This window comes from Camellia sinensis, chromosome 13 (assembly GCF_055761805.1).
Source record: "Camellia sinensis isolate YWXY chromosome 13, ASM5576180v1, whole genome shotgun sequence".
Taxonomy (NCBI): domain Eukaryota; kingdom Viridiplantae; phylum Streptophyta; class Magnoliopsida; order Ericales; family Theaceae; genus Camellia; species Camellia sinensis.
The window spans coordinates 47,598,381-47,670,469 of record NC_138973.1 but is presented as its reverse complement, the minus strand read 5'-3'; the positions used below and the strand labels follow the sequence as shown (position 1 = coordinate 47,670,469).

The window sequence follows — 72,089 nt, the reverse complement described above, 5'->3', positions numbered from 1 at the left end:
GTTAGGCTTTCAAAAGCAACTGTGTTAGTTGACAGGCATTTGCAGGTTATCTATGAATTTAATCAATGACATATGCATCTATTTTTCTTTTTCTTTCCCGCTTAAGGAGCCATGAGTGGTGCTAATTACTGTATACTTCTAACAGTCAATTCGTGTAGCAGAGAAGATTACACAAAAGGTTGAGGGACAGTTGTCAAAGACACAGAAGGAATTTTTTCTTCGACAGCAGGTTTTCTTTCTAACATCAGCTAGATATCTTTCTTCAGGACTTCAAGTTTTATTAATTACGTATGTGAGTCTTTAGGGCTCTCTGGGGACAAGCTTTACGAGTTGCTCCGTTATCAGCTCATACATCTTGAGGCCCACACCTCCAATTGCAAGATTCACGTGAACTACAATTCTTGCAACAGATTCCTATGTCATCCATTAAGAAAATATTGTGTTCTCATTACACAAATGAAATTTTTTATTCATGAAAATTTCACATCTGGTTAAAGTGATCAAAACAGGGGCCTTCCTTGTCCATGTCTCTACTCGAGAGTTTCACAGTAAGCCGAAGAGATATAGGCTACTGGCTTCTAGTGTAGTTGTACCTACCTACATCTTTGTGGGTGCCTAGAAGTTAAGAATCATATTTATGGAGGTTCTATGTTGGTTTCCAAAACCATGGTTAATCTTGAAGGGGATTTTTGGATGAGTTTGGAATAATTAGCTAGGGCTTTTCTTCTTCTTAAAAAATATTTGGATAGTTTTTCTGGTCGGAGAACGTATCTTTCAACTATTTCATTATAATTTGCATCACCTCATTATAGTGCTATCTTAATTTTTATTCCTTCTTTGTCTACTTCCTTCTGAGCAATTTTTAGATGAGGGCTATTAAAGAGGAGCTTGGGGACAATGATGATGATGAGGATGATGTGTCTTCTCTGGAAAGAAAAATGCAAAATGCAGGGATGCCTCCAGATACTTGGAAGCATGCACAAAGGGAATTAAGGTAAAGGTTATTGTACTTGCAGTAACTAAGTTTGATGATCTTAATAGGATTGGATATGTCCTTTTGTTTGGCAGATAAAGTTATTGATTATTACCATGCTTTGATTTAGTAAGATATAACATTTTGTTCACAATTACTGATGATTTGTTTTTGTGGAGTGGGACATATGTTTTACATTTGGACATGAATACATCGGACAAGGATATGTATACATATTTTGGTTCCTATGTTTTTTTTTGTTTTTGATAAATAAATAAACTTTATTAGAAAGCATCAAGACGATGCAAATATAGAACTAATCACAAAAGGAAAAAACAAAACTATCTAATCAAACCCTCCAGGACAAGGATATGTATACATATTTTGGTTCCTATGTTTTTTTTTTTTTTTGATAAATAAATAAACTTTATTAGAAAGCATCAAGACGATGCAAATATAGAACTAATCACAAAAGGAAAAAACAAAACTATCTAATCAAACCCTCCACAAAATCTATGAATACCAAAACATTGGGATCGATTGAACACGTAACCCGATTATGCAATATCATCAACAACTGACTCTCTAACCAAAAAACGGATCCTGAAACACTCATCCTGTCAGGAGTCTGGTGGAAAAGATGGGGGGAAGTCAGGTGGGAGGTCTATGCGGGATTTTGCTTCCTTCATTGATGAGAGGGAGCTGGTAGATTTACCATTACAGGGGGGAGGTTATACCTGGTCGGGTGGCTACGTCAATTCTCGTCTTGATAGGTTCTTGGTTTCTGGGGATTGGGAGGAGCATTTCTCTCATATGCTACAGTGTTGGTTGCATCGTCCAACTTTTGATCATTGGCCTGTCTTGTTGGACAGTGGGGGTGTCCGGAGCGGCCCCTCGCCATTTCAATTTGAGAACCTGTGGTTACAAGCAGCTGGCTCTTCAGAGCGGGTGGGTAGTTGGTGGGGGAGTTATAATGTGGTGGGTTCACCTAGTTATAGATTAGCTCATAAATTGAAATTTCTGAAGTCTGATTTGAAAAGGTGGAATGTAGAGGTTTTTGGTTGTTTGGAGGTTCAGAAGCAAAACATTTTGTCAGTTTTGCAGGGTTTCGATGAGTGGGAAATTGAGGGGGGGTTTTCTGTGGAGGCTATGGCAGATAGGGATGTGGCTCGGAGAGATTATGCAAGGGTTGCTCGGATGGAAGAAATTAGTTTTCGGCAGAAGTCTCGATGTTTGTGGTTGAAAAATGGGACCGTAATACAAAATTTTTTCGTCGCATACTATCCTGTGTTACATGGACTCGGCACTTTGGGGCGAAGTACCTATGTCGACACGACACGACACGGGTGTGGGTGTGGGATCTGTGTCGGATTCGCCTCTTCTATCTCAGACACGGCTCTTTACAGACAGCAAAAGAAATGAAAGAAAAGAAAGGAAGAGAGAACCTGGTCGTTGTTGGCTTCGATCATCAATCACGATTAGGGCTCTCACTATTGATCACGATCGTCATCGTCTTTGTCTCGGAGGGCTTCGATCATCTTCGTCACTCTCTTCTCTCACTGCCGATCTCGATCTCGATCTTGATCTTAATCGTCTTCGTCTCTCTCTTCGTTTCTGTGCTTCTCTCTCTTCGTCTTTGCTTCCCTCTCTCTTCGTCTTTGTTATTGATCATATATATTGATCATATATAATATAATTTATATAATTTATAAATTATAATTTTTATCATATATAATAAAATATCTAATTATTATTTCTTAAAACATTACCTGAACATCTAATTATTATTTCATAAAATATAGTATAATATCTAATTTTTGTAAATTATTATTCATATTATATTTACATTAACATATAGTATAAGTTGCATTAATATAATAATATATAATATTATTCATCCAAAAAAAATTATATAATATAATATATCATAAATAATATAATTTTTATGTCTAAAATACAAATAACGTATTTTATCATATATAATATAATTTATTTTATATCTACAATTATTTTTATAATTTTTATTTGTTATTTATATAATATAACTTATCTTCATATAATAAATATATATATATTTTAAAAATCTATTTAACGTATCCCCTTACCCGTATATAAATTTGAATAAATATCCACGTATCCTTAATTTTTAATTTTGAAGTGTCCGACTCCTAAATACGCACCCTCATCCAATATCCGTACCCGAATCCGTGTAACTTAGATACTATCTAATAGACTGAAAGTCTCTAATACCCCCCCCCCCCCCCCCTTAGGGATCAAAGCTATGAAAGTGGCATTCAGGCTCTACTCTCAAATTGCCCGGTTTGATGAAACTGCTCGAACACCTCCAACACTTCCCCTTTTACCACCCCCTAACACTACTGGAAAAAAGAAATGGAAAAACCATTCGGACCCGGCGCCTTATCCCCAGGCATACTTCGTAATGTACCATAGACCTCCTCCTCAGTAAAAAGCCTCTCTAACAAGGGCTCATCCTCCTCAGAAATAGAATAAAAAACCACACCATCCAACCCCGGACGCCATATCTGACCCTCATCACGAAAAAGATGCTGATAGAATGCCACTATACCATCCCTAACCTCTACTTCCGTTGAAAGAAGCACCCCATTAGCCCGCATTCTCCCTACCTGGTTCACCCGCCGATGTGCATTCGTCCTTGGTTCCTATGTTTGAACATCACTCTATCTAGTTATTAGCTTTGGTGTATGCATGAAGACGAACCATAAAAAAGAATAATTGATAAAGTAAAGACTTCAACATAAGTTCTGTAACTGAGAGCCATTATGAACTTCTATTGCGCATTACCGTAGTAAGATTCTTCATTGAACAGAACCCAGCATGGGTATGTGTGAAGAAGTCTTTGTTTCTGGAAAATTGTTGACAAGGAGAAGTTTGCTACCTACCACATATAATTGTGTTTTAGCAAATCAAATATGAGAACTTCTAGTTGTATTGTTCTAGTTGTATAGAACTTCTTCAAGTCAAAACTAATTAAATATGTGAACGCTTGTGACGGCAGTCAATTGTATTGACTTCTGACACTGGCGTTGGATCCCAACTGTGCAATATGTGTAAGGTTGCATGTGTTATGCAATATGCATAACTTTGAATGTGTTTCACACAAATGAAAGATGTTATCTTAGGATGTACTTGTAACATGGGCATCTGAAAATAAAGCATTTATAAAATAATCCAATATTTTGCATGGAAAGCGAAGAGGTTACCTTATGGTTTTCTTTTGTTGCAAAACCATCTCAAACTGGAGTTTTTACAAACTAATTCGCAACTTTGCAATAGCTACAACGTCATTTCAGATCCTGTGCATGCATCTTGGGACTTATGATCTTCACCTCTCTAACTGAATTTAATAGTGAGCTCTGTTTACTATTGACAAGTTTTGATGCAATTTTTCGTACTTAATGGTGTGTGTGTTGCTTGACCTGTACATTGGTAACAATGAATATTCTCTTGAATATTTGGGCTTTTAAATTGCTAATATTTAGTTGGTCTGTGAGAACATTGTTCTTCATTGATGGGACCCAGTATCTGTAAGGCAAATTTCCACATTGTGAGAGATTTTGCTGAAGATGTGCTCTTTTACAATCTCTTCCTGACTTACAGTTCTGTGTCTTGGTCAACTGCATGATTCTAAGTAATTAGTTCTGGAATCTTGTGGCTTGCTTTTGATATCAATTGCAAATTCTTTCATCAGGAGACTTAAAAAAATGCAACCTCAGCAACCTGGATACAGTAGCTCTCGTGTTTACCTGGAACTTCTTTCTGATCTACCCTGGCAGAAGGTCAGTGAAGAACATGAATTGGACTTGAGGGCTGCAAGAGAGCGTCTGGACAGTGACCACTATGGTTTAGACAAAGTCAAGCAGCGGATAATTGAATATCTAGCTGTTCAGAAGGTTTACCAATCCTCTATTCTTGTTGATTTAATATGTCATGTTCTGATTTTCGAATTCAACGTGATTTGGTTTGTTTTGGGAATTGCAGCTTAAACCAGAGGCAAGAGGCCCAGTTTTGTGCTTTGTTGGCCCTCCAGGTGTTGGAAAAACGTCTTTGGCATCATCTATTGCTGCTGCTCTGGGCAGAAAGTTTGTACGCATATCCCTTGGTGGTGTCAAGGATGAGGCTGATATTAGAGGGCATAGGAGGACATACATTGGAAGCATGCCAGGGCGTCTTATTGATGGATTGAAGGTAGTGGTTTTGATGATAGTTGTTTTCACCAGAATCCCAGTTAAATCATTCATTATGTGCTTGCAATGTAATTTGAGTTAGGAGTTCATCTATGCCCAATGGTGTTTACATAGACTGATCCTGCATCCTAAAGTCATCAACAATGAAGCATGTTGTTTTTATTTTGAAAAGGCCACTTTGTTTGCATTTATACTGCCACAAGACACATTCAGAAGTGGAGTACCATTTGCATCGGTTGCATCTCCTTTAAGGTGTTCATTGGAGCATCTTTAAAGGAAAATTCTAATCTTACAAAAAAGTAATATAGAAAAACCCAGCATAATTATCTGGTGATGGCATTTTTGTAATAGAGGGCCATCTTGGGATGGATGTTTTGTGAAAGGCTTTAATTCAGTTGTCATGCTCTACAAAAATATGTTAAATTTTCTGTTTGTAAAACATTACACATCTGTGAAACCAACAAAGGGAACTTTATGCATTAAAATAGTAGTCAATTAGAATACCCTTTTCGTGGTCTAATTACAGCATTGCCCCCTTTACGGTTTAGCATGGCTGCAGTGTGGGTTTGCGGGCATGTAAAAATTAATCTGGTTGGATGCTTTCACAGTTTTTGCCATTCATCTGCGTATTATTTTACTTGATATTAGTTACAATATTATGTTAAGGAAATTGAATACATAGGTCCCCCCTTCCCTTTAGGAATGGGGCTTTGCTGGATGGGGAGAGACTAAGGTAGTGTTTGGTTTAGCTTTGGAATTGTGATTCTCTTTTTAGAGTTGTGATTTGAGTGTGGAATTGTGAGTTGAGTTTTGAAAAGAGACAATTTGTATGGTTATGAGTTTTGAAAAGTGTTTTGAAATGAGTTTTGAGAAGAGTTTTTGAATTTTGAAAAGAGTTTTGAGTTGTATTTTGAGTTGAGTTTTTGAATTTTGAGTTGTATTTTGAATTTTTTGGATTTTTTTTAAATATTAGAAATGTTTAAGAAAATTTTATTTTATTTTTATTTTTAATATATAATTTTTATATAAATATATTTTTTTAAATATTTTAATTTATTTTGTAAATATTTTAATTTTTAATTTTAATATTTTAAACTCAAAACATAACTCCACACTCAAATCGTAACCAAACACATAACTCAAAATTCAATTCAAAAATTATTTTTAAAACTCATAACCAAACATATAATTCGAAACTCTACACTACTTTCAAAACTCTATACTCAAATCGTAACCAAACAAATAATAAAAAAATATAAATATTTAAAAATATTTTTATAAAATAAATTAAAATATTTAAAATAAAAAATATAAATATTTAAAATATAAATTATATATTTAAAATAAAAAATAATATGTTTTTTCAATTTTTTAATATTAAAAAAAATACGGCACAAAAATGTATAAAATATAGTGAACATTAAAATAAATAAATAAATATTTATCCTAAAAAAGTGAAAGTAAGAAAATTTTTAAATATTTAAAAAAAATAAATCCAAAAAATTTTAAAAGACAACACTCAAATCATGATTCTAAAAATAATTTAAAAAAAATAAAATAAAAAATAATTTTTTAATTTTTATTTTTTTTAAAATAGAGTTTTGAAAAGATTTTTTGGTGTTGAGTTTTGAAAGTAGTTTTGAATTGTGTGTTTGGTTGAGTTTTGAAATTAATTTTTGAATTGAGTTTTGAGTAATTTTGAGTTGTGTATTTGGTTATGAATTTTGAAAAGTGTTTTAAAAATTTTGATTCCACACTCAAACCAAGCACAGCCTAAAATTTCAATTTTTTTGATGTTGTGAATTTTAGAGAGTATCTGTTTGCAACCCGGTTATGCTGCTGGATGAGATTGACAAGACGGGTTCTGATGTTCGGGGGGATCCAGCTTCTGCTCTACTGGAAGTTCTTGATCCTGAACAGAACAAAACATTCAACGATCAGTATCCTTTTAACTTTCTGGATGTGTTTCAGTTAAACATCTTGTTAGTTTCTCTTTGTAAGCCTACAAAGCTTTGCATTGGATTGATGGCGACTCTTTTAAAAATACATGTTCCTTTGCATGACTTTCAGTTCAAATTATGGGCAGCCTACCATCTTATCTCCAGTTATTTCATTCAAGATTTGTTTTAGAAAAAAAAAAAAACTGGTTTAAGTTTAAATACATTTCCACCTGCCTGCATGTTCACAAGATGGTGTTTTACTATTTACTTTTTTTTTTTTTACTTGGTGAGATTTTGGTTTTTCTCAACCTTCTTTGTGGTCCATGACTTGGGTTTCTGACTTTCTGGGGCTATAAACTTTATATCTGGCTGTTGAATATGCCATTGGATAATCTATATCTAAATCTTAATTTTCTGTCTGTTCCTTTTTTTTTTCCTTCGAAGTATCTATGCTGTCCATTACTCTGTTTTGTTTTGTGGGTAAGATTTCAGAAATGACTTTTTGGGTAGAAATTGTCTCATCGGAGAAGGATTTAAGCATCTAGAATATGCTAAGTTCTTGTTATATCCACATCAACCTCAATATGTTCCAGTATTGCATTTTATACATTATAACAATCTGGCAAATGTGGACATATCCAAAATGATTCCTTAATCGAAGTTTACCAGCTATGTGAATGTTCCATTTGACCTTTCAAAGGTGGTTTTTGTGGCGACTGCAAATAGGTTGCAACCTATTCCTCCACCACTGTTAGACAGGATGGAAGTCATTGAATTGCCTGGATATACACCTGAAGAAAAGCTTAGAATAGCAATGCGACATCTCATTCCACGAGTTCTGGATCAGCATGGCTTGAGTTCTGAGTTCCTGCAAATTCCCGAGGTAATAAATTTGTAATTTTAATGAAGTACATCCAAAATAATCGTACTTAAACCATCCTTCCATCTTGGCTTGATGAGGTCCAGAATATGCCTTTGACATGGTCATGTATGATGGTGCATACTGGTACTGTCTGTGGTATCATTCTCTCTTTGAACTAATGATCATTCATGTGTATGAATCTTTTTGTTACATCAACTGGTTGGTTGTTTTTGATGGCTGTATTTGCATTGTGATGAATAATTGGGTGAGAATATGTAATGCTTGGTCTCATGTTTCGTTGGTTTATATTTCTTTCTATTGTGGTAAGTTATGGTGAAAAAATCATTTGATGATCGTACTCATAGTTGCAATCACCTTACAGAGGATTTTTTATTGATCTATTCATTTCTGTGGTAGGCTATGGTGAACCTTGTCATTCAGAGGTATACCAGAGAAGCTGGTGTTCGGAATCTGGAGAGGAGGCTAGCTGCCTTAGCTCGTGCAGCAGCTGTAAGTGTTGCAGAGCAAGAATATTGTTTACCACTCAGCAAAGATGTGCACCGGCTTGATTCACCGCTACTTGAGAGCAGACTTGCTGATGGAGCTGAGGTTGAAATGGAAGTTATTCCAATGGGTGTTAGCAATCATGAGATTTCAAATGCATTCAGAGTTACCTCACCTTTTGTTGTGGATATCGCAGTTCTGGAAAAAGTATTAGGGGTAAGTATGCTTGTCATATATTTTTAATCAGGATACTTGACTTTGGAAATAATTGTGAGAAGCTAGGGGAACTTCGTTCACACTCAGCTTGATGTTTCTGGAGACGATTCATATATTTGATTAGTTGGAACTATCAGTTTTGATATTCAGTCTTTAAGTGGCACAAAGTTGTCACATGCTTGTTTGTTTGGTTGAGTTCCTTGTAAAATGGCTAACAAATCCGTGGTTTGGAATATTTTAATGGAATTCAGCCTCCAAGGTATGATGACAGAGAAACTGCTGAACGAGTCTCAAGTCCTGGGGTATCTGTTGGGCTGGTTTGGACGGCTTTTGGTGGGAGGTTCAATTTGTCGAGGCTACAGCGACGGTGGGAAAGGGTGATCTTCATCTCACTGGGCAACTGGGTGATGTCATCAAAGAATCGGCTCAGATCGCATTGACCTGGGTAATCTTTTTCTTCAAATGGTTTCCATGTAACATCATTTATTTTCTTGGCTGCAACCCCGCACACCCCCCCCCCCCCCCCCCCCCCCCCCCCCATGGTTAGATCTTAATAAACAATACTAGTCCCTTAAAAGTACTAAAATGGCATAAGCCTTTCAATTTTTGCATTTGTTTCTTAAAATATAAAACAATAAAAGTACTAAAATGGCAGAGATAACTAACCAATGAACTTAATTATTTCACTTTAGCCCTTTTTCTTCACTCTCCTCTATAAAACCACAAAGCCTCACTTCCATCTCCCTTCAATCTTTCCATCTTCCCTTCTTGCCAAACGTAGGATAACTATAAACTTATTTATGCTTTTTTCATTTTTTCTCTATTGCCCTCATATGCTCTCCCTCATTTAATTTCTAGAGATTGTTGGTGATATTAATATTTGAGTCACCCTTTCTAATAACGCAAAGTATTTAGACGAGGTGGTTGTTAAGTGGTACTATGAAGTTCTTGTGTTCAAATCTCATTGCTTGCCTGGTAACTATTTCTGTGTACATGTTGGCCCACTCATGGAGGATAGTTTGGCCATGCTGGAGGGGGCTTGTTAATGCTTTAAATATTTAAGTCGCAACGGCTCTAATAATGTAAGCTTCTAGATGAGTATCAATAGAGCTAACCTATTTCTGTTTTGAAAGGAAAAAAGAAAGAAAAGATGTCATTCTTATCTTTGACCTTATATTTGATTTAGGTTTTTAACATTTTCGTGGCCTCTGCATGAGATAAACATCATGAAACTGTCACTGAAAACCTAACTTCTACAAAATAACGCACAAATGGTCTGCACTTGGAAATTGCATGAAAATATTGGTCTACTGGCGTTTTTAATATTTTATATGCACATTGTTACACGGTCTTGGGTAGAACTCATCCCAAAAGCTAGCTATTAATGTGACGGTGCCCTCATGCTTATATGCTTAATATTACTTTAGTACTCAGGCGATGTGGAACTTCGCTTCACACCCTCCCTCACCCATCCTTGAGTACTCGGGCTTTGATACCATGTTACACAGTCTTGGGTAGAACTCACCTTAAAAGCTAACTATTAAGGTGACAACGCCCTCACGCTTATATGCTTAATATTACTTTAGTTCTTAGGCGATGTGGGACTTTGCTTCACACACATAATATAGACATCAGCAGTTTTTGTTTGCCAGATATTTGCAGTGTTATTGCAAGACATTCCGCAAAACAAAATGCTTGTGGTAAAACAATTTTTGTTTCTTTTGGTAATTTGAGAGTTCATAATTTCTTCTTTTAATTCTATGGACATTTCCTTAACATACAGGTCAGATCAAGGGCAGCAGAACTTAAATTGGTTTCTGCGGAGGGAATTAATCTACTGGAGGGTCGGGATATTCATATACATTTCCCTGCTGGGGCTGTACCTAAGGATGGACCCTCAGCAGGTGTGACTCTTGTAACATCACTGGTTTCACTGTTCAATCAGAGAAGGGTAAGGGCTGATACAGCAATGACTGGAGAGATGACTCTGAGGGGTCTAGTATTACCTGTTGGTGGTATTAAGGATAAGGTATGCTTCTGACACTCTTCCTCTCCAATGCTATTTTTTTATTTTGAGTACATTGCAGCACCATCCAATTTTAATTGTATGTATGCGCAATGCAGCAGATCTTATATGTGAAATTTAATCATGGAGTGCTCAATGCATTCTCTTTGCATTATGGCATAGTGTGAGACATCGTTGATAAATGATGCTCCAAGCATTATTTTTGACTTGCTTGTTCGAATACATGCTATGCAGGTTTTGGCAGCTCATCGATATGGTATCAAGAGAGTCATCATTCCGGAAAGGAATTTGAAGGACTTAGTTGAAGTACCATCAGCTGTGATTGACAGTTTAGAGGCAAGTTTGTTCTATGCATATGGCTAAGATGTTTCAGTAGTGTATAAGTGCATGTGAAAACTAGAAAGTGGTCCTGCTAGTCTGCACTGGTCAAGTCTCTAGCTAGGCTAGTTGTGCAGAGAGGGGGGGGGGGGGGGGGGGGGGAAGTAAAAGAAAGAAAGAAGGTGAAACTTTGGCTCAATAATGTATCGATATAGAGAAATCAAACCATCTAGTAAAATTTAACCTCTCAATTGGATCTCCAATAGCCAATACCTTGGGTAGATTAGGAACCTCACTCAAAAGTTCAATGTTGACAAAGGAAGGAGATCTCTACAAGTAGGGGGTCTCTTAATAAAAATCTTTCCTCCAAATCAAAAAACGCATGAACACGCAAGTATTGGCATGGCTAGTTGATCAAAGATGCTGAATTTTGTTGAGGCATTTGTAAGGAGAGTTAAAGCAACTACATAATGATCCGACTTCATTTTTTATTAATTTGAACTAATTAAGTTGTTTGGATAATAAAGGTATCATGCAGAGGTCATCTTAAAGATTGTAATGTGATATGTAAAGATGAAAAACCAGGATCATAAGAATATGGTTGTAATAATGAGATAATCTAGTTGGTGAACACAACAAACATTTATGGCCCTGTTTGGATTTTTCACCCCTCATGTACATGTGGTTGGGGCTACTCATATTTAGGTGTTCTTGTTCTGCATTTTCTGTGTATGCATGGTTCCATTCTTCACAATAGTTCTCTGCAACAGATACTACTAGCTAAGCGGATGGAAGATGTGCTGGATCATGCTTTTGAAGGAGGTTGCCCTTGGAGACAGTACGCAAAGTTATGAGACCCACAAACAAACTGTTGTTTACCTAACAAACCTTCTGGTGATCAATCGTTCAACTTGCCACCATGTGTTTTAGGTATACAGATTCTCAACTCGGCAACTAAAGGTGGCAATCGGAGATGAATATGAAATTGTTAACAAGGTCAATGGCCATGCAGGGACCGACCCCCTTCCATTAACATCACTTCTCGTGGGATTTTGTTGGGAAATTCTTGACATGTATTATCATTCTTTATTCTCATCAATATGTATCTCTAAGAGGGGCAAGCAATAGCTTCCTTTTCTCATTATCACAAATGATAAACTGTTGTATATAATCCATTTTTAGTTGAGCAAAGGAATGCATTCTGGTTGGTTGGTGCATAAGATTTCAAGATAGTTAATTATTCTTTTAACTTAGTACTTGAGGTTTCTCTCCTTACTTCCAAATTTATAGTTTGGAATAATCATGTTTTCGGTACAATGGAGGCCATAGCTTGAGAAAGGGGAAAAGATTTGCATGCAGTAAGACTCGAACCAGTGGCCTTATAGTGAGGTTAAGGGTTCTGGCCAAGGGGCTTTTCCCATATTAAGCCTATTTTGTATCTTAATTTCTAAATTAGGCCTAGTTTGGACGGAATTTTCAAACTAGGCTAAAGCGCTATTACAAATCGCGCTTTCACTGTTTGGAGTCCAAAATGTGATGAATAGTGAAAGCGCTATTGCAAATCGCGCTTTTAATTAAGAAGGCGTGGTTACAAATCACGCTTTTAACATTAAATTTTTTTCTGAAGAAAGCGTGGTTCCAAAACCACGCTTTCACTGTGCATATAATTTTATTTTATTTTTTTGAAGAAAACGTGATTGTGAATCACGCTTTCACTGTTCAGCTAAAGAAGCGTGGATTGTAACCACGCTTTCACTGTTCACTACAGTAAGCGTGGATTGAAGCCACGCTTTTACTGTTCATTTATTTTTTTATTTTTTATTTTTTTAATATTTTGTTTTTTTTCTTGTTTTCATTGTTTTGGTGATAATGTAATTCATAAAAAAAATTTGGCTTTACTAAAGCCGTTCTCATTTAAAATTTTTTTTTTCTTTTGTCTTTGTTTTGGTTTAGAAGGTGTAACTCAGAAATTTTACATAATATGAAAAAAACTTCTTTTTATATATTAATTTGTGTTACATAATATGAGAAAAGCCTCTTCTTTATATATTAATTTTACATAATATTTTTAACTAATTACCAAGCATTTGGAAATTAAGCCAATTTATATATCATTTAAATTTTTATGGAAAAGTCTCTTTTCATATATTAATTTTACATAATATTTTTCATATTTATAATTTTAAAATCATGTTCATTTAGATATTATTAAGCCAATCATGTTTATTTACAAAATTCATGCTTTCACTGTTCACTACAGTAAGCATGGATTGAAATTACGCTTTCACTGTTCATTTAAATTTTATTTTATTTTATTTTTTGTTGTCATTGTTTTGGTGATAATGTAATTCATAAATTTTTTTTGGCTTTACTAAAGCCGTTCTCATGTTAAATTGTTTATTTATTTTTTTTTATTTTGTCTTTGTTTTGGTTTAGAATGTGTAATTTAGAAATTTTTTTTGTCTTTACTAAAGTCGTTTTCATGTAAATTTTTTTTATTTATTGTTTTGTCTTTGTTTTGGATTAGAAGGTGATAATGTAATTAATAATTTTTTTTTTGACTTTACTAAAGCCGTTTTCATGTAAAATTTTGTTTTTTTTCTTTTATCTTTGTTTTGGGTTAGAAGGTGTTATTCAGAAAATTATTTTGGCTTTATTAAAGCCGTTTTCATTTAAATATATATATTTATTCTTTTGTCTTTGTTTTGGGTTAGAAGGTGAGAATGTAATTCAGAAAACCAGTTTAGTTAAACCGTTTTGTACTCGTTTTCATTAAAAAAAAAAAAAAATTCTTTCGTCTTTATTTTGGGTTAGAAGGTGATATGCATGCTCTACAGTCCGAAACACACCCACACACTATGCAGTTTGACGAGCAACGACGAAGGGTGAGACGCGAAGAGCACCGCGGAGTAGGCCAAGAAGACGAAGGCCACTGCGAGAGCTCCTAAAATAAATTTTGTCAACATTTTGTAATAAAACTTAGGAAGATGCCTCTGCATGACAATCCCACATATACGAACAAGGTATGAGTTGTCACTAGAATGAAAAAATAGAGAAAAGCAAATACTGTGTACCCAGTCATGTGACTTGACAATCCATCTGCATATACCGACAAAATAAGGGCATGCTCAATGTAAAGTAAATCAATGAATTCACTGTTGCCATTTGACTTTCTGAATTGAGAATCCCACATATATCAATAAGAGATGAGTTGTCACTGTAAAAAAAAAAAATCGAGCAAAAAATCGAGAAAACCAAAGCCTATGCACCAAGTCACATGACTTGACAATCCATCTGCATATACGGACAAAATAAAGGCATGCTAACTATTCACTGTTGCCATGTGATTTTCAGAATTGAGAATCCCACATATATCAATAAGAGATGAGTTGTCACTGTAAAAAAAAAATCGAGCAAAAAATCGAGAAAACCAAACCCTGTGCACCAAGTCACATGACTTGACAATCCATTTGCATATACGGACAAAATAAGGGCATGCTCACTGTAAGGTAAATCAGTGAATTCACTGCTGCCATGTGACTTTCTGAATTGAGAATCCCACATATATCAATAAGAGATGAGTTGTCACTGTAATAAAAAATCGAGCAAAAAATCAAGAAAACCAAAGCCTGTGCACCAGGTCACATGACTTCACAATCCATCTGCATATGCTGACAAGTCTCTCCACGATTTGACTACTCAATTTGTGGAAAAATGAAGCTTATGTAGGCAATGTTGTGTTTCACTTAGCTATGCATCATTCGTTGTTACGACCTACTATTTGTATTTCATTGAAAAATATGACTATTTAAATTTTTGTTATCATTTGGAATTATTTTAAAATCAACTTTTGAATATTCAATTTGTAATATTTTGAGAAACATTTACAATCTCAACTTTTGAAATCAAATTTAAAATAATGGTAGATCTTGTGAGTGAAACGTGGATTAGGTAGGAGTACTTGGCCACCAATGTTTGCGAATATCATGGTGCATTCAAATCTGTCCAGAAAACTGGTGCATTCAAATCTGTCCAGAAAACTGGTGTTACACAGTAATTTCGGAAGTGTTGTTCTCTTTGGGTATAAATCCGAAAAATAACAAATCAGTGTCATTAGAACTAGTTACAAGTCTAGTTTCTTACATTTTTGGCCTTGTGTTGATTGCTATTCTATACTAAGAGAATCGTCAATTTCTTTAAAAAGGTGCAGAAAACAATCTATTTGGGTATAATTAATTGCAAATAGTGATTTTCACAAGCAAATCAAGTAAAACCAATTAGGTTTTAAACTTAGTCCCCCAACTGGACCAATCACTTGGCTTTGAGCTTGTTTGTCCAGCCCCCGAAGTTTAGTTTTCTGTCAACTCCTCATTCCTTACCAGAGTCATCATTTGTACTGGACTTACAGGAATTGGAAGGTGACACTTTCTTCTTTCCTGATGGAGATTGAAATTCTTTACGTAGAGGATCCCTATTTGACGAGGCCCAGTTAAGGAAAGCTTTTCACCAAGCTAACTGTTCTGTTTTATGTGTTATTGAAGGCGGTAGTTCGTTTGTCTGAACTTTATTAGTCCCCCAACTAGACAAACCACTTGGCTTTGAGTTTGTTTGTCCAGCCCCCGAAGTTTAGTTTTCTGTCAACCCCCCCTTCCTTATCAGAGTCATCATTTGTACTGGACTTACAGGAATTGGAAGGTGACTCTTTCTTCTTTCCTGATGGAGATTGAAATTCTTTACGTAGCGGATCCCTATTTGACGAGCCCCAGTTAAGGGAAGCTTTTCACCGAGCTATCTGTTTTGTTTTATGTGTTATTGAAGGCGGTAGTTCGTTTGCCTGAACTTTATTAGTCCCCTAACTGGACCAACCACTTGGCTTTAAGCTTATTTGTCCAGCCCCCGAAGTTTAGTTTTCTGTCAACCCCCCATTCCTTACCAAAGTCATCATTTTTACTGGACTTCCAGGAATTGAAAGGTGACTCTTTCTTCTTTCCTAATGGAGATTAAAATTTTTTACGTAGAGGATCCCTATTTGACGAGCCCCGGTTAAGGGAAGCTTTTCACCGAGCTACCTGTTCTGTTTTATGTGTTATTGAAGGCGATAGTTCGTTTCGTCGAGTTTAGTTTTCTGTCAACCCCTCATTTCTTACCAGAGTCATCATTTTTACTGGACTTCCAGGAATTGGAAGCTGACTCTTTCTTCTTTCCTGATGGAGATTGAAATTCTTTACGTAGATGATCCCTATTTCACGAGCCCCAGTTAAGGGAAGCTTTTCACCGAGCTGTCTATTCTGTTTTATGTGTTTTAAGTATTCACATAATTCAACATACATCAATCCATTCATTAATCCAGAACATTCATTAACTCATTGCAATTCAATAAAGAAAGTCATGAACTAATAAATGTATAGTTATAAATGTAGTTATTTCATAAACCTCAGGTTCATAAAACAAATACTTGAAATACATCCGTACATTAGATGAACAACAACATTGTCTTACACTCCAGTAGCGATGATACGACACAACATACAAACATATATGAAAGATAACGGTGTTTGATTTCTCATTCCTCATCTGACATGTAGTAGTCAGAGAGATATTTTTCAACAGTGGCAAGCATGCCAAAGCCACATGTAGTATTCAGAAAGATAACGGTCCTCCGATCTCCTTCGCACCCATCTGAGCTGCTCGACATAGCATCATGTATAAGCATGCCAAAGCCGCGGCGCCCCAGCTGTACTGCCTGATCGCGTCAATGTCTCTTAACAGTGGCAAGTACATCAGCTTGAGCAGGTTCTGTGACTTATCAGGGAGAAGTACCCCCCCAATAAGCCACAAAATATATGCTCGGGCATGTTGATGTACTAACTCATCTGGCATATGATCTAGAAGATGGCCCTGAAACTGCTCGGACAGCCACCTCATCCTCAGTCTACCTGCCTGTAAGTCTGCAGGTGTGGGTGTTACTCCCAGTAGCTCAGCACATAGGGCTATCCACTGGTCCTTGTCAATAGTGGGTCTGGTCCAGTAACTGCTCGCCCATCAATCCGTAGACCATATAGGACAGATACGTCCTGCAATGTGACGGTGGCCTTTCCGATTGGAAAATGAAATGTATGAGTCTCTGTGCGCCACCTCTCGACGAGAGCAGTGATGAGTGGGTGGTCCAGTCTAATATGGCCTATACGATAGATACCATAGAAACTCGCGCGTAGTAGACACTGCAAGACTCTATGGTCCAATGGACGTTCCCACAGGCCGGAATCTCCCCGCCGGCATGTCACTACGGTGCGTGCCTCGTCCTACATAACAGAAGGACTAGTTTAAATTATAGCATTATCACGTAATATAAAACAAAATGCAGGGTAGTTTCATTGTAAGCGTAAAGTCCAACAAACGTTATTGCATATCAGATCCTCCCATATACTGTCAGCCCGATGTGGATGACTGAAAAGTGGTACCTCATCAAGTAGATGTGCCATGAAGCCTATACAAGTAAAATACTAGATCATAATAATAAAAGTCGCATTTAATCATAACATGAAAACTGTAATTATTCCATAAATTACGATTTGTAAAAGAAAAGTTTTTTGCGTTGCTATTTACAAATTTATATTTGTGTGACACCATATATGGAAGCAATTCACTAAAATGTAAATAATTTTTATTTACAAAAACTGTATTGGTAAGCATGTAATTTAACTATAACAATTAAACTCAAATTATTCCATACATGACGACTTGAAAAACCAATGTGGTCAATTATTTTAAAATTCTCAATTTGTGTGCCACTAACATGGAAGCAATTCACTAAAATCTAAATTTATCAATTCATGTGTCATTAAATATGATAAACAATTCAACAGAACCTCTCGTTATGTATGCTATAACTAATATAGAAATTTTTTACAAAATCATTTAAGGGTCTTAGTTACATAAGCTTAATAATGACCAGTAACAAGTAGATAGTTTTCGTACGTAAATATTTACGAAAAAATTGAATGAGAATTTTTTGTTCAATAAGAGGTTGCTAATTATATTCATGGCATATTTTACAAAACTTCATTATTGATTTTGTAATGGTAAAATTTCCAATCAAGTATAAAATTTGTAAATTACGTAGATCTGATTCATAAATTGTAAATGTAAAAAATGCTTGCAGCATTCGAAAATATTAAATTTATTCATAAATAATAAATTTTAAAATGGTAGAAGAACTATGTGATTTTCACTAAAATTTTGTAATAGACATTTTCAATCAAGTAGAGAATAAAAAACATAGGCCTATGTGGTATAGTTAAATATTTTTGCATATATATTTAGTTTAATTTATTTGTTTAGTATGTTAGTTGTAAATTTTTTCAAGGAAATCAAACAATTACAATATATAAAGAATAAAAAATATAAATGATCTATTATGAATAAAAAATAATCTATTTAAATGTACGATCCCGTTTACAAATAATGAATTACAAAATAAATAATAAATGATCTATTACAAATAAAGAATTAAAAAATGATCTATTACAATATGTAAGTATTACATAGTCTTCATCGACCAAGTCGCGCCGGACATGTTCGCCTGTCATGACCCGTCTGCTGGCACTCACTGTAACGAGCGGTCAAACGCCTATCTGATATATCCATCTCATTTGGAATACTAAACATAGATGTACGACCCCGTTTTACTTCTCGCAGACGAAGTACATTACGCATTACGGTCCACTGTGGATCATCCCAATAATCTTGATGCGGTATTGGATTGAATTTTGTTTCCCAAACCCTCATGTATATAGGAAGCCTATATACTGGATCAACGTACTTGAATGGATTGTCACCGCATTCAGACATTACAGCGAGCATATGGGAACATGGATAATGTCTTATCTCATATTTCCTACAACTGCACGTGGGTTGATTCATCCACACAATTTGTGTATTGCGACCTCGTCTATGGCGAAAAGATGTTTGCACCTCAAATACGCGGCGTGGCCTTTCAGAAAATTGTAATATAAACTAATCAAGTTCATGTTTTTAGGTGTACTTAACTTCACAACATAATGGCCTCGTTTGGGAAGTGGCTATTTTAGTAGGCTATTTGGCTTTTTGGCTATTTTAGTAGGCTATTTTAGTTTTGTGTTTGGGAAGATAAGATGAATTTTTAGTTGAGTTTTTGTATTGGAAAGTGTGCTGAAATGATGTTTAAATTTAAAATGACAGATTTATCCCTAACTTTTTATTTTTAAAATTGATATAAAGGGGCAAAATGGTAATTTTGCCTTTACTGTAACACTGTCCGGGCAGCAGCCTATTTTTTTTTTTTTTTTGAAAATCAGTAAAAAGGTGCTACAGTGCTGGCTTTTGGGCTAATTTTCCAAAAGAGGCTATAATAGCCTCAACCTCTGATTGCCAAACACCCCCAATAACAACAATTTAGTTTATATTGCAAACTAACCTGTCATATGATATCAACTTGAAAGTATTTGCCCTTGCGATACCATCCTCAATAGTTTTTTGCATCTCTCTAGGGTATTGGAACTCATTTCGTACATCTATTTCAGCTTGGGCTCCAATCTCGTCAAAATATTTTACAAGCCGCCGAAATGTAAATTCAACCATAGCTGAGATAGGTAAGTTCCTTGCACCTTTCAAGACGCTATTGAAGCACTCTGCATCGTTACTGGTTAATCCCCCCCACCGATATCCACCGTCATACAAAAGGGCCCACTCCGCAAGATTCATCTTGTGAACCCAATTGATGGCATCTTGGTCAATAGTCTGTATCTGTTGTAAATAACCATTACACTTTCGTCGTTAATGAGCATTCCCTGCTTTCCATAGAAGTTGTTTCAGCTCCTTATTTTTTAACCTAGTGTTAAAGTTACTACAAACATGTCGAAGGCAGTGCCGATGATATCCAACAAATTGGAGCGAGGGGTTCAGCCAATGCTGCCTCACAGCAGCTAAAATACTCTTAGCTCGATCAGATATCAAAGTCACTCCCTGTCGGTCCATGACAATATGTTCCTTGATATTTGAAATGAAGAATGACCAAGACTCCAAACTCTCCCTGTCGACAACAACGAATGCAAGCGGTAATACTTTGCCATTGGCAGTGACAATCGTTGCTACAAGCAACACACCAGTGTATTTCCCGTATAAGAATGTACCATCTATGGTTATAACAGGCCTACAATATTTGAATCCATCGATGACGGGTTTGAAAGACCAGAAAACAAAGTGGAAGACGAGCATAATGGTTGTACCTCCGGTATATCTATACTTCCATTGCACGATGGTGCCAGGATTAGATGTTTGTAATACATGCGTGAATTTAGACAACATCCTATATGATTCATCACAATCCCTGAATACCATTCTAATTGCCTTTGCCCTTGCATGCCATGCCTTCTTGTATGATATACTATAGTTTGTGGTCTTTTTGATATCTTCGATGACATTCTTAATTGGCATATCATGTTCATTTTGCATACGACAATACCTATGAGTCAGATTATTTTGGTGTGAACACTATAAACAAACAAATATGTATATATATGTAAACATTTATTTTGTATACTCACCGTAACTTGTCCCAAAAGATGAGAAGCAATGTAACTGGAGCTAATATTAGTGTGGTCCTTGTTTATTCGTGGGTATAAACAATGGTGAGGACCCCTATACTGTTTTATTTCAAAAAGACCATGTATCCTACTAAAAGATGCACGCAACCATCATCTGCAATCGTGCTTGCAAGCACACACCCAAACGTCTCGCTTGGAGGTTACAACTTTATACTCTCGATTATTTGTTGCATGGTACAATTTCACAGCATGTACGAGTTGCTTCTTATCAATGAAAACCATCCCTTTGTCCAACTTTGGATTTTTAGCATTCCATATTCGGTTACGGGGAACGACATCGCGGTTACTAATGTCAAAATCACCACCCATGTGAATGTTTTCATAGAAAGAGATTTTCAGGTCTAGGTGGAATGGGGGCATTCTGAATATCAACGGGAGCGTCGGCATCATCTTCTTCATCATCATCATCTAATCCGCCTAATAAATTTTCTTCATCACACATTTCGTTCTCATCATTGTCTAGGGCCGCATCAGGACCGTACATGTCACTGTCAGCAAACTGCACAGAATTAACCGTTTCAGCCATATTACCAACAGCTTCAACTTGAGTGGTATGATGGCTATAGGTGGGCATATATTTGGTGTTATTGTGAAATTCAGTCTCATATCCACCACGTGAACTTGATTCTTCATCATGGCCCTGAAATATCTGTTGTGTGTAGCCCGCTGCATAACATTCATTTGATTCATACATAAGAGACTGAAACGCTGTCGTGTCAATCCCATGTGTCAGCAATGTAGTGAACGGACGAGAATCCATGTGTGTCATATTCGGGACATTGTGTACAACCTATTTATCAATGTACACTTTCAAACAATTTGGTGGTTGGAAACTTCCACCGATAGTTAATACGGTGTTCAATGCCTCATCGTCATTGATCGGTAATATTTTGCATTTGCTGGTTGCTTGCCACTGGCGATAAGGATATCTACATTTGAAGATCAATCGGACAGTTTCCCCGTAACTTGCCACCTTGGACATAAACATCTCCTCCAAATTGGTAAGTGTGGTGCCAAGTTGCACCCCATATATCCCTTTCGGCTCAGCATCATATGACACACTTTCATCGGGATTCCGAATTATGTTTCCCCCCAGTAGAAGATAATTGGAACAGTTGCCATATACTTGCTTCAATGAAACAATAAACATTAAAATATCAACAATATCCGTATATCGAATTTTACTTCTAAAATAATTATATGAATTTTAAATCATTTAATTAGAATTACTTGTGAGGCAATAACTTTATCTAAGTAATCAGTAATTGGATAAGTCATACAAACATTTTAAATCATAGTGTAAGTTTTGTATGAAATTATTATTTTTCTCATTGAGTTGAAAGAACTCGATTGATTTGGATAATATAAAATAGAGGTTTCAAACATTATTCTTCATTTTTTAAAACTGGTGATCCAATTCTTCAAATTTATGGACAATTAAAGATAAGTTAATTTGATTTGCTCAAACTTGTACCATAAGGGACCTTAATGACAAAGTTATTTACTATGTGAAATAGTAATCCTCGTCCACTTTTTAGATTTTTAGAGGTCATAGAGGTTTGTTATGAAATTCAAACAAAAAGCTCATTTTGGCTCGTTCAATACCCATTTCAAAAACCTTTTCAAATTTTCTTAAGTTTTGTGACGAAATTTTAATTTCTACTATAATGCTATTATATGTATTACAAATTCAGCTCATTAAATTTTTAAAAATTTCTATTACAATATTATAAAATTAAATGTTAGCATTTTATGATATTCTCACCACTATTTGAATCAATCTCCATTTCTTCGCATTAAAAAATTAAAGTCCAATATTCATCAACCATTTACAGTTTCTTTGTTAACAATGCAAGTCTAAAAAACAGAATGAGTTTTGCTTTTGAAAATAATTTTTTTTGGTATTAAAAAAAACAGCTCTGAAGTATCCTTTCAATATTATTTTTTTCTTGTAAAAATCAATTCATGATGCAAGCTCTGGTATTGAAATTTGATTACAATTTCCAAACAACTCAAAATCTAAAAAACAAAAGGCAATTTGTCAACAACTACTACATCAATGTGCATATCTTAAACCTAGAAATCAATATTCCACAAACATGGTAAAATAGAAAATAGAAGGGGGTTTCCCTGACGAAATTTTAAGAACTTCATATAACTCGAAAAATTGTAACTTAGAATTATACAGTTTTAGTAACAAAATTCATATTTCAGTATTCAAAGAGTGTACAGAAAAATAAAACTCATTAAAGAGAGATCTCCAGCCTCTAGCAATCCACGATTGAATCCTTAAACCTCTTTTGATGATTCTCTTTAATTCATTTATGTGAAGAAATATATATATATATATATATATAGGATAAAATTGTTGTCTTAAAGGCATAAGAGCAAGGATGATGGACCATTGAGTCAAAATTAAATATATATTTTTTTGAATAATTTCATTTAGTAAAGATTAGTTTCATGAAATTTAACTGAGGAAAAAACGTTAATCTTTCCATACACTTAGTATTTTTAATTGAAATTCATATTATGAAATTCATATTTGTCATTTTTTTGAAAGATAAAATTGACATTAACCCCCTTTGCTTTACTCCATGTGTGATTTACCTTTGATATTTGAAAATAAGAACATAACCCCCTTATGACCTAGCACATGTTTCACACTTGATGTGAACTTGGATTGAACGTTTGACGGTATACTTCATTTAGTCCATAAACCAGAAGAACATTATAGTTATTTCCAAATTATATGGGTAGTTTGGACATGCTCATTGAAGTGAAATTTTCCCTTTATTAAATATGCACAATGTCTTGAATTGAATAAATACACCTAGAGGGTAAAATAGTATAGTCAAATAATAGACGGCAGATTCATGTATACAACCCCACCTTGATATTACCAAGTGAAATACTGAATAAAGGTATATATATATCTAGTACTATTATAAAGAGAAGTCTTCTCTAGGTGTTTATGTCTCATATTTTGGGTTTTCTATTACATAATTAAATAATTTTCTCAGTTTTATTAGATAATTTCGCAAACTGAGAAATTATTAGTTTTGTATAACTAAAAAAATAATATTTTATTTTTATGAAATTTTATATTCAATATTGGTCGAGTTTGATAAATCTCATTGTGTAAACTCCAAAAATATATATTTTGTTAAAAATAAATGTGTATAATAAAAATTATGAAATTTGTAAGTTTTGAAAAAAAGAAAGAAAGTAAAATTTCACATCAGCAATACTATTTGAATAAGAGAAAATATCTAGTACTTTTGAGGCATGGTTAGGTGATTTTCAAAATATTTATGATTGATGGGGAGGGTGGGGCCTACAATTTTGTATTAAGGCATAAGGTATAATGCTTGGTGATTAGTGGATAATATTGTCATGTGGTGCACTTGTAACACCTAATAATTTTCTACTAACACTCAAGGAATTGACACAATTCCTTTTTCTTTTAACAACGAGATGAGTTTTATATAAATAAATATTTTTAAAATAAGATTTTATGGGATAACAAAAAAGAAAGAGAACTTAATGGAACATGAACATTCCCAATAGGACTTTTAAGTAATTAACCCAATTATTAGGACTTCTTCCTTAAAATTTAAGAAAAACAAAAAGAAAATTTGATATTAAAGATTAAACTTAAAAACAAAAAATTAATAGAGCAGCGATGTATACTAACAAAATTTGTATAAATTTTTTGGGTTTGATGCGGATCTTTCCCCTAAAAAAATGTAGATGATTTTCATTTGTAATAAAAGGCAAATTGAATTCCTAATCGTGCAGTTTGCTTCTTGTCTCAAATCAATTTGATTCTTGAAGCTCTAATTGTATCAACTTTTATCTTTTAATTTTACACAATGCATGAATTAAGTGCAACGGATAATATCTATTAAGAGATTAGACCAAAATCAAATGCAAAATAATTCATTCAAAAGGGAATGGATCACTCACACTAATCCCTTAATTAGTTTGAGAATAATAAATTGACTATTTTAGTCTTGATTTTAATCCAATTTCTAAACACTGAATAAAGGTAAAATACTGAATAAAATTAACTTTAAAATTGACTTTAAGATAACATGATTTCTTTTTTTTAAATTGACTTTATGAGAACATGATCCTTTTTTTTTATTATCAAAACTCTCAAATTTTGAATTTTTTAGATTCATTTCAATTTTCAGATTTTGAATTCAATCATACAGTTTACAATCTTATTTTCTGGAACAAAATAATCATATATATGTAAGCATGTGGACCTCGAATTGAAATTGCCAGTCCACCTTAATTCTCAATTCATGAATTTCATAATATGAATTTTAATTCTCAATTCTCAATTATATGAATTTCATAATATGACATTAACAATTCTGAATTATATGAATTTCAATTCGCATAATTTTATTCTTAATTAAAAAAAATTCCTTATATTAACAAGCAATTTTATAAAATTTCCAATTCAACAAATATAGGTTGGTTTATTCACAATACAAAATTCCAAACCCTAATTTCAAAAAATATACAATAATTTTAACAAATTGAAAACCCTAATTCCAAACCCTAATTTCAACAAATCGAAAACCCTAATTCCAAACATTAACAATTCTGAATTATATGAACTTCAAGTCGCATAATTTTATTCTTAATTAAAAAAAATTCCTAAAAACCATAGAGCATAATCATAAACCCTAACATTTTACAATTCAAAACCCTAATTCCAAACATTAACAATTCTGATTAACAATTCAAAACCCTAACACATTTATAATTTCATTTTGTTCCAAACATTAACAATAAACCAACCTAATCATAATTTCTGATTTCACAATTCAAAACCCTAACATTTTATGATTTCATAATTTCATAACCACACATTTAAAACCCTAACACATTTCATAATTCTAAACCCTAACACATTTAACCACACATTTCATAATTCAAAACCCTAACACATTTATAATTTCATAACCCTAATTTCTAATTTCAAATTCAAAACCACACATTCACAAACACAATAATCACATAAGATTGAAATGAGACACAGAGAGGTAGATGCCATACCACGGACAGAGAGTAAGAGCAGAGTGAGAGTCTGAGAGCAGAGGGAGAGGTAGAGCGAGAGTGCGAATCAGAGAGCAGAAGGAGAGCTCGAGCAAGCAGAGGAGTCGTCTGAGAGGGAGGAGATCGAAATAAGTGTAAAAACGTGATTGCAAATGAGGGCTTTTCCGTGTTTTATATAAGTTGTAAAAGCGTGGTTCCAATCCACACTTTCATTAATGAACAGTGAAAGCGTGATTGTGAATCACGTTTTCTTAACAAAATTATATGAACAATGAAAGCGTGATTGACAATCACATTTTCTTCAGAAAAAAAAAATAAAAAATTATATGCACAGTGAAAGCGTGGTTTGGAACCATGCTTTCTTCAGAAAACGAATTAAACAAGATGCACAGTGAAAGCGTGGTTTTTTCAAAAAAAAATTTATGTTAAAAGCGTGATTTACAACCACACTTTCTTAATTAAAAGCGTGGTTTGCAATAGCGCTTTCACTATTCATCACATTTTGGGCTCCAAACAGTGAAAGCGCGGTTTGTAATAGCGCTTTAGCCTAGTTTGGGAATTCCGTCCAAACTAGACCTAGTTTGGAAATTAAGATACAAAATAGGCTTAATATGAAAAAAGTCTCTCTGGCCAATAAAGCTAGTTAAATTAAATATATTATTATTATTTTTGAAATCGCTATTCTCATTCTACTTTGTTTCAGATATATTCAATTTTTTATTTTTATCATATATATATATATATATATATATTATTAAAAGTAGTATTTTTTTTCATGTTTAGGTGGCACACTATAAGGCATATTTTTTTCTACAAGAGTTGCGTCAGTATATATTTTTTTAATTACATATAGAGTTTTACACAAACTCAACTTAATTTAAATTATAGTAACTTTATCTATTTTATATGAATTTTATTTCACAAATATTTTTTTTTCATATATTTTTTTATGGTAAATTGAGATCTACAAACTCAATACCAATTTTGTATTTACGGTTTTTTTCTTAATTTTTTCAAGGGGGTTAGGATTTTTTTTTACTTAAATTTTTTTTTCGTGCATTATTTTATACTCAATATTAATTCTATATTATTCTAAATTATGAATTTGTCATTTAAATTTTATAATAATTATGAAATTATATTTCATTTTTTATATTATTTTATATAATCACAACTCACATGAGGAAAAAACTATATAACAATAATACTCTCGAGGAATCTTTAAAGTTTTAATTTATTGTTTGAGTTACTTTTTCAATTGTTGAACAGTAAGTTTTTTATATTTTGACATCATATTACAGATAATTAATCATTTCACGTATTGGGATGTATCTATCGTTTGAATGTTTTCATTATTTTTTCTTTTTGGGTTTAAATGTTATGTAGTTCATTTTTGATTAGTTGTCGTTAAATTTTTTTTATAGTTGATGTTTTAATTTAATTAAGAGTATTTATTTTACAATCTTATAATTGTATATGTATATCATATAAAATCATTATATGAAAATCCAACTACAATGTATTTATATTTAATTTTTTAAATAAATTTTATATAATTTCTATTTCTGCATATTTTATTTTCCAAATGAATATGGAAGAAAATTAAATAGTTAGAATTACTTTTAATTTTATGTTACTAATTCTTTTTCTAATTTAACTAGTATTTTTAATGTTAAAATGAGTATTTATTTTACTATTTTATAATTTATATATCAATCAAAATTATTATATAATAATTACACTTTTATAATACGATAGAATTAAAATTATCAAAATACACAAATAATTTAACTAAAATTAATATATATATATATATATATATATAAGTATTTTAGTAACAATTTTATGAGACGATGACGTCAATATTATCAAAATAAATAATTAAAACCACATTTTAATTATTTTTTTGTAACACACATGGTACCATAAAATATTTTTTTTAAAAAAAAATAGAACGTACATTGCACGGATCAATGGCTAATTATATACATAGAAAGAACTGTATTTAGAGTAAAATATAGTGAGAATCGCAGTTCTCTTATTTTTTACTATTACATTTCATGTCAGCTAACAATTGATGGTGGGGGTGCTGTGAGGGTATGGTTGCGACGGTAGTGGTGGTTATAGTGGAAGTGATGGTGTGGTTGTATTGATTAGATTTTAGTTTGGAAATAATTTTTTTTTTCCATTTAGCATTGAAAATGTTTTTCAGACTTTTGTTTTTGTCATACCAAACATTAAAAAATATCAAAAACAACGTTTTGGACCGAATCAAACAACGCACAATAAGATTTTTGTTTACCTTGTTCTCTGTTTTTTTTTTTTTTTTTTTTTGTAAATATAACCACCTAAGAATCTCAAAGACTTGATCCAAGTAATAGACACTGCAGATCCTGATGCCAAAAAGCAACATATAGGTTCAAGATTACCAAATTGATCTCTGCATGTGCAGTTTCACATGAAGTTGCAGCAGGCTGTATAGTACTGCATCTAACAACAATGCCATCAGGGCTCGGCACACACACACGAGGGGATGACAAGCTGATTTAAATGGCATTCTTCTACAAATGACGAAATTTGTAATGGTTAAACTGTAGTATAGACTGTTATATCATTCCAGGTTTGCATCTATGTAAAATTCACATCTACTCTTTTTACCTACCTGTTTGGAAAATGAGGACTCTTATTCAATTTCTTCGATGAACTATGCTAAACTCCATGGGGTGTCTTTCCTTGACGAAGATCTGGACTTCCCTTCATGAATGTCTTCCAAAAAAAAAACTTTTCCACTGGTTCAAACTTCACAGTTTCAGCTTGTTTTCCTGCCAAGCGAAACGTATGAAAACACCTGATTTTCTCAGGATACTTTTAAGAGCCATTTTCATGTCAGGAAGCACGACCATACTTTAGCAACTCCTATAATTTATCACAAAGAATTGATAGGACAATCCATTCCGTAATGAAGTGGCCATTTTAACAATCTAAAGTTTCACCCATTGAAAAGTTTGGAACAGATATAAACTATCTACAATCTCTCGTGTGCTATACAAAGACATTTTACCCCAAATTATTAGTAAATAATAAGATGAGTTTCAATCTGGATAATGTTGATTGAATAAAGAATGAAAAATCTATATCTCTATTTACCTTCTTTCACACAAGGATCGATAGTTCTTTGTCCTCCTATAGTTATAAAACAAAACTGCACACGTATATCGCGGCTTTGTACATATGTGTGAACATATTTACACTGTGTGGGGCTGGGTTCATTGGTGTTATAAGCATCACACTCAGACTCTTTTATGTCATTAGCTACACTCGTGTGCCCAAAAAGTATCAGGATCTGCACTGAAGAGAGAAAAATCTGGAACTTCTAGATTTGCTATGTGCCAATCAACAAAACGAGCTTGTATTGACTTGAAAAGCAGCAAGATCGTCGGTAGAAGCCACCACATGTCGTCCTCCCTGATGCTAAGAGAATTTAAAAGCTTAGTAAATCCACCAGAAAGGGGAAAGAAAAAAAAAACCAATTCTAAGCTATGCAATCCATGCCCCACACAAAACTGCAAAAATATAGGTTTGGGGGGGGGGGGGAGAGAAGAAGAAGAATGCTAAAACTCAATAGTCATATTTTATGAAACATCTTGCTATATAAGGTGATGGTTTCAGCAGGGGACTAGAGTCCAGTTTCTGCAATTACATTATATTACTATTTTTTAGGAAGAAAAAAAAAATCATCATTTAGCATGATAAAATGGGTAGAGCAAATAAAGGAATAGTAATTTCAGTGAGTTACTCTTCAGTAAAGATGGAACTTATTTGCAATTTCTTTTTAATTTTTTAATTTTTACAACCCTCTCCCTGCAATTAGCCCCTTCGGCTTGAACCACTTTCACACTTCTCTAGCTAGGCATTATTTAAAAAAACTAGGGGGAATAATTTCATATTCTTCTCCACAGGTTTTTGAGGAACTATGATTTGCAAAATGTCTACAACCTGCAAATACCAAAGCAAACCAGCATGGTTGTAGGATAATTTTTGTTCCTGTGTGCACCTAGATGCATGCATAAGCACATGACTCTGTCACCCTGATAATACCACTAAATTGTTTCCAAAGATGATTCTCTAAAAAGACCAATAGCCTCACCTTTTTGCATTCCACGTATTTGCTTCTTCAGGAGGCTGTAAAGAGGAAAGTCCATAATGAATCATGCCAGAGATGAAAGCCGCAACCTGCAAAGGCCATTTTGATCAATTTTGGAGCTATATGAGAGAGTTTCTTTCCATTTATAACAGAAAAATTATGAAAGAAATTTTATTCATAATTTCTTCAGGTGGCTTATAACATTTGGCTTAATGCTCAAAGGATAGAAAACAACCCAAAAATAACATAATTAAGCCAATTTCATTTGGAGCAACACAAGCAAGTGGTAATTTTGCAAAATCTACTGGACACTGGGTAAAACTTACCGTGTTTGACAGAGAGGCAGCATTCCATAATGCATAGATGCGAGCAAGTGAAGCTCTCCTGAGACCTTTACTGAATAAGGCATTCAAGCCTGCTGGGAAGGGAGAAAGCAAGGATAGAGGAAGAATGAGCAAGACAGCAAGAAAAGCCCCAAGAGACATCCAATAGAACTGAAGCAATGTAAGGAGGGTGACGGAAAGATCTGCCAAAAGCATGATCGAGATCAACAGCTGCAGGGTATCCTGAAACACAAAAATATCTGGATATTAATATTAGGTGTTAAATAACATCCCGATAAGCATTATGAAAATTAGGTGCTGCCTTTAATATCAACCAAATACCTCACGTCCAACAGGTCTCGTGTTGTGCAGTAGACGAGAAAATGGAAATAGAAAGTCCCTTCTAACATCCAAAGACTTCACGGTAGCATCATTTATTAGACCTCCATTAATTCCACCTGAAATCCTCTTACGTGATAATGCGTTACTTGTATACTGACTCTGCTGCAGTTGCTCAAGACTTTTTAGTGCAGAAGTAGCAGCTTTCCTGGAATATGGACCAAAAAGAAGACAAAGGAAAATTCTTAAAATGTAAATAAGACATAAAAATTGATCACCTAAAGCATGTAAAACTTTTATGGGTATGCAGTGGAATGATATGCAATAAGTATGACAACAAAAATAAAAATGATAATAAAATATGAAAGAAGGTTGGATTATCAAACAAGAGCCACTTCGTGCAAATAATTCTAAAGGTAATTTATATGTCATTCAATTCCTAGCAATCCCACATTAGTGGGACCAAGACAGGGCAATGGCCTTTATTAATAGTAACAATGTCTATGGTTGGTTGGTGGTTGTTGCTCTTGTCACTATTCTTTATTAACACAGCCTCATCTCCTATAAATTAAGAAAAATAAATGGTGCTTTATCTAAGCAATTGGAGGTAAATGATAAAATCTAATGATTAGAGAATGCTCTGTACAACTAGGGGAAACATTCCCGTCACCAATTAGAAAGACAGATAGAGCTACCTCTTATTGCCAAACAAGCTGATTATAGTTAATGTAATCATTAAAACCTGTTAAACTTACCATGTGTATGAATGGGATTGCTAGAGGGGGGTGGAAAACTGCTAGTTATGCTGACTTTAAGTGACTGTTTGGTACAAGTTCAAAACAATTTTCAAAGTTGTTGTCATCAGTCGTTATTGTACACCTTCAACTGCATCTTATCTTCCAATTAGGGTTTGGCAACACTCATCTAATTATATATGATACACACACAGTATCTTCATTAATTAATGCAAATTAATAGCATTAAAAGGTACCCCTCATGATAACAATGAAGTCTTTAGCATCTTCTATAAACACAATATTTTTACAGATTGCCAAACCATTTGTTTCTTTCTCAGCCCAAAATCTAGAAAAGGATGGGAAACTTATATTTGCTCTAGTTACATGTCCACCTAAAAGTTTCCTCATCAGCACAGCAGATGAGAAAGTTCCAGGGGTAGCCTTTGTGAATTCCATGATATAGAAGAATAACCACAAACTCCAACATCTTCACCACAATCATATTTCAGGATTTCAATAACAAAACCAATCAATTAAAATGTCCAGGAGTCTGGGGCATGCATTGAAGACTGAATTTTAGTAATTATTATATCCTGATTTTTAGAAGGTGCAAAATATGGTGATGCAGTAGTAGTATTAATCGTAAATAGATATAGTGGCTTCAGTAGAACTACTCAAAGTTACCTTGGAGACTCATCATGATTTCTGTCAGACAAATCAGACTGGTGCAGACTGTGGAGAGAATAATCACCAACCACTACCAAGGTACCGAGCTGGTAATAACCAGTAGCAGTAGCCTGAAACCATCCAAGCTCAATTCTAACCCCATGAAACTCAAGTTGAGGGTTTCCATGACTTCTGATCCAATTGACAACATGGACTAGAGCAGAACGAATGGATCCATGCCTAACTGTCCTTAATTGGGCATTCAAGCCAGCTGCCAAACGATTCCAGACAGTTGTAGGGACATGCTGGAATGAAAAGACAATTTTCATGTTAGATAAAAATATTCAAATGAATAATTCGTAACGCTACTCACATATTAGACTGGCAAGAGACCTGGCCAAGAAGATTCGTCAACAACATGTCACTGTGAAGATTATAGGGTGACATATAGCTTCCATCCCCACCAAAAATTATGCACAAGGGGAATCTCTTCTGTATTATTGTTACCATGTCTAGACGCTTTTCATCACCACCAAGGAAGAAATCAATGTATGCAACCATCAGGTCAGGGGTAGCTCCAACCTGCAGTAATTGCTACTCATATTAATACATGACATAACAGGTGACAAGTGTCTTCCAACACCTATAAGAAAGTTCCCATTTGGGGAATGTTATTATTCTTTTTTCTTGATTGGGGAACCTGGAGGATAACATGTACTCAACTCCAATTTGTCCAGTGTCCAGAATAAATAAATGACATTAGTTAATATAAATTTAAGGGATATTTATCCCAAGGATTGGGTTATTGAAAGGACAAATTTGTTGTGATCAAAAGCACAAGCATGGTTGATTTCACCTGAATTTCTCTGGAAGTAGCAAAAACTTTTTTGGAAATATCATTTCCTTAACTTAATTATTTGATGCAAATGACATGTTGCTAAGAATTGATCTTTTTGACAGAATGTAAAATTAGATTGCCAACTGTACCTCAACATCTATTTTCTAGACAGACTTTTCACATGTTACAACCTACTAGGGTACCACAGGTACCAATCACATAATCACACAATGTCTAGAATGTTTGATTAGCTAGAAGTCTAAATAAGGGATATCCGTTGAGAATTCTTATGGGCTAGCCCTGAAAAATGCTCAGCCTCATTGGTGCTCGCATGTTCTTGCTACAGTGTTGGCGAAGCCTATGTCACGCATTATTAATCAGAATCTCTATTTACATTTTTATTTTCCTGATGACAACACACCCATGCCTCCACTGACACTAAACCTTGCAACTTCTCACTTACATTGGCAGGAGATAGCACTTTAAGCTAATCGCTAGTTGTATGACTAACCAGACTATGTTTAGTCCATTAATAATCTTTTCCGACAAAACCAAGAAGACTTGAACTAAATCGAGAGAAAACCTATAGGCTATAGCATGTTTTGCAGACTCCCTAAACACATAATGCTATATGCATGTCCCTTGAAAATAAAAAACCAATGCAGGACCACCATATGTCTAAATTAAGTCTGTAGCAAACTTAAATTGTCAAAAAATTCAAAAATCACATGCTACCATTACTATTTAGGCAGTCAAACCTAAAAAATAACCAAAAAATTGCAATTCCAACAATACAAATTCGTTCAACCATGTTGACATTGCCACTTTGCACAAATGTTGCCAACGGTTAGGTCCATCTCTAGTATACCCCCTCCATGCCTATGTTAACAAGACCAGCATTGAGTAATGATCTTCATGGTGATATTTGTTCTGAACATTCATAAAAAATTTTAGGTGGGTTTCACTAAAGGCATGTTTAGCATCAGTACATATGTGGAAACTGTACCGTCAGCTTTAGAATCCACATTCTTCACTTTCTTTTCTTTTCTTTTCTTTTTGGTTTTCCTTTTGTTCAAGTCTGAATTTAATAAAATACAAACTCACGGTCATTGTGTCCCATAAACCGAGCGAAAAAAATCTCTGGAAACTCTACTATAATCACTAGTGTCATTCAACATCATTCACCAACAAGGGAGGCTAGTGTCATCCAATAAATGAGGGAAAGCTCAATATTAATCTACGAAGCTTACAGGTGATGTTTCTTCAGTTTTTCCTAGTATAAGCATAGTAATAAAGAACAAAATGCCGTGCAACACGGACTTAAATATTGGATGAAAATTGTTGGGAGTATTACTACTAATATAAATAAGTCAGACCTTCATTCCTTTGTATAGAGCTCGTGACCGACACGATCGTAGACATGAGTGATCGTATTCAGATTTCACGTATTCCTGAAGACGATGGATTTTATTCCTCCTACGCCACTGTTTCCAGGACCAAGCACAAGGATACGCAAGCACAGAGAGTATGCTGTGCACTGACCCTTCCCACCAATCATAGGCAGCAACAGAGTTGATCTCATCAATAAATCTGTTAAAAGCATCTTCATACCTGCAAGGCTGCAACTCATAAGAGATTGCACATCATAAAAAAATATATCTATTTTGCAAGCAATGAGATGGAATAAATAAATTTAGTGCAGATAGTTGTTTCAATTCTATGGGAGAGAGATTCTTCAATTACTCCGCTTAACTAAAGAGTGTCCATGCACCAAACAACCAGCCCAGTTGCAATATGTGAATAATTTAGGCTTGCGCACGGTCAAGAGCATTAGAGAAAGCAAAAGAAGTTAACAATATATAATTAATCAAGTAATTGGCTAATGGTATACCAGAGCCAAAACCTAGTGAGGACATAATTTCTAGTCACTGATACTGACAGTAAAATCAAATTTCTAGCATGTTTTATTTCACTGTTAGATGGAAGGAAAGGAAAAGAAAAGAAAATTGTGTCCTAATAGAATGACATAAAAAAGTGTTACAAATTTACAATCTACATCAGCGTTAAATTGTGCAGTTATTCAAGGGCGTCCAAGTTCAAGTGATTTCTTACACAATCTCGATAATCGCATTGGGAGGAGAGTAAGGAAGATGCCAGGGTTCTCTGAAATTATTGGGCCCCATGAAGTACATTCTGTGAACATGGCTCTGAGTTTCTTCAGATCTGGTCCCTCGTACCTATGAATTGAGTAATTAAGCACACAAGATGGTGAAAGAGAATCAGGATACCTGTCTTTTAGCAACAGATATCATAAGTTGCAATTATGAAATGTTTGAAGAGACTAATGCACCTCTGATAGAGAAAGGAGATATGGGAAATGGTGATGATTTTGGCGTTCAATTGAATTTGCAGTGTGATAGGAAGAACCTGACCCAACAAATTTGACTCGCACAGTACTTAACAAGAGAGCTAAAACAACTAAAACACATGACAACAGAAGTGCAAAAGGCCAGGGCCCTCCAAATGTGTAAATCAGCTCTTCAAGAGGCGTATAGCAGTTTGGCATCCTGTACTTCTCCGATATACATTTATAGGGACAAGATGATTGAGTAACTCCCCCTGCAATGAGTGCAATCCACGTGTCATAATGGCTAAAATTAATTAATCCCAACAAGAGATGATGGGAAGAGACAAGAAACTCTGCTGATCAAAAGAATAAATAAATAAAAAGATGAGAAACTCTGTTGATCAACAACAACAACAAAAGACACAAGAAACTATAGCCCAGGAGTCAAAGCACAGTCATTAGAATTACCTCGTACATATATAAAACTTGCACGATATGGAAGAATCTCAAGAGGACAAGGAGTGCACAGATTTGCTTCAGAGCCCTCAACATCTTTGTATGTGCCAACAGGGCATTCCTAAGCACATATCACATAGCCAAAAACATTCAAACAACTGTCAGCACTTTGTGTAAATTAAGGTAACATACACAAATGACAAGTCCTATTGTTAAGATTTGCGCAATGGAAGGAGTGTTGTAACTACCAAAACATGGTACATTACCATTCAGTGAACTAAATTTAGCAGTTAAAAACTAGTTTGATCCTTCTTCCAATAGTCTTCATCTTAATAAGATAAAACATCAAAATGATAGTTCAAAAAAAATAAGATGGATTTATTAAGAAGATTTTAACACAGGCCCATGGCATGCCAATAGTTTACTTCGTTTCCAATACACTAATGCAATAGCATGATAAATTCCAATACATAGTGTAAAAGTTCAAGAAATTAGGATTAGGGTTGGAGAGGAAAGAGAGAAGAGATGAAGAGAAGAGAGAATATAGAGAATAGGTTATTGGGTCATAATGAAAAGCCCTCACCTAACACATATCCATATTAAAAATTAATGTCACTATGACAATAATACCCTCAAGATAAAAATAAAATAACATGACAAGTCTAACAGTGATTATTGTATTCAGCGAACAACAATCCCAACCCAACTGTGTACCAAAATGATCCAGACCCCAGGTAACACTCTGTTAGACAAAAGGGACAACAGCTTGATATTAATATGAACTAAAAAGCAAACAAGTGAAAAATGGTTATTTCCAGAGGGCAGCTTACTGTTTGTAACATAAGCAGGCACTAACCAAACCAAACTAAGCCTGATGTCCTAATGAAGTGGGGTCGGCGAATCCTTTTCACCATTTAGCTCTATCAAAGGCTCTATGCACAATTAAATAAATAAATTCATATCTTTTTTCACTACCGCATCCCATATCAGCTTAGGTCTTTCCCTCCCCTCATCCCTAGCATCTCCACTCATGGTGATTCTATCACTTTTCCTTACCATTGCATCTACAGGTCTTCATTGTACATTTCCAAATCATCTTGACTTTTAACTTATCTTCAATAGATACTACTCCTACCATTTCATGAATACATTTATTTCTACTTCTATCTTTTCAAGTCTTACCACACATCTATTTAGGCATTCTCAGCTCAACTACAATCATTTATGCACAAATTTCTTAGTTGCCCAACACTCTGTCCTGTAAAGCATCATCAGCCTCAAAGTTGTTCTATGGAATTTTCCTTTCAATTTTGTTGGTATTCCTCGATCACATAATATGCTAGATGCACTTATCCACTTGAGCCAACTTACTTTGATTCTATGAATCACATCAAATGGAGAAAATTTGATCCCCCCATATAGATAGTAGACTTGTGTTATATAGTGCATGCTGAGTTTTCTTTAAGTGCCAAAAGTTTTTGATAGGGAGGATGATTGGCTAACTAAAAAAGGAGTTTCCATTTTGGAGTCAGATGGGAATAATTAAATTTTGATTCTTCTTCGAGGTTTTGGTTTGCTTCCCTTTCTACTATTTTATCTGAACTTTCCTTACCTCTTTGACAGGATTTTAGTCCATTTATGGACAATCATATCATTCCTGTTGGCAAAATAAATTCCTTTTTTTAAAGAAAAGAAAAGAAAAGAAAACGTGGTAGAATAATACATTTTCGTGTTTGAAATCCTACGAAATTAAGAACATAACACATTGGTACCACATCCAACAAACTTTAAGGTATCGGCATCCCCACCCAATAACACTATCCACTGTTGAAGAAAAACAAAACAAAACAAAAATAAATAAATAAAGAAATAAGTATGTGTATTTACACAAAATAAAATAAAGAAAGAAATAAGTACGTGTATTTGCACAAAATAAAATAAAGAAAAATGACAACTTTTCATTAGATGTTGAGGGAACATGGAACATGTTACTCCATATGGCATTATGCCATGAAAATACTTCTAATGAGGGTTAAGAAATAGCTTAACAGTTCAGACAGAAGCCATCCAAAACCAGCAGAAGAAAGAATAGCAAAACACCTTGCAGAATATACCAAAAAGGCCCTTAGGGCACTTCTTTCCTGTAACAGTCCCCTCCCCTCCACGAAGACCGCCACCATCCCCATCACCCCCACTGTAGACATCATAAGATCAAGTACACATTATTATAACAAATATTTCTTACAGAAAGAGATACAAAATCTGTTTGATTAGCTGGTTAAGATAATTAGTCAAAGAGTTAATACAGAGTACTGGTAACTGCAAACTTTAAAAAGGGTTTGCATGGAAACATGAAGGCATTAAATGTGGAAGAATACAGCAACAACTCAAGAAAAAATTAAGCAAATGCTCTGTGCAAAACTTAACCATGCAAGATTGTGAAGACAGCCTAAAATGCCTAAGTTACATAATGGCCTTTTAACCATCTATAATCAAATTTATGAAATGAAGTGTAGTAAAGAATATGTAAAACCATATAATATACCATACTCTCATAATCATATTTATTAAGTAAAATATGTATTATCTACTATCCAAACTCATAGTTTTAGTGAAATGTGTTCCAAATTTTGATGTGCTAAAAGAAGAATAGCCCCACTGATCTAAGTGAAGCTTGCAACTCTTTTAAGTGATAATTCATACAACAGTTTAGTTTTTAACTTTTTTCCCCTTGAGGCCAAGTTTGGCATAACCTAAATGTACGGGGAACAAATATTCCGGCAAGCCCATACTCCTTTCTTCCGAGCTCCGTTTCTGTCCGATCACCTGCGAGCAAATAACGATGAGCTGCCCGGCAGTGTGTGGCCGGAAAAACCCTCCGACGATCAAGTTAGCACACACCTTAGGATAGAGAGAGAGAGAGAGAGGAGTGTTTGAGTGTAAGAATTTCCTTACAGAATGTTCGTCTATCGCGTATGGGGGGCGCAGACATGCTTATATACCCTTTGCGTCCCATATCCTCTCCCAATCATCTCCTGACACGTGGCTCTGCTATCCCATCTGTCAGCATAAACCTTGCTGAACATCACCTAATCTCAACTGCCTGCCTTCTCAGCTGGAGCTCGGCAGCCGTGCTTTTCTATCTACGGCCGTGCTGTGCTTCACACCCAAGCACTTCACTGGCTAAGCCCAAGGAGAATCGGGCTAGGCGGCATCTCGGCAAAGCCTAGCCCGGGGCACCTCCTGTGGTCGGCCTTCCTGCCGATCAAACGATTACCTTGGCTGACCACGCCTTTCCGAGCGCCGGTCACTCAGCTTGACTGGCTCCACCATCGCCTGATCAAACAGCTCGCTCCAACCGAGCACTGCCTGGCCGAGCAGCTTCTTTACGGTCTGGGGCGGCACATACTTGGCCCAACTCCTGCCCGGCCCAACTCCTGATAGCCCATCTCCGAGCGGATCGCCGGTCATCTCGGCCCCATGCACCATTAGGCTCTCAACTTGCTCGGCCGTTGCCTCGGCCCAATTTCAGATCATAAATCTCCCTCTCAATTGCCCCTTAATTCCATCCGCGCGAGCGTGACTGGGATTACCTATACTTTGACCGAGGTAACATTTCTTCGGTCTTCAAAATGCCAAAGGGCGACCAGGCTAGTTAACATTACTGTCTGCAAACTTACCCGGCTATATTCCTCGGCTGACGTCCTCTTCTTTGAAAGTAGCTCGGTTGGCTCTTCGACTCTTCAACCTGTCTCTTCAGTTCTGACATCGCCATAAATGGTGACACGTGGCGGGCTGCCATTGGTTCTCGAGCAGCCAACCCGCCGTTTTTGCCAGAATTTGAATTTGGGCGGTCTCTCTTTTCTATACATACAAGACCCTTCTAATTCAATTTCCTCCTACTGCCATTCTGCTATTCGACTCGCCAGACCTCTAGCATCTTCCTCCAAGCCCCGCTTGCCATTCTTTGCGTTCGTGCTCAAAGAAAAAGTAGTTGCCCCCTCACTGGTAAGACCTTCAATCCCTCTTTTGTTTCTATCTTCTTTAATATTTCACACATTAGGGCACTAAAACTTAGTTCTTAGGGCATAGGCCACAGAAACCGTCCCAAACCTCCCACTGTTCTTGGTGTTCTTTATTTTTCCTGAAGAACACTGAAGAACTGGGGCGGACCGGACTCCTGGTCTTCATTTGATCCAAAAAACCAATCTAACCGAGCAAATAACATGTTTGTCTCAACCCCAGCAAAAACCGAGATAACAAAAGGAATTGGTCGCTCAACCGGGCTAACATCTGGTCTGCTTGGGCGACCGAGCTCCTTAGTTAGCTTAGACGACCGAGGTGGTTTGGCACTCTTAATGACCGAGCTAAAGTCCAGCTCATTTCGCCCGACCGCGCTCACGCTTGCCATCATTTTGCTGCAGAGTCCAAGGGGACCACTGTCCATTCCTGAGGCTCTCAAGGCCAAGCAACGACCACTTAATACAGTGCCAAACCCCTCAGCCGAGCTATCTTAGGCCGGCCACAAATGGGGAAATTTCGATTTCTCGTAGATACTCCGGTTGCACTGGCTGCATTCAGGGAGGAGTACGGCATTCCGGCCGATGTCCACCTTGAACTTGCAGAAATTGAGACGACACCTTGGGACAGGGAGGAATGCCCCTTCACCGTGCTATCCATCGTCGAAGGGGGCCTTCGTTTCCTACTCAACCCATTGATTACCGAGTTCCTGCGCCGAACCGGGCTAGCACCCACCCAAGTGTCCACCAACACGTACCGAATAATAAACGGCGTGCACGAGCTAAACAACCGGTTAGGCATAAGCCTAGGTTTAGCCGAGATCCTACGCCAATACACCCTAGGCCACACCGGCGACAGCCTCGCCTATTATCTTAAGATTAGACTAGGCAGAGAGAAAATCATGACTGGCACTCCAGACAAGGATCTTCACGACGATGATTTCTTCTGGGTGTCAGGCAATTACGAGACAGCCGAGGTACAGGGCTGGATGATAAGCAAAAACTTTGGCAGCACATGTAAGCCGCACAAATTAACTCGGTTAATATACTGTCTTCATGTTTCCATACTTAGTCATTTTTTTTCTTGTTTCTTTTGCAGCAATCCAAGCCTTGCAAGCCAACTATCATTTCCCCAACGTAGAGGCAATCAGGACCGCGCTCCGCTACCGCGACTGAGATTGCAACCAATTGCTCGGCTACAGTCCCACATACAGATACTCCGCTCCCCGCCGGAGTAAAGTTACAGACTTCCTCCGCGCTCCAACACCTCCACCAGATCCAACTCTGCCAGACGTTCCACTCATTCGTTTGACAGAGGAGCAAGAGATGGCCAAACGAAGCAGAATCAAGAACCTGCTCACCGCCACATCTGCCGAGATGCCGAGCGTTGTCACCCGCTCGCCAGCCGCCGGTCAATCCAGCGGCGCCGTGGTCGCTCTTGCCTCTCAAGCGACCGGTCAGTCCAGCCGAGAACCTGCTCCTCACCGTGCTGGTAAAAGAGCTCGCGCAGACCCATCTGCCGAGCTTGTTGCCGAGCTGAGTACCGAGCAGCCATCTGACAATCCTGTCCCAGTGCCGGCCTGGCGTCCACAGCTGAAGCACCGGGGTCAAGACATCCCGGCCACGGCTTCGATCAAGGGCGATAAAGAGCATTTGCTCGCCTTCGATCTTTCCAAAGCTCTTCTTCTACCGAGCGACGTGGTCGGCAGCGACCACGTCCCTGACACTCGGTTGGTAAAATCATCCGTGAAGTCTATGGCTAGGGTAAGTCAATGTACCTCTGAAATTTTCACAAGTGTTTGTCTGATTCCTTTTCTAATCAACTTTGCTTCTTGCAGGCCATTCAGAAACAACACCTAGTAATGGAGCGCATCCATAGACTTCGGCAAAAGGCCAACGACACAGCCAACCAGGTCCAGAGCCTCCAAGCCGAGCTCGGCCGGGCAAAGTCTTCACTTGAGATGGCAAACGCAGACAACAACAGACTGCTCGATCAGCTGGATGCGGCCGTTAAAAAACAGGATGAGCTCCAGACCGAGGTAAACGCGCTCAAAAAGTCGTGGAAGAAAGGTTGCCGGGCTGCTAACAACGCCGGGTTCAACGAAGCCGAGCAGAGCTATAAGAAACAAGTCTTTGCAACACAAGACATTTACTTCAAAGCTGGCTGGAAGTCCGCCTGCGAGCATCTCGGCCAGGGCTCTGACACCGACGTATTTGCCAATCCTCCTGCTGCTTCGCTACCGGTCTACCTCGTGCCTTACGCAAACGACGTCTTCAGCGCTTTGCAAGCTGAGGCCGAGGAAGGGCTTGAAGAGGGAGACGCCGAGACAAATACAGAGGCAGAGGATGCCGAGGTACAGGAGCAGCCAGGCCACGACGAGCCCGGTGCCCAAGACAAAAGTCCAACCATCAACCTTGATGCCGCCGAGGACGAGTTTACCAATCTCTCATCCTTAGTTTAGTTTTCTTCTCTTTTTTGTATTTTTGCTTTCAGCACTTCTGATGTAACCGGGCTCTGTCCCCACCTTTTGTATTGACTTTCTTATCAATGAAAAACTCAAATTTTGTCAAGTGTTTGCACGGTTGTCATCAATTCCATCTTCAGCAAAACATCTCGGTATAAATCATAGATTGAACAAAACACCTCGTCAACCGGAATTCATAACTCGGTTGAAGTACTTAAGCAGAACAAAACAGCAAATTCATAAACCGAAATAACCATCTCGATTGTTTGAACAAATCACCAACTCTTCCAACCGGAGTAAATCATCTCGGTTGGGTATAGCAGTTGAACAAATCACCAACTCTTCCAACCGGGATAAATTATCTCGGTTGGGAATCCTAAGTTGGACAAAACACCAACTCTTCCAACCGGAGTAAATCATCTTGGTTGGGATTCCGAAGTTGGACAAAACACTAACTCTTCCAACCGGAGTAAATCATCTCGGTTGGGAATTCGAAGTTGGACAAAACACCAACTCTTCCAACCGGAGTAAATCATCTCGGTTGGGAATCCTAAGTTGGACAAAACACCAACTCTTCCAACCGGAGTAAATCATCTCGGTTGGGATTCCGAAGTTGGACAAAACACCAACTCTTCCAGCCGGAGTAACTCATCTCGGTTGGGATTCCTAAGTTGGACAAAACACCAACTCTTCCAACCGGAGTAAATCATCTCGGTTGGGATTCCGAAGTTGGACAAAACACCAACTCTTCCAGCCGGAGTTACTCATCTCGGTTGGGATTCCTAAGTTGGACAAAACACCAACTCTTCCAACCGGAGTAAATCATCTCGGTTTTTTACATTAAAACAACAGTCCAAGTGCTAAAGCAAAATTACTTCTATATACTGACAAAAAGAATTACATTCTGCAGTGCAAGCCAAAAAATTCCTTTGCACAAGAAAAGAAAGCAAAATCTTAGAAATAATACAGTTTCAAGTTGGCCGCATTCCATGGTCGGGGTATTGCTCTTCCCTCTAGATCCTCCAAGTGGTAAGCCCCCTTGCCTGCCAGACCGGTGATCTTGTAGGGTCCTTCCCAATTTGCCCCTAGTTTGCCTTCACCTGGCACCAGGGTGTTGCCCATAACCTTCCTCAAAACCCAATCACCAACTTTGAGCGGTCTGGGGTGCACCGTCTTGTTGTATTTCTTTGAGAGCTCTTGTTGGTAGGCGGCCACATGGATGAGGGCCTTCTCCCGACGCTCTTCCATTAGGTCCAGCTCCAAGGCAATAGCCTCGGCGTTCAGTTCGGGCTCAAAACTCTCGCTTTTTAGGGTGGGCATGCCAACTTCCAAAGGTATGACCTCCTCCATGCCATAAGCCAAAGCAAATGGAGTTTCCCCGGTAGATCGCCGCGGGGTTGTTCGGTAAGCCCACAGGACGCTGGGTAACTCCTCAGCCCATTTTCCCTTTGCCTTCTCCAGTCGTTTCTTCAACCCATCAAGAATAGTCTTGTTCGATGCCTCGGCTTGACCATTGGACTGCGGGTAAGCCGGAGTGGAGTTGTAGAATTCAATCTTCAAATCTTCACAAAATCCTCGGAACAGGCAACCGTCAAACTGGGTGCCGTTGTCAGAGATCAAGATCTTGGAGACGCCAAACCGCGTGACCACGTTCTGCCAGACAAACCGCTTCACGTCTTTCTCTTTGATTGTTGCCAAGGGCTCAGCTTCAACCCATTTCGTGAAGTAATCTGTGGCCGCAATGAAGAATTTCCGGTTGCCCGGTGCTGTTGGCAGTGGCCCCACTATATCTAGCCCCCACATGGCGAAGGGCCAAGGACTGGTGAGGGGAAGAAGTTCCCTAGCAGGCTGATGAATCTGATGGGCGAATTTCTGGCATTTTTCGCACTTGCGAACGTACTTTTGTGCGTCGGCCTGTATGCACGGCCACCAGTATCCCTGTGAAATAGCTCGGTAGGCCAAGGACCTGCCCCCTATGTGGCTGCCACAAATGCCTTCGTGAATTTCGTACAAGAAGGCCTCCACACTACTCGAGTGCACGCACTTTAGATAAGGACCAGTGAAGGACTTTTTATTCAACGCACCAGATGGAGAGAGCCAAAACTGCTTTGACTTCACCCGGACCTTGTGTGCTTCTTTCTTTTCAGTTGGCAGAGTCCGGTCTCTGAGGAATAAGATCAAAGGGTCCATCCAGGAAGGGCCTAACGCGGCGCAGAGTACATCCGTCTGCCCGGCGTCTTCAATGCTTGGCCGTGGAAGAAAGTCAATTAACAGGGGGTTTGGAGACGTACAATCTACCATGGAAGCGAGGCCGGCCAGCTCATCAGCTCGGCTGTTTTCTTCACGGCCAATCTGTTGGACTCTGATTGCCTGAAACTGCTTGATGTGCGCCCTGACCAGAGCTTGGTACGTCGCCATTCTGTCATCCTTTGCTTCGTAAATCCCAGAGACTTGGTTAACCACAAGTTAGGAGTCACTGTACACTAATAGCTCGACAGCCTTCATTTGAATAGCGCTCCTGAGCCCGGCGAGAAGGGCCTCGTACTCAGCCTCGTTGTTAGATGCTGGGAAGCCAAGCATGATAGAATGTTCAATGGTTAGGCCATCCGGGGAGATAAGAACGATACCTAGGCCGGCACCATGACGGTTGGACACTCCATCAACAAAAAGCTTCCACATTTCCCCCACAAAAAGCTTCCAACAGTCTGATGGGTCCTGAGAGTTGCGAAGGGCAATGGGATCACGGTTTCTTGGCTGTCTGGGTTCAAGTTCCGTGTTGATTGGTTCCACTCCAGCTCCCCTTGGTGATTCGGCCCCGGACTCAGCAAGTCGGTCTGTAATGCTCAAGTCCGTAGGCGAATCATCAAGTTGCGATGCTATGCCGGCCGCAGGTTCTGAGCTGTGTGGTTCCATTTCTTCCCCCCTTGGTGATGCGGGACCGGACAGAGCAGATGGGTCGGTGATACTCAGCTCCGTCATCGCATCACCGAGTGGTAAAACCGTGCAAACTGAGGGGGCTTCGATGGTGCGCGCAAACTCCGCGTCGCTACCTCCACCAACAGGTTGTATCTCGGATGGTCTTGCGTGCATCTCATCATCTGCCACGGTAATATCGACCGGGCATACCGGATGAGTGCCTGGTGAGAACTCGGCGACGAAGTCTGCCAAAGTCTGGGCTTTGATAGCAGTGCGCGGCTGGAACTTCACATCAAACTGTCCCAACTCGACCGCCCACTTAAGAATTCGGCCTGAAAAGTCTGCCCGTTCAAACAAGGCCTTGAGGGGAAACTCGGTCAGTACAACGATGGTATGGGCGTGAAAATAATGCGCCAACTTCCTTGAAGCCATCATCAATGCCAACGCAAGCTTTTCCAGCGGCAAATATCTCATCTCAGCCGGCCGGCAACAAGGTCTTGCTGACCTAAAAAATTTGGAGGTGCTTGATTCCTTCAACGCGGACTAGCACCGCACTGACTGCGTGGTGGGAGACGGCAAGGTAAAGGTAGAGTTCCTCACCCGGCTGTGGTGTAACCAACAGTGGCAAAGAAGACAGATATTCCTTGAGCTCGGCCAAAGCTCGGTCACACTCTTCGTCCCACGAGAACTTTGACTTCAATGCTTGAAAGAAAGGGCGGCAGCGATCTGATGACCGGCTTATAAACCGATTAAGCGCGGCGGCCATCCCGGCCAAATGCTGCACGTCCTTAGCCGAGCTGGGCTGCTTCAACTCTTGCACGGCTCTGATCTGAGTAGGGTCTGCTTCGATGCCTTGGTTCGTGACTAAGAACCCCAAAAATTTTCCGGATCCCACGCCAAAGGCACACTTTGACGCATTCAAGCGCAGCTTGTGCTTCTTTAGAATGGCAAACATCTCGGCTAAGTCGGACAAATGGTTTGCCTCATGTCAGCTCTTCACCACCATATCATCGATGTAAGCCTCCATTGTCCGGCCAAGCAAAGGAGTAAACATTTTGGTTACCATCCTCTGAAAGGTTGCCCCGGCGTTCTTCAAACCAAAAGGCATGACTCGGTAGCAGAAGAGTCCTCTTGGAGTCGTGAAAGAGGTGATCTCTCGGTCGGGCCCATGCATGGCGATCTGATGGTAGCCGCGGTAGGCATCCAAGAAACTGAGCCTATTATGTCCAGCAGTCAAGTCCACAAGCTGGTCAATTCGCGGCAAAGGGAAGCTATCTTTTGGACAAGCTCGGTTGACTGTCTTATAGTCGACACAAACTCGCCACTTTCCATTCTTCTTAGGCACCACTACTGTGTTGGAAATCCACCGAGGGTAGTGCACTTCCTGAATTGCTCGTGCCTCAAGCAGGTTCTTCACCTCCTCTGCAACTACCTCGGCGTGATGCAGTGCCGATCTCCTTGATTGCTGGATGACTGGCTTTGCCCCAGGGAAGACATTGAGGTGATGGCAGATAAAACTTGGATCGAGGCCAGGCATGTCGTAAGGCGACCACACGAAGACTTCGATGTTGGCCATCAAAAACTCAACCATCTCGGTCCTCTCTATGGCCGTGAGACTTGAGCCGAGCAAGAAGAACTTGTCCGGCTGTTCTGTATCAATTTGCACCTCAACCAATTCCTCAACAGCCTTGTCTTCGGCCTTGGTGCCCACATCATCCAAGACACCCCGGTCCTCCGGTCCCTCAATCATTTGAACGAATCCGTTGGCAGCCCGGCTGTCGTTCACCGCCACGAAGCACTGTTTGGACATGACTTGATCCCCCCAGATCTCCTCGATCGCCCCCATAGCCGAGGGGAATCTCATCACCTGGTGGTAAGTCGATGCTACAGCTTGCATAGCATGGAGCCATCCCCTTCCAAGGATAAGGTTGTACGTCGAAGGCACTTGTAGCACCCAAAACTCCACTTGCTTGACCATGGATCCCGCTTTGATCGGCAGGATAATCTTTCCCAAGGGCCACTCCGGTTGTGAGTTGAATCCAACCAGTGGCGAAGTTGCCGGAGCCAAGTCTGTCTCCCGGAGTTTGAGCTGCTTGAACGCATCATAATACATGATCTCGACCGAGCTTCCCTGATCGATCAAGATCCGTTTAACATCAAATTCCTTGACGCGTAGTGTTACTACTAGGGCATCGTTGTGCGGCGTCTGGATGCGCTCTAGATCCCTTGAGGTGAAACTAATCACGTCTTTTTCTTCAATCTTCCCCCTTTTGATGGCAGGCTGTACCGACAAAACTTCCCTCATATGTTCTGCCTTTTTTATCATGCCCCGGAGTTCGCAAACACGCTCCAGTTCCACGATGTCGTGGATGACATTAATAACTCCCTGTGGTGGTGCGTCTCGATCATCCTGTCCCCTGGGATCGACCGGAGCCTGATTCGGCTTTACGCTGCCATCAATGTAAAGGTCGAGGTGCCCGGCCGCGACCAGCTCTTCTAAGTGTTGCCTCAAAGGCAAACAATCCTCAGTCCGGTGGCCTCTCTCCCGGTGGAATGTGCAATGATACCGCGGATTGTAGCCCTTCTGTCCATCACCCAACTTAGCAGGAAACCGGACATACTCCTCATCTCGGATTTCACTAAGTATGCGATAAATTGGAATCTTGAAGACCGTGGTGATGCCAGTCCTTGCCTTCAATCTTCTGTTGGCATCTGCGACATCATCTCGGGCGTAGTCATCCCGGTCGTTCTGACGTCCTCTACCCCGATTCTTACGATTCGAGCCACAGTCTGATTCCTCTGCTCTGTCACTTGAGCGGCCGGACTCTCGCCCAACTGCGTGCACTTTGCCTGCCGTCTTCTTGTCTGTTGCTGCCGGAATTGACTTCACGGTGGATGCTGATGCATCTTCCTCGACCCGGATGTGCTCATTGATGCGCTGCATGAGCTGGCCCATGGACGTCGGTTGGTGCATGGTGAGCGAGTCCCGCAGTCTATGTCCGACCGGGAGACTACGCTTGTATTGAGTGATTACAAGGTTGACCGGGCAATCCAAGATCTCGTTGAAGGTCTCCCAATACCTAGAGTTATATACCTTCAGTGTGTCGCTCGGTTCCATCTTGACACTTAGTAAGTGATCGACTTCCTTTGGTGTTTTTGTGTTGGTTTTAAAGCGCGTCACAAAGGCTTCGGCCAACTGGTGCCACCTTTGTATGCTCCCTTCCGGTAACCTCTCGAACCACTTTAAGCCCAGTTCGCCTAAACTTGACGGGAAGATTAAGCACATGAGTCCGTCATTTCGCCTATGTCCGGCCATAACCTGTCGGAAGTGGCTCACATGCATGTAAGGATCGGTTTTTCCGTCGTAGAGTGTGAACTTGGGCTGGTGGAAGCCTGCCGAAAGCGGTGTTGTTTCTATTTCCAGGGAAAAAGGGGTGGCACTCAGCCTGGCCAAGTCCGTATCTACAAAGAGTGGCACTGCTTGGCGGGGTGGAGGCATTCCGACCTCCTCGCTGGCGTGAACCCCGTAGGATAGCCGCTGGAAAGCCGGTATTCTCTGAGCTTCGCGCCGGCGAGCCCGCTCCTTTAAGACCGCCCGTAAATCCTCTGAATGAGCAGAGTAAGAGTACCTCGATGTCGTCACCGGACGTGAGGGTTTGTAGGTGCTGTCTTGCGCGCTAGACTTTTCTGCATGCGCGTCGGAATCACCAACCTGGTAACTTCTGGTAATAGATATGGACTGAGTACGTCGCTGGCTCTGACCGCCTGAACGGCGGGATGGGGTGCGCTCACTGTTGCCTCCCACTCCAGCTACACCTTTCCCTTTGACATGCCGCTTCAGATCCTCCATCTCCTCCGCCATTCGCCGAATGACAGCGTCTTGGTCCCTCAACTTATTTTCCAGACGTCTGGCGTGTGAGTCTCTCCTCCGCCGGTGACTGTCTGGACCCCGTGAATGACCATGACTTCTTCCGCGCTTATCCCGCGCGTCTCCTGACTGTCCTCCGGTGGGCGTCCCCAAGTCCGCCATGGGATGGATGGCGGGAGGGCCTTCTCTCCTTCGGGTGAACTCCGGGGTGGCTCCGTTTATGGCAACAACGGAAACTCGTCGTTGTTCGCCATGGACGGCGATCAGATGAACCTGGAAGACAAGGTTTTGTCTGTCAAGATTTTCCACAGACGGCGCCAATTGAAAGGGAGATTTATGATCTGAAATTGGGCCGAGGCAACGGCCGAGCAAGTTGAGAGCCTAATGGTGCATGGGGCCGAGATGACCGGCGATCCGCTCGGAGATGGGCTATCAGGACTTGGGCCGGGCAGGAGTTGGGCCAAGTATGTGCCGCCCCAGACCGTAAAGAAGCTGCTCGGCCAGGCAGTGCTCGGTTGGAGCGAGCTGTTTGATCAGGCGATGGTGGAGCCAGTCAAGCTGAGTGACCGGCACCCGGAAAGGCGTGGTCAGCCGAGGTAATCGTTTGATCGGCAGGAAGGCCGACCACAGGAGGTGCCCCGGGCTAGGCTTTGTCGAGATGCCGCCTAGCCCGGTTCTCCTTGGGCTTAGCCAGTGAAGTGCTTGGGTATGAAGCACAGCACGGCCGTAGATAGAAAAGCACGACTGCCGAGCTCTAGCTGAGAAGGCAGGCAATTGAGATTAGGTGATGTTCAGCAAGGTTTATGTTGACAGATGGGATAGTAGAGCCACGTGTCAGGAGATGACTGGGAGTGGATATGGGGCGCAGAGGGTATATAAGCATGTCTGCGCCCCCCATACGCGATAGACGAACATTCTGTAAGGAAATTCTTACACTCAAACACTCCCCTCTCTCTCTCTCTATCCTAAGGTGTGTGCTAACTTGATCGTCGGAGGGTTTTTCCGGCCACACACCGCCGGGCAGCTCATCGTTATTTGCTCGCAGGTGATCGGACAGAAACGGAGCTCGGAAGAAAGGAGTACGGGCTTACCAGAATATTTGCTCCCCGTACACTAAATAATACAGAAAGTCAAAAAGTCACTATCCTATTTAAGTCACATCATTTTATTTAAATCACATCACCTCTCTAACACATCACATCAAACCCAACCCAAATCCAACCCATATAAGCCAATAAGTCAAAAAGTGCACTTTTTTAGAACATCCCAAACCAACCTTTACATCATCTGATACAAATTGTTAATATTTTTTATCCACATCATCCTGCCTAAATGTAGTTTCAGATAAAATGGATAAATTCAACTATGGAGTTCTTTCAGCACTCATCTTGTCATGAACAATTCATTCAAAACTGGAGATATCAGTAATATTACATATCAATTGCATGGAGGAGAAGGATAGGTGCATGATGTTTGAAAAAGGAATAGTTACATTCTCTGAGCGTTGACTTATGAAAGACAGTTGTGGACTTAAAGCAATGATAAAAGAAAATAAATTATTCACAGCATTTATTGGCACAGATCAATGCATAAGGAAACATGAATTTAGCAAAATCTCCACAATGATACCATGAATATTAGGCATACCTACTGTTGATGGTACCACTTATAGTTGCAAGAGGAACATATTCATCCCCCACATCCATCTTAGACCAGTGAAAATGAACTCTTCCACCAGCACCCCCACCACCACCAAGCTGGCCACCATGGCCCCCACTGACAGATAAAGAGGAGTTCTCTAAAAGGACAAGTTCTTGAAGGAAAAGAAGAATTGTCCCACCAGAAGCACCCCCAAGTCCACCAACCGAAGTACCATCACTGTTTTTTGTTGGTTTTGCACAGCTTTGACCATCAGCTCTCACAGACCCATTTATTTGAAGACCTAGAAGTGGCCACTGCATGGATCCCAGCACTAGACGGGAAACATGAATAAAAGGTAAACATGACTTGGCTATAGTAACACCAAGAATCAACTGAGGTAAAAATCACTATTACAGCTTAAGTAAAATTTTCTTGGTTGTGTCTATGCATCCAATGTGTGTAATATGGAATCACATGGTTCAACAAAAACCAATCAAAGCCTTTTGCAAGAGATTTTATTTAATTATTTATTTTTGAACAGCAACAAAAAGCCTTTTGCAAGAGATTTAGCAATTAGTTACAGTTTTCACAGCATGAATATGAAATGCAAATTTGGACGGTTTACCATCAATAGAGAGCACCACTCTTTTACACAACATAAAAACAAGCAAACACATTTTAACAGAAAAAAAAGATAAAGGTCATATGACGATTACAAAGTCTGTCCAACAATTTTAGTTATTTATTTTTTTGGATGAGACATCCAAAATAAAAATATAAAAAAAAATGAGAGATGGACAAATAACTTGGATCGAGGAAGAATTAGGTTTATGGTGGGCTTAGGTTACAAAAAGATTGTAGGTTTAGGTTGGCTTTTGTGGTTTTTAGAGGTCATAGGTTGTTGGAAATATGGATAGCATCGAGGTTATAGGTGGCCAAAAAGGTAAGAAAAGACTCAGCTTATGCAGTAAACAAGGAACAATCAAAATCAAGAATATATCCCTTGGTCAATGTTTAAAATTAAACAAAAGAAAATATCACAGGTTGAGCCTAGACTATCCAGTCCAATAGGGTTCAGAAATCTTGGACATAATGCAAGTTGCAAGTTGCAAGAAAGATAGCTAGAGCACCCAATCCCGCAACCTTATTTTGAAGATCACTCTAGCAGGTTTGGAGCCAGATCTAGCGGCCAGTCGCGATTTTTGTTAAAAAAATCTTGCAAGCAAGTTGTTTTAAGGGCAAACTAGATTCCTTCTTCAAACAGGATTAATTTTTTGTAAAGGCTCTTAGCTCTCTCATTTTCTCTCCTGGTTCAACTATTCTATATCATGGACTGCTAAAAACCCTAGATATGGATGGGGGTGAAGCCTCAATTGATTCACGGTATTTCTTCATCTATGGTTTTGCTGTAAGATTTGTATTGATTGCTTGATTTATCAATTTAGTAAAGTTTTTGTTTAGTATAAGTTCTTATCTTCCATTGACTTTGAGCATGATAAAAACTTGAGATTCCTTGCAAACCAAATCAATCGATCAGAGGAACTGAATTTTCATGATTAATTTGTTGTAATCATCTTTTTTATCTTCCGGTTGAAAGCACCCTTTGTGTGATTTTCATTTGAGTGACATTAATAAATCAAGAATAAATTCTAGGAGACGTTGAGCACGAATTTTGAACCCTTAGTTCTTTACCAAATATTTTGCTTTTCTCATATTTATTTTCAGAATTGAAATACACAAAAATCCAATTCTTCACAATCAATTGATTTACTTTTCTTTTTATTAATTTGCCCCTGTTCTAAATTCCCTTTTCCTGTGGATCGACCTCGGACTCACTGAGAATTATTATTTTGCAATGACCTGCGATAGGGTAGCCCTATAAAAGTCGTGGCAAAGCCCATAGTTAGTCATGGCTTGTTGATATACACACAAATGTGTACCTGACTACCCCAGCTTTACTTCTAAGCACAATAACTGGTACACCAGATATCTCAGACTAAGGAAAAGCCCTCACACTAACAGCAAAGACAGAAAGTTTTTCCTAAGAAAAACTTACTGATGTATAACACAAGAAATAACATGCTGATTTGTACTAGCACTTGGTGCACCAAAATGTAAGTTGACTTTAGAAAACTCATTCAGCTTTTGTTTATAAGAACTAAAAACGAAGTATTGCATTTGCATGGAAGTTACTAACAATCTGTTTCTTTTTCTTTTTCAATTTTGGTGGAAGTTGAGAGCTCTGTAGAAATGCTTACCAATCATTCCACCTCCAGCTACATTTCCATTAGAGTCATTAGGGCCCTCAGTTCCACTTCCTAATTCACAGGGAAGATCAGCATCACCATATCTATTACCACCTTTAGCCACTAACCCATTGAAAAACCCTGAGCCCCCTCTTCCCCCATGTCCAGCACCACCACCAGCTCCATTCGAATAATTTCCTTTACCAATACCATTTCTGCATCCTGAAAAAGAGTCTCCTTTGAGTCTGAAACTTATAGGCATTTTTCTCATAAATCAAAGACTTCTTTACTATAGAACCTTGAGATACTGAAAACCTAAAGCAAAATAATATAAAAGCTTTTTACATAGAATATGTTAAGTAAATCAGGCTCTATTAAATCACATGAAACTTACCGAATTCTGATGCACTAATCATGCCACCAGTATCAACAATGACAGTCCTTGCCCTGTGAATGTGAATAATACTTCCCTTAATGAGGCCATTCACAAGAATATCCTCAACACGGCAAATCTGCAAAAGTTAAACCATGAAATGAAAAGTTATTTTGCCAAATGTATGTGATCCATCAACTGGAAGCTTAAACAGAAAGAAAATACAAGTCTTCCAGTTATTTTGTTCATTTCATTCTGCAGTGGTCAAGCAATAATTGCATTTTTGGTGGACACTCATTGCCAAGAATATGAAATGAGCAAAATAACACAATGATATCAACTATGAGCATACAGAATATCCCAATGTTACAAAATATCTGAAATGATGGTAGTTATCATGGTAAAATATCCCAATGTTGTGGCACGGAAGAGTTCCACAAGTTTGAAATTATCTGTGTCTCCATTATGAGCAAGAATATGATGATGGTCTCAATTGACACAAAATAGGATGTGTTCAATTATCTACAGCTAACAAACACAAGCTTGTCATCCTGAAGATGCCAATGCAAGAAGAGAAACAAAATGAGAGATCCCAAAAGCAATACCAGATATAATGCTCTGTTTTAATGTATTAATATTTCATGCTCTAATGTTTACCTCATAATTCACACAATAACTATTGTTTACCTCTTATTCTCAAGCAATTCTATGACACTTTAAAACGGTTGTTTAGTTGAGGCCGTTCAAATTAGATATTGGATATACATACTAACAAGAGATGTGGGGACAAAACAATTAAATTCAATGGGGTGGAACCGTGTTGCAGAAAGTATATCTTCTTCTACAATTTAATTATTTAAATTGAACACCATACAAAACAAAAAGCAAAATAATTAGCTCATGTGGAGGAATGCTTCTAGCATATTATGCAAGTGACTGAATGGACAAAATTGAAAAGAAAATTTTATAGAACAACTATAAGACAAGCAAGCTGCTATAGTCAAACTCGCAGCTCGTGACAAAGAGACTTGTGAAACCAGTTTGTCTCTACCTCTCCAATTATCTAACATGAGGAACTTCCCAGGGTAAGCAAAGCATAAAAACTCACTTAGGAAAGGTGCTTTCATACCACAAAAACCTTTGGAAAGAAAGTCTTTTGAAGCTGGGAAAAACTTCATAGAATGATTTTCCCTCAACTTACTAATTTGGACACTCCCAATCTCACCTTACCTCCCCTTCCCACAGTTCTCTATTTATTAAAATGGATCAATCACTACCTCAACCTGCCCGCTATGTTCCGACTGTCCAAATCATAATTATGAGAAACAATGTCACCTGCAAAATATCTAGTAAGGCTAATGTAAGCATTCAATAATTTAGATGTGCCTTTCATCTCTTGATAACCAGAAAAAAGAGATGGGGCAAAGGGAATGTTCAATAAGCCCAATATGGCTTTGTTTGATCATATATCATGAAGCACAATCCCACTGGTGCTCTGGGCGGAGATGATGCTGAAATGCTTAAGAACAAGAATATAATGAAACAAAGCAAAGAACCTTCATAAACAAAATTCAACATGCTCAGTGCAAACTTTTAACACAAGGTGAATAACTAGCAATCCTATGATATAAGACAATTAAAAGTTAATGTCCAAGAGCAATTGCTCAAGCTTGAAAATTCATCATTACCAGTTATAAGCTTAACCTAAGGGTTTAGACTATTGCAACTAGAGTAGAAAAGTGTCTAACAGCTTCTAGTTGATCCAAAAAAAGGATAAGACATGGACAGTAAAATGAGTTTAAAGGAAAGGACATGAATCATGGTTTTGGGCAAGTAGTGCAGGCATGGTTGAATCTAACTGCATGTTCCTCTCCAATACATGACCCTGCTTTTTGGTACATATTTTTCAGTTGCTATAATTTTTAATAGTGATACAATCTAGTTTTACATTCCATTTCAATCCATAACCCTGCCTTTTGTACATGGTTTCCAATTGATATGAAGGTCAAAACTCCAATCAAGGTTATTTTTCATCTGATGAGATTGTTAGCCACAAAATTCCACACATGTACAAACAGAAAAAATTCCAGGCAGTTTATAAAGTACAAAAATTGTATCTTACTTGCAGTGAAAATGATAGTGTGTAATTAACATGGCAATCATCAGGTGGAGTTATTAAATCCACTGGGCATGCTGGACTCTCGCAACGCAATTTGGTTACCCTAAAAAAAAGGGGAAAATTCAAATTGCAGACTACACATTTCTTCTGACACTAAATGAATACAACAATCAGCAGTAATGAAACATGAGTCAACTTCATACTCACGCGCTCTTACTACCATCGTCATCCAATGGCGCTTGAAGTAGAGATCCTGGCCCAACCTGTCAATATACATAAGAAATGTAATATTGTATAAATCAAAGGGCAACAACAAATATGATAAAATTAATAAAGAAATAAGAAAAATGCTTTAATTATATTAACATAAACTAATTCAAAAGATATATAAGATAGCTTTCAACCAATCCCAAACAAGCATGAGTTGTGTACCAGCAGACAACTGCTTTTTTTGCAGAAACTGAATTTTTCGGTAAAAACCCACAAAATATCAGATACATACTTGTTTAACTACTCTTTTAGTTAATGGCAAAGACTGTGCAAGAGGTGAGGAGATTGGAGGATTTGATCATATAGTTCATGAGTCATCACTCTTTCATGCTTTCCAAAGATGGCAAAGTGAAAGCATAAAACAATATGCTATCCAAAGATACCAGGAGTGGTCACACGTAACTATAGCCTAGCCGACAAGTTTCATTATATCTTTCATTCTATTTGTGACATCGCTAAATCCCAAATCATATACCTTGCCTCACTCCAACTTGATATTAAACTTTTAGATTTTGAAGTATGTCTCCAAACTAAGAAGTAACCCACATGCAATTTCATTGATAAAACTATCTTATCAACAAACAACATGCAGCTAGGTACATCCTGTTGAATAAGCCTATTAAGTTCATCTATAATGTAGAAGATAGGAAATCAAAGCCAATCCTTTATGTAAACCAATGTAAGAAAAAACTATACAACCTAACAAAACAATAGGGTCACATAATTCCAAATCCCAATCTCCTCAAACCTTATGATCCCTCAATTACATAATCTCTTCTTTTTGTTTTCTTCTTATTGACCATTGTTAATTTAGGAGCCGTTTCTTTTTGTTTTCTTCTTATTGAACATTGTTAATTTAGCAGCCTTTTTTATAAGTAAAATTTAGGGGCATTATCTTGCTTTTAAATGATAGTCCGAAAGGAGAAAATATGTGACAACACGTTTTTCAAATACCTTACCATCACCATCAGATGAATGATTCCCAACAAAGTCACTCAAAGCACAAAACCAAACGATAGAGAGGTGCAGTTTACTGCCAGTGGCTCCTAAATCAATAGTGCTCCGTAGGAAGAAAGCCGAGAAGTAATTACATGCTTGAGAGATCATAATGTTTTTCTCTGTCACAAACAACATTCCATTTAATAGTTCTCACAGAACATTTGACTTACCCCTGGCAACATTTATATATCTATATATATACATATGCATATAGTTTTTGGTGGGTATGGCAAGTACATTCCACCATGTTCCTAACCGAAACGTTTTCTTTCAGGTGCTGACCAGGATATGAAGATTATTTATGAAAACGTCTTCAAGCCCCCAAGGGGACTCTCACCCAAGCATGTTGCATTATCAGCAGATAGCAACCTCTTTTAAATTATCCCTGCAATCTTTGCAATCTTTTGGTTTAATGCTCAGATAGATCCCTTTTTTTTTTCCCCCTGGTCTTTAGTTAATTCAGAGTGCAGGAACAGAAACAAAAACTTTCTTTCAACTCTCCAATTATTGTCCATACAAACACACTAAAAACCGATAAAAGGGTCCTTGATGTTTTAATCTGCTGTTAATGTTCCTAGCATAACATCCATCACTACTTAACAAAGACACGTTCTTATTCAAAATCCTCATAATTAACCATGCAAAAAAGAGCAAATAACACATTGGTAAATGAATATCTTACAGTAATGTTATAAAATTGTGACAAGGAAAGTCGCTGGCCTTTAATTGCATCACCATGACCAGTCAACTTCAGAAGTCCCTGACCATAAGCAGCCAAGTTTTTATTTGAACTGATGACTGAGTTTTCCTGCCAAAGACAAGGAATAATAATGAAAACCTCATACTGATTTTGCCAACAAAATTGGATGAGTTCCAAAAGCCATACCGTAAGAACAACAAGATTCCTCACTTCAAGGATGGAAGTAGTAACAGTTCCACCACCATCGATTTCGATTCTGGAGTTCCACATGAGTAACATTTTGACAGACACTCTAAATGCACCATAAACCTTCATTTGTAGAAAGAGCTATATTAGAGTACCAATAGAAGAGTTAGCAAATACCTTTGTAGAAAGAAAAGGATGACAACAAAGGTTATATCCCTCACATGAGAAATACAAAAGGAAAAATTTAGAGTATTACATATTGTCATATTGATAATGCTAGATAAAATAAGTTGCAACTTGATGAGGAATCCGAAAATTAGGGTGCACTTCTTAGGTTGGCAAGAAAAAGAAAACCAGATGAAGGAAAAATATTAAAAGGGGCAATTTGTTTAAAAAAATAGAGAGAATTATGTAGACCAAATAAGCAACAATACAAATACAAGAGTAACATAGCCAGGGGTCTGTTTAGTCATTGTTTTCGCTTACTTTTATTTCCAAATTGCTCTAACTTCCAAGTCTAGGTAGAGTTCAGCCCTTTCATATTTTCAGAATATTTATCACAATTTGGTACATTTATACCATTTAAGTTGAATTTTTTCCTTTTAGTGCAAGAATGTTCACATCCCTCACTGAAGTAGTCACATGGATTCATTGCATAAAGTGAATTAAACCATCTGAGATGAAAAACAGATTAAAAATAGATTCATTGCATAAAGTGAATTAAACCATCTGAGATGAAAAACAGATTAAAAATAGATCAATACTGAATGCCAATCCTAGGAAAACATCAACCATCATGCAATGAACTATTAATCAAATCACATTGACAAGTAACACATTCCAACTAAAGAGCCTAAACTTATTGAGTTAACTATACTGTGGGTTACAACTAAGAGCCTTTATAAAAAATTGAATCAGTAACCAGTTACGAAATTGCCCCCATAAACCTCCCAAACAAATCAAACTCTACTGAGACTTCAAAAGCGTTCCAGCTTTCAAACTTAAAGCTTTAACTTTGTTTGTTATCTTTTTCTTTTCTCTTTTCCTCAATTCTACTCTTTCCTCTTTCTTCATCTAGTAGAATCAGAGGATTGTCAATTTTAAACATTTGAGCATTTATGAACTAGTGTGCAGGATCATATTGACCCATCAAAGTAGAGCTGAACTCAACATGTGCACTTAATGGTCTTAGCAACTTGTATTAGAGCTAAAAATAAAGCTGATTGACTCAAACTCCATTAAAACTGGCCCAATCATGCAATGTATCAGTGTTTAAATTCAGCCTGGCTTATGAAGGTTTACCTCAACCTTATGCTTCTCCCTTCCCAATAAATGAAATTCGGACTTAAAATAGTATTAGTGTTAAGTTTAGCCATCCCAATTCAGGAATCTAATGGTCTAAAGCAACCTGTGTAGAGCAAGCTTCGACAAGCTGATCAACACATCTTGACTCAATCATTCCATCATTCCACCTCTATTAAAGAAAAAATTTATGGTCTAAACCATAAAGACAGACTACTCTTGCTTTCCACCAGTGCTTGCATGATTCTTACACTCTATACAGTTTTATGTTTCAAACAAATTCCACTTATTTCTACAACAAAAAACCCACTGAGCCACAGCCAAATAGAACCCATTAAGTTGATAGGATAGGCCTTAAAACAATAACCAAACTCATTTCATTAGTGTCAAGCCCTAATTGTAGAGTGATATTATATGGAACAGAAAAAGTATCACCCCGTCGATGAAACGCATGGGCATACGCATAGTTGTCAAATCAAAAATCATATTCGTGAATTGAAATCCTAATTTTGGGTATTATGAATCAAATCAAAATGGACCGAGAATAGTAAGATTCGGCACAAACGATTAACAAAATGATGTTAAACAATCATATGTATAAAAAAAAATTAAATTGATTATCACACGTGCTACAATTGCCTCATATAAGGACATTATTACACTATCTACTTTGGAAGACGTTGCCTTCATAACAAAGATGTGAGTCCAAATCCCATCAATCATAAAATTATTTAGAAACTATAATATCTTCTCTCTTGACAATAAACCTAGCAATCCAAAACAGAGTAGAATAAGAAAAAAGAGTGAATAGAAACACTTTTAAAAGGTGTGTATGCCTATTGTTCAAAAAGAAAAAAATAGTACTGAAACCACTGGGTCTAACTGACCTGACTGTGTTATTAAGCCTTAAAAAAAATTTAAGACAAACATAATCTTAATTTAAGACGAGAAAAATCAACAGAAAATAAAAAAGCACTCATCTTGCAGCGGGTACTCAATTTCAAGCTGTATATCTACCGGTTCGGGTATACAACCATCCCTTTCACCATTCAACTCAGACAGTCATGAAAAACTAATATGGAAATATACAACTACATGAGACAGAACTTAAATTAAAATTTCGTATTTTACAAGTAAAACCCTTACCTTTATGCTGGAATCACTCATCAAAAGTTCTTCTGCAACAACCTCAAATTCTGAGATTGGATAATCAGACAATCCGAAGATGATGCTGCTCCCGCAAAGTAAACTAATTTGACCTCTCACCTTTAAAACCCAAAGGTTGTAACAGAATCTTAAAAACTAGTTTATATTAAACATTCAATTGTAACGCAATTAGAGAGAGAGAGAAACAAAACATAATAGAAAATAATAATAATTATCACCAAAGGTTGGATTCCCTTGAACAAAGAAAGTGATTCAAGCAGCGAATATTAAAAATTATTTCATATGAAAGAAAAAATTATTTTGCAATATAGGAATTGACAAAAAGTAGAGCACATCACAAAGACCTAAATTACTTTCATTTCTTTTTTTATTTTAAAAAAACCTTGAAAGAGCTGGCAATGTAGACTAATAGTAAAATAGAGTGACCCAATTTCCTTTATTCTTTATTCTTTTCTCTCTTTTTTTGGGATACAAAGAACTGCAGAGTGAAATCTCTTTTTATCGTATTGTGTTTATACACATCAAATCACAGACTCTTAAGTTTTTTTGACGACTTTAAAAAAGTAGTGCCCAAGCAAAGGAGATACCCAAAATAGAGATTGATATGAAAATCACCTCAAGACGTGAGAAAACTTCCACAACTACTAGTTATCTCTCTACTTCCTCGAACCATAGGTGGTAAAGCCACCCTGAGTCCCTGACCATTATATTATGTTGGGTAGAGTAAATCCTGATAAGTGTTAAACACTAACCACCTAAGTTTTGGAGTTAGGGTATTTTTGGTATTTCACAATTCTGCCTTGTTGCCCTAATATTATGTATTTATAGTTTAAGTGCCACATCTCTTTGTATTGTATTGCAACTTTCTTCAAATTGTAGTGAAACCACAGCAACCATGGACATAACCAGATTTGGGGGTGAACCATGCAAATCTTTGTGTTCTTGTGTGCTTGATTTAGATTCTTGTTCTATTCTTGTCTATGTTTCGTGTCTCACCAATCCTGGTTAGGTGTATCAATTCCTAACATATCAAACATACCACCATTAAATCTAGGCTCCTCAAGGCCACATACATTGCTAGAATTCTCAAAGCCTTACTCACGCTGCTGTCTTGCAAGTTCATAAAAGACAATGGAAACTACTCTAGTGGTTTTCCAACACAACCACCCACTAGAATTGAATCAAACTTGTAAAATGTCTAAATTCTGCACAATTGCCCATTTTCAGTGAACAAATCACAGACTCCAACACTCAAAAACACGAAATTGCCAGGCAGTCATCATGAACATCAGAAAGAGAGCTAAATGTATATAAAACCATCAGTTGAGATATACGTTTCACTTTGTGCATACAAGGAGAGACACTAAAGGAGTTGAATACAAAGATAGGAGGAATCTCTATGGCAATGTCTTTTAGTGCATACAAAGAAGACAATAAAATTTAATGCAGTCATGAGAAAGCAAATAAATGTGTGTATACATCACTATATACAAACTTATATTTCAAGGAGACTATGGCTTGACAACCTGAACTCTGGTCCAAAGCAGAGGCACCAAAACTTTTGCATTGTTCTCCACATAAACATTTGACCACAGTGGACTGGTAGGAAAATCCAGCAGGGGTGTTTCAGTTTCTGTTGTAATATTGTCATTCCCGACTTTTAAACTCAGTACTGAGGCGTCATAGTAGGTGCCTGCTGCTCCTGAATTCCAAGGGCAGCCAATACTATAACCACCTGTCAGAGCAAATATAGATCATGTAGCATAACTGAAAACCACCCCAAAAAATTGATATTTCCAAGAGTGACCTTAAGAAAACTAAGTATCTATTTAAGGTAACTGAGCTTTTTGTCGGTAAGTATCTCCAATATTCAATATGCAGACAGAATAAGGTTCAAATATTCATAAAACAATCATGCATACATGTGTCTAGTTTCACATGTGGAGAATACAATTAGATGCAGCCTCACCATGGCATTGGTATATTTTCACATGTGAAGCTCATCAGCATTAAAGTTAAATTCTTAAGAAGCAGGAAAATTCAAGGTTCCAACAAGGACAATGAACCCTGAATTTAAGTGGATTGACATCAAATTGTGTTAGAAAACCTAATCAAAGAATTCAACTACTTTGGAAATCCAAGCATAGACTAGAACCTCTGTACATCAGTTTTTGGAAACACCAGTAGGTACTACGGTTTGCCTTCTAATACCATTGGCCTTCCAAGAAATTCTTCATCTCTTCCATGTCTCCCTATTCCCAATGCCACTTCCCTCCTTATACTTTGCTTTCCTCTCCCTCCTCATCTTCTTCTCAACTAAACCACCCTTCCCTTCAAAATCTTTGAACCTTTTTCCATCTGTCTAAATATATTTTCTTAAAGTCTTTGAATTACAAGTTAGTACCAAGTTGAATAGTTTTAGGCATAAACAATTGAAAAAATATATGTCAAACTCCAGAGGCACTGATGATGTTCATACAGCTGGTGTCAACATCCATATGAATGAGGTTCTTTCTCTAAGTAGATTTAGTCATACTCATGGTTTTCTGGGCCTTTTCCATAAATTTTGAAGATATTTGAAGTTTTCTGAGGGCCTCTGATTAGGAATTGGAAGGAGGACTGATGGCCAAAGGGGTTTCAAAGTTTTCCTACATACACGTGGTCAGCTTTGCGTGGGAAAGGCCAGGCCCTAAACAGTATTGATCGCTAATAATGAGTCATAGTTCTTCACAGAGGGAGCCATCAGGTTCTTGGTTTAGCAATGCAAAGTGCATTAAGTAGAATATTTCCTTTCTTTCGTGTGATCTTCTGTGGCATCTCTCCAGTATTGGTGCCAGATTTAAGCAATCAGCTGCTGTTTAGAGTCCTTTGGTCTATGGAGCTGGCATGAGTGACATTTACAATTGATCCGAGTATTTAAAAACTCACTCATATATTCAAACAATTACATCTCACCCTCCAACTTTAAAATTGATCCAAGTATTTAAAAACTCTTGTCATGTGTCTTTTTTTTATACATTTCCTTTCCAAGTTTCCCATAAATATGTACATAATTTTTTGTTCATAACAGTTCGAAAATGCAAAAATTTATTTAACAAAGCAAGTTGAGAATCTCACATAAGAGTGAATTTAATAGTTTGATAAGAAATAGTTGCTTCTACTAAAAATTGCCAGATGCAGATATGATCAGTACAAACCATGCACAGTGACTTTTACGTCTTCTTGTCTGCTGTAACAATTCAGTGATATTCTTCCGCCTCCGCCTCCACCCCATCCCCTCCCTCCTGCTGCACTTATAGTACCGAATCCCTTCCTATACAATTAAAAATAAGAACAAAAAAAATTGAACTGGCAAGTATCTATACAGTAGATATGAGAACATAACTAGTTTATGACTGTTCTAGTGTCTATAACCAAAAATGCGCTGGTATTAAGTTCATCCCTTTAGCATCTTTCTCAAGTTAAAGAAAAACAAATAAATCAGAAACAAAATAGTATTGAAAATGCTGCTAAGAAACAAGAACTAAACAAAACAAAACTATTTCACTTGGTGCCATATAATAAAAAATGAAAAGGTAATGATCCATTTTCAGCAGCTTTTCTCAATACACAAGCCTGTTGGGGTATTTTGTAATAGTGTAAAGAGTGTACTCTTAATAAATCCCTAAGAATCATGCTCGTTGCTACAAAGGCTTCGTGCTAGATAAATACAAAATTCAATCAAAATATACACGAGAGCAACATGTAACACTAGAGGGTAGTTGTCATAAAAAAATCAAATCGGAGAAGTTAATTTTCTTTTTGAATAACAACAAAATTTTATTAAAACGGGAAAGAGAGAGAGGACAAGAAGTCCTCTTACAAGGAGAGAAAAAAAGAAGAAGAAAAAGCAAAACCAATCGCAAAACTCTAAACTCTAAGAATGGCAAACAGCAGCCCAATCCCTAGAGATCAAAAACAAAGGGACTCCTTTAAAAGGAGGAGATACAAATGCCCAAAAAGAAGCCAAATATTCAGCCCTATCCCACAAAGCCTCTACACTTACTTCCTTGTCTTCAAAAATTCGAACATTTCTCTCCAACCATATAACCCAGAAAATAGCAAAGACAATGCCTAACCACATCGTTTTGACTTTCTTGGTACTCCCAAACCCATCAAAGCGAATAAGAAGCATATGCATGCACTCCCGTGGAGCAACCCACTGCACATCGCATAACCTGAAAAGACGCTACCATAATACTGTAGCCACCGGGCAATGAAGAAAAAGATGATCCGCTACCTCCAAATTACTGTTGCACATCACATAGCATTGGGGGCATAGAGAGTGATTAGGCCTTCTCCTCTAAAGAACATCATTAGTTTTAACACCCTTTTGAGCCAAAGATCACATGAAAAACTTCACTTTATGAGCAACACCCGCTTTCCAAAGTTTCTTATGAAAAGGGAACAAGGGAACCGAGGGATTATCAATAATCTTATCAAAAAAGGATTTGCATGAAAAGACCCCAGAAAAGACAAGATTCCACACCCTACTATCAGAAGACGAAGAAAGAGAAACCCCCTCGAGCACAACCAACAAAGAAGCCAATTCCCCCGCCTCCCTATCATTCAAGTTTCTAATGAGATCAAAATTCCAGGATATAGGTGTCATAGACGAGCAAGCCACCAACGCTATAGACACATTTGGAGAATGAGCCAACCTGTAAAGAAGGGGAAAAGATCTAACAAACGAAATATCCCCTAACCAAACATCCTCCCAAAACCGAACATTCTCCCCATTCCCCACTTTGAATGAAAGACAATTAGACACAAGAGGATACAAACGAGAAATGGATTTCCACGGAGAACAACAATTGCCTCTATTAACCACCTTAGAATCCCTACCATTGGATTGAATTCCATACTTGCTTTTAATAACTGAACACCATAACAACTCACTTTCAAGAGGAAATCTCCACAACCATTTGCCCAATAAAGCACTATTCCTAGCAACGATGTTTCCTATAACCAAGCCACCCTTTGCCCTAGAAAGAGAAACACTCTCCCACCTAACCAAATGAACTCCTTTACCCTCCTCACACTCTTCCCAGAGAAAATCCCTTATCAATTTCTCAATCTTTCTTGCAATACTAACCGGAACTTTGAAAAGCGACAAGAAATAAATAGGAACAGATACGGATTGTACCAACGTATACCTCCCTCCCTTGCAACAATAACATTGGAGCATTTTTAGAATTTGAACTTGACATATTCCCAGATCACAGTTCTAATCTCAACTCCGCTGGTCCCAAGCCCGGGTTAAGGAGGAGGGTTGTGTGTTAGGTAGCCGACAGCCAACACGTAAAAAAGCCGCTCGGATCCCTTATGAAGAAGGATTCATGTAACCGACCCCATTTGATGGGACTTAAGGCTTGGTTTGGTTTGGTTTGGTTTATAACAGAGCTGATATGGTTAATCTCTTTGCTTTGCCCACCCCTCCTCCCTTAACCCCCTCCCCCAGAGCATGGGTTCAAATGGTGTTGGATGCACAACAGGGAATATCCATTTTCAACCTATAAATCCCTACTATCACACATGGCCCCCCTCGATTGCAACCTGCAGCTAGCTCCTTCACATGATGGAGCAGGATATTACACCCAAGCTAGACAGCTACTTGCGTTATTGTGATTAATCTGACTGAATGTAACATATGCTCTACTTGGCTCCCTTCAATTCACTTAACATCATTTGATCTTTAAAAAAAATGTTCTTTCATGACAGGGATAATACTTCATAATCATGAATCATGACCCCAAGGGGAACCCCAAAAAAAAAACAAATTATTAACTCCAATACCCCACGACTGAGAAAGAGCAAAGCAGTAGCTATACCAAATGTGGAATGCAACTAGAGACGCCCTTTTTATTTGGGATAATTTAGAGGAACTCATTGCATAAAATCAGAGGTGAGACCGATCATTTAACCATCATAAACATGTAAACCAACAGTGCAAGAGTTTATTGGTTCATCAAGAGAATCACCAGTTGTGTACCCATCTGTTGAATAAAAATATGAAATTTAATTGACAATGCAGCACATAAACACATCTCCTATTATCAAAGAAAAATCCCAATAAAGCATACAAGATAAAAGTACCAAACAAATAAAGCATTAAAGCTTTCTCTATCCTTCCAGAAAAATCTGAAAGGCACGTAGAAGGAAGCTCCTTTTGGCTGGTTTAGTGGTTTAATGACAAATCAGACATAAAAATAGACAATTAAATTCTAACTTTTAAAAACAATGAAAATATGCAGTGTCGTTGAAATATTTAACGCATTTTTGGATTTGGTTTCAGATTGTCAAATTGGTATTTTCTTCTATATGACCCAAATATGTATAAAAGGCAATTGGGGGAGTGGAGAAGGCGGATTTTCTAATGGAGAACTTATTTTGTTGTCATAAGCATGGGTTAAAGACTTTGGAAGTGACTATCTTGAAATCACCTTTCCCATGGAGAAGCTACTTGATCATCTTTGCCTATGAATCTAACCATGTGAAGTTCACATTGTGAAGTGATGTATACTTTCTGTGTGATTATGTTTTTTGCATCTCTACTTTTCGTGCAAACCCATAACTCATGTTTATTTCTACACCTCCAAAAAGAAAAGAAATACAATTAAAAGAGCTCCAGTGTTTGATTGTTTTGAGCAGGGATTAGTATGTACTTACAGCTTCAAGGCATGTATAATGATGCTTCCACCAGAACCCCCTCCCCCATCAGAACCTCCATCCCCTCCTTCTGCAGTTACAGATCCATTTAAAAAGAGCATGTCCTTCACGTCAAGCATAACGCGTCCTCCACCACTCCCTCCAAACTGATGTTCAGCAGAAGTGCCACCACCCTTACTCCCATAACACCACGGTGTAGCCAGAGTAGACCAAGCATAAACATCACCCCCCCAGAAATTTGTCTGATTACTTTTCAAACAGGATGCACCTCGGCCACCATGCCCTCCACCAGCTCCTTCATAACCCACTGGTGTACCACTAGTCTGTGAAGGTGGTGATCCACCCAATGATGTTGTATTTATAGAAGAATTATGTTCCATAGTCAGATTGGCAGCAGAAATAACAACAGAACCAGCAACAACAGCAGCATATGGACCCACTTTAACATATCCAGATACATTTAAGTTTATCAAACAGCCTTCTATTGGACACACAATTGAAACATTAGGAAGTATCTTCAAGTTCCCAGTACCAAACACATAAAGATCAGTATTCAAATACAAGTTTGAATTCAGCAGGCAAGTAGTGTTGAATGATCCAACACCTTCCAGTTCCTCACAAGATACTGAATCATTAGACAGGGATGAAGAACCTGATGTTTGAATATAGATAGAGGTGCTGATATCAGAACCATTACTTAACAAGGAACCAGCGTAGTTAGTTAACCCATTTTCTGACTCAATGGTCCTACCCCTATATTGCCCTGAACTAAAGGAAAGCACCGACGCGATAATATGTCCAGACAAAATACACCAGCAAAGATAGCTATGAATTAGCACAGGATGCATCGCCCCTCACGGACAAAATTATAAGATTCAATACATGCACGTAGAATTGCACACAAATCTTAGGTTGTAACTCAGCTCAGTAGGGTTAGTCTGGTCTGACCAGTTGCATGTGAAGTTCCTTCAGACCATCTTCAGTATTCATTTAAGCCCTCATATGTTGAAGAAAAAGAAAATTCTTCTGAATACTACCACCGGTCCATTCAAGATACAATTGAACTTTCCCCTGCCATGGAGACAATCAATTAATTTAGAGATTAATTTGTTTGTAGGTAAAGTGAACAACCAAGCAACAAAATAAACATCTTAATCTTTTATTTTGTTGACATAAATTGGACACCAGTTCCAGAGACTACACGCTTAGAAGTACTACACAATACAGAAATTTGGGTCAAAAATAACTTGCCCAATGTGGAGGTCAAATAACACAAACTACAAATAGCAGCTATGTAAAGCACTAACTAAAATCAAGCAGTATGAAAATGAGTACATTGTTCATGAATGATTGTATTAAAAACATTGTAAAGTAATGATAATTTTCTGGTCCCAAAGTCAGTATGCGACAGTTATAGCTTTGGTTAAGAAGCCTAACAGCAAGTATATAACCTCTACACCCCACAAAAATGCTTTTTGGTATAAAAGGGAGATCCTTTATAGTGTTTTAGAGTCATAATTTTAGCTATGTTGTGTTTGTTTTGATCCTTTACAGTGTTTTAGAGTCATAATTTTAGCTATGTTGTGTTTGTTTTGTGGGATTGGGATGGGGATGGAGATGGAGATTGAATAGCTAAAAAAAAATATATGGGGCCCACATGTACCCCAATCAGGCCCTTCCCATGTTTGGGTGGCCACTTTGGAGCCAAACTTGTAATTCCCACTGAACTTGGGATAAATAATCCCCACCCATGGGATAAATAATCCCCTTCCGGATTATCTTCCCTTCTCCATCCAACAGTCAAATAATCCTCCAAATCATGTCATTATGTATCCCATTCTAACCAAACATAAAAAAAAATTTAAATACTCTAACCAAACATAGAGTGATAGAACGATAATCCCAAGGTATAAAAAAAAATGTGGGGCTGACAGTGCTAAGTATCCCCTTTATCACTATAGTACAGGTCGTTTTTCTTTATATTTTGTTACATGTTTTTAGTGTCAATCGCATTTTGGTAATTTTTCAATTTCTGGACAATGAAAGTGGTCTGGGTCCACGGTTCATAATTTTGGTCAAGTTAAGATTGGTGCTGTTTATATGGTTTTCAGTATGTCTTGATTCTTCTCTTCTATGGAGTTGAATTCAAGAGAATTTGGTATTATATTTTTGAGATTTTGCTAGCCCGCCCTTTTCTTTTTTCTCTTTCTTTCCTTCTTCTTCCCCTTCTTCTCCGCACAAGAAAGGAGACTATTGGTCTCAGGTTATTATTCACAACCCAATAATACTCCTTTTGCAGAACTGAAACACCACAGATCAAGCCTAGACAAGCAATAACACTTTTGACTATTAAGTCCACACCCATAACACCATAAAGTAGTTGTCTACAGAATTCAAGCGATTAATTAGAAGATTCCTACAATTTTCAAGCCAAAATCATATATTCCATCTATAAACACTAGAGATATACTTCTAACATTTAGAATCTTAAATCTTAGAATCTACTCCAACCATAAACCCACCACAACAATCCACTTGTAGACTGCCTTAAGCTATATTCTAATTTTTTCCTACATCATCTACTGGGCATATTGCATAACTACAAAACCCAAGATATGTGTTTATATATTAAATATTTTGTCAACACAATGGGGAAGTGCTTAATCATCATGAGCTTGACGATCTTTGTAAACCATGGATGCATTAAGCCCGACTAGGCAAACCTATTGAGTTTGAGAGTGAATAATAGGGAAATCGAGCTTAGTTCAATGGGAGATGTACAGGATATTCAAGGGTTAGCTATGGGCTTGGGTTTCAAAGTGGGCTTTCCCATTTCGGCATACCTAGGGTTGGTAGACGATGTGGTTGAGAAGTTCGAGAGGGGATTAGCAAGTTAGAAACAACAATATCTTAAAGGATGGAAAATTGACTAATTAAAAGTACTCTTGCTAGTCTTCCAACTTGCTATATATATTTATTCACTGTTCCTAATTCAATGGTAGAAAGGCTACAGAAACTTAAGAGAAATTATTTATCAGAAGTTAATGGGAGACAAATTCAAGTACCACTAAGTGGACTAGGGAAAAATGAGTGCTCCTATCATGAATGGAGGTTCAAGTATTCATCACTTAAAACTTTTTAACCAAGTTTTAATATGGGGAAATGACTTTGGAGAGATATATTGAATGAAGAAGGCTTATGGAGAAGGGTGGTTGATTGTAAATTTGTTGTCAAACCAAGGGGGTGGACCTGCAAGGAGGTTCAGGGTTCTTCTGGAGTTAACGCTTCAAAGGATTAGGAAAAGTTGGATATATTTTCATAGCTATTTGAGGGTTTGGATTGTTAACAGTTGGAGAGTACAATTTTAGCATTGACATGAGGTGCCGAGAGTATCCCCTGCAAGAGGCTTTTCCAAACCTGTTTAGCATTGTTGTTGATAGAAATACCTTTGTTTCTAACTATTTGGGGATTACTGACCAATGGATCATTTGGAAAACTAGCTTTATTAGAAAGGGGTACAACTGAGAATAGGTGGCAGTGGATGATTTGTGTACATCTCTAAATGAATTGGAGATTAAAGGTGAGAGGATAATGTTTTGAAGTGGCCAGTGACAATGGGAATTTTTCAGGTAGGTCATTCCAGTCTTTTCTTGCAGATTGCACAAGACTTCTTTTCATAATCTTGATTTGGGAAACAGCAAGTTCTACGCTTTCTGCGTTCTATTCAACAAAAGAACACACCAAAGAAAAAATTTGAAATTTTTTCCACCTCATGTTTGCAAAGAAGCAATCACAACTTATCAGGAACAACCCAAAACCGATTGTGAAGTGATGTCAAGTAGTCATGTGATTTTCAACATTGTATACTCATCAAAACAACAAACACATGCAATGCACATCATGTATTCAAATCTTCTCCCAAAAAACATAAAATAAAATAAAATAATACATAAAATACATACAAATATATTAATTCCTAAATAAATTCCGAACAATCAAGCCTAAAACAACAAAGTAAGCCAATACTTGAAACACAACAACCTTGAGTCCTCATTTTCAAATGTCAATTCGCATTTTCGTCAATAAAATCAAAGATCAGAGAGTCAAAGTCGAACAAAATCAACGTAGCCAGATTTAATTCTCAATAAAAAGATGTAGAATTTCAAAATTTCAACAGTTATATGCATCTCAACATCTACATCTACAACTGAATATATATATAGAGCGAGAGAGAGAGAGAGAGCGCACCAAATATGTGAAAATTCCAGTCAATCTACGAGAGAAAGATCTCTCTCTCTCTCTATATATATATATATATATGTGTATATGTCAGTGTTTCTCTATCTATTATACTGTGTTCTGTGTGATGAGTGAGTGAGAGAAGGTGTCTAGCTTTTTGCCTTTCTTACTTGTCTCTCTCCTTTGCTTTACTTTTCTTTTCTTTTTTCTCTTTCGCTTTCGTTTCCTTGTCCAACTCTCTCCTCTCTCTCCTCTTCTTCCTCTTTCTCTCTCTTGTCAGTGAGTGAGTCTGCGCGAGTCCAAGCTACGCTTTTGCATCGCTGGACTCCGATACAGATCCACTCGGCGAGTTTTGGGAGCTTTTATTTGCACATTCCCATCCTCCTCATCACAGACACTTAATAAAATTTATTTGTATTATAATTTTATTTTTAAATAAAATTAGGTCAAGTTTGGCTAACTTAAAAAAGTATACTTATTTTATCTTTTTATTTTTTTTTGGGTCACATCAATCAACATTTTCTCTCTATTTTTTCTACACATAATACAAAAAAAATCAAAAAGTACACTTATTTAGGCCTAGTTTGGGAAGACTAAATAAGTGCACTTTTTGACTTTTTATGAAATATGGGTTGGGCTTGAAGTGATGTGTTAGAGAAGTGATGTGACTTAAACAAGATGATGTGACTTAAATAGGATAGTAACTTTTTGACTTTTTGTCTTTTTTCAATCATGCCAAACTTGGCCTTAGTCTTCCCAAACTTAGCCTTACTATTATGGATATTAAAGTGTCATTTGATAACACTTATATTTTTAGTTTTCTATTTATGTTTATAAAAATTTTAAAAATTTAAATAAAAACTTATTTGGTAAAATTTTTGATTTATAAATCAGTAGTCTCAGTTTATAAATTTGGCCAAAAAATGTGTTTTCATTTTGAGTTTTCCCTTTTTTTTTTATACCGCCCAACACTAGCCACCACCCGCCACCATTTTCCACCACCGTCTTCCGCTACCACACCCACCCCCCACCACCACCTACCACCAGTCACTACCACACCACTACCTATCTATCACCCACTTGCCACCACCACCCACCACTCGCCACCGCCACCACCACCACCACTCGCCACCGCCACCGCCACCGCCACCACCACCACCACCACCACCCCCCACCTGCCATCCACCCGCCACTACCATCCACCGCCTGCCACCTACTTGCCACCACCACTCACCA

At 37.7% G+C, this 72,089-nt stretch overlaps 2 protein-coding genes across 8 annotated transcripts in view; one reads left to right on the top strand and one right to left on the bottom strand.

Annotated features, from left to right (window-relative positions):
- Window positions 1-12,285, top strand: part of LOC114281137 (lon protease homolog 2, peroxisomal) — an 18,353-nt gene extending 6,068 nt beyond the window's left edge. The window contains 13 exon segments of the mRNA XM_028223589.2: window positions 1-45; window positions 146-229; window positions 867-994; window positions 4,704-4,905; window positions 4,994-5,200; window positions 7,009-7,139; window positions 7,809-8,022; window positions 8,419-8,721; window positions 8,973-9,057; window positions 9,060-9,166; window positions 10,505-10,750; window positions 10,982-11,083; window positions 11,836-12,285. The exon segment at window positions 1-45 is cut by the window's left edge and continues 135 nt beyond it. Coding sequence (XP_028079390.2) covers window positions 1-45; window positions 146-229; window positions 867-994; window positions 4,704-4,905; window positions 4,994-5,200; window positions 7,009-7,139; window positions 7,809-8,022; window positions 8,419-8,721; window positions 8,973-9,057; window positions 9,060-9,166; window positions 10,505-10,750; window positions 10,982-11,083; window positions 11,836-11,919 — 1,938 coding nt within the window. The 3' untranslated portion in view covers window positions 11,920-12,285.
- A 16,471-nt stretch (window positions 12,286-28,756) lies between these two features.
- Window positions 28,757-71,189, bottom strand: LOC114281136 (MraZ). 7 transcript variants are annotated; one of them, XM_082902182.1, is made up of 23 exons: window positions 71,024-71,189; window positions 66,615-67,685; window positions 63,104-63,219; window positions 61,433-61,641; window positions 59,886-60,005; window positions 57,438-57,560; window positions 57,234-57,359; window positions 55,490-55,545; window positions 55,286-55,385; window positions 53,185-53,302; window positions 52,803-53,012; window positions 50,551-50,875; window positions 37,736-37,829; window positions 35,648-35,756; window positions 35,183-35,451; window positions 34,945-35,069; window positions 34,209-34,443; window positions 32,388-32,576; window positions 32,013-32,299; window positions 30,595-30,799; window positions 30,256-30,495; window positions 29,933-30,018; window positions 28,757-29,256 (listed from the first exon to the last, which is right to left on the bottom strand). In XM_082902182.1, the coding sequence occupies exons 2-23, from the start codon at window positions 67,460-67,462 to the stop codon at window positions 29,094-29,096; spliced, it is 4,353 nt and encodes a 1,450-aa protein (XP_082758308.1). In that variant the 5' UTR covers window positions 67,463-67,685; window positions 71,024-71,189; the 3' UTR covers window positions 28,757-29,093. The 7 variants fall into 7 exon arrangements, with proteins under 7 accessions (XP_082758308.1, XP_082758309.1, XP_028079384.1 ...); XM_082902183.1 differs by having other exon boundaries at window positions 28,757-29,250; XM_028223583.2 differs by having other exon boundaries at window positions 57,438-57,578; window positions 71,024-71,187.
- Between the last annotated feature and the right edge of the window lie 900 nt (window positions 71,190-72,089).

What these genes read in the sequence shown, in the direction of transcription:
- LOC114281136 (XM_028223583.2), bottom strand. Translation starts at nt 67,462, where the DNA reads ATGCATCCTGTGCTAATTCATAGCTATCTTTGCTGGTGTATTTTGTCT. An exon ending in CACAATTTTATAACATTACT is followed by an intron (nt 55,546 to 57,233) that starts GTAAGATATTCA and finishes GTATATTGACAG; the next exon opens with GTTGGGCCAGGATCTCTACT. An exon ending in AGTGGTACCATCAACAGTAG is followed by an intron (nt 37,830 to 50,550) that starts GTATGCCTAATA and finishes TGATGTCTACAG; the next exon opens with TGGGGGTGATGGGGATGGTG.